The sequence below is a fragment of the Jatropha curcas genome, chromosome 3, assembly GCF_041381405.1.
Source record: "Jatropha curcas cultivar XTBG-Jc1 chromosome 3, XTBG_Jcur_1.0, whole genome shotgun sequence".
Taxonomy (NCBI): Eukaryota; Viridiplantae; Streptophyta; class Magnoliopsida; order Malpighiales; family Euphorbiaceae; genus Jatropha; species Jatropha curcas.
In genome coordinates, this window is record NC_143153.1 from 24,126,646 (window position 1) to 24,198,734 (window position 72,089).

At 35.1% G+C, this 72,089-nt stretch overlaps 3 protein-coding genes, 2 long non-coding RNA genes and 1 pseudogene across 6 annotated transcripts; 2 read left to right on the plus strand and 4 right to left on the minus strand.

Annotated features, from left to right (window-relative positions):
• Positions 1-2,881: 2,881 nt before the first annotated feature.
• Positions 2,882-21,931, minus strand: LOC105645154 (putative cinnamyl alcohol dehydrogenase 1). The gene is given in 7 exon segments (XM_089719838.1): positions 2,882-3,180; positions 18,603-18,753; positions 18,896-19,181; positions 20,187-20,483; positions 20,563-20,676; positions 21,155-21,259; positions 21,744-21,931. Coding segments are annotated over 6 exon segments (1,134 nt in total). The 5' UTR covers positions 21,244-21,259; positions 21,744-21,931; the 3' UTR covers positions 2,882-2,983.
• Positions 21,932-23,312: 1,381 nt separating this feature from the next.
• LOC105645153 (uncharacterized) lies at positions 23,313-26,350 on the minus strand. Its single transcript, XM_089718673.1, has 4 exons — positions 26,222-26,350; positions 25,911-26,121; positions 25,738-25,826; positions 23,313-23,782 (listed from the first exon to the last, which is right to left on the minus strand). The coding sequence occupies exons 1-4, from the start codon at positions 26,249-26,251 to the stop codon at positions 23,651-23,653; spliced, it is 462 nt and encodes a 153-aa protein (XP_089574799.1). The 5' UTR covers positions 26,252-26,350; the 3' UTR covers positions 23,313-23,650.
• Positions 26,351-45,910: 19,560 nt separating this feature from the next.
• LOC149497760 (uncharacterized) lies at positions 45,911-46,629 on the minus strand. Its single transcript, XR_016320168.1, has 2 exons — positions 46,349-46,629; positions 45,911-46,254 (listed from the first exon to the last, which is right to left on the minus strand). It is a non-coding gene; the product is annotated as an uncharacterized LOC149497760 (long non-coding RNA).
• A 13,126-nt stretch (positions 46,630-59,755) lies between these two features.
• LOC105645152 (uncharacterized) lies at positions 59,756-61,930 on the minus strand. Of its 2 annotated transcripts, none has more exons than XR_016320181.1 (3): positions 61,489-61,930; positions 60,779-60,844; positions 59,756-60,024 (listed from the first exon to the last, which is right to left on the minus strand). It is a non-coding gene; the product is annotated as an uncharacterized LOC105645152 (long non-coding RNA). The 2 variants fall into 2 exon arrangements; XR_005179243.2 differs by having other exon boundaries at positions 61,440-61,930.
• Positions 61,931-66,432: 4,502 nt separating this feature from the next.
• LOC105645151 (G-type lectin S-receptor-like serine/threonine-protein kinase LECRK1) lies at positions 66,433-68,994 on the plus strand. The gene has a single exon (XM_089718750.1). The coding sequence runs from the start codon at positions 66,495-66,497 to the stop codon at positions 68,832-68,834; it is 2,340 nt and encodes a 779-aa protein (XP_089574876.1). The 5' UTR covers positions 66,433-66,494; the 3' UTR covers positions 68,835-68,994.
• A 432-nt stretch (positions 68,995-69,426) lies between these two features.
• LOC149497761 (uncharacterized) lies at positions 69,427-71,473 on the plus strand (annotated as a pseudogene).
• The last annotated feature ends 616 nt before the right edge of the window (positions 71,474-72,089 follow it).

Genomic DNA, 72,089 nt, shown 5'->3' on the forward strand with positions numbered 1-72,089 from the left:
ATTCAAAAAATGAGAAAAAACTTTCATTCTTGGATGTGCCAATCGATGGTGCCATAAGTTTGGAGATGTTTTGTTTGAAAACAATGCTGATGGCGAAGAAGAAAGACAAGCACTAGCAGTAAACAGATAAAGAGGACCAGAATCATTGCAACAAGTTATTGTGTTCTGTGTCGGATGTTCCTTGACAGAAAAACCAAGAGAATCAAAATCTATAGAAAAAAAATTATCTTTAGTAAAACTGAGGAGCTGAAATTAAATTTTTGCAAATTTTTGGAACAACCAAAACTTCATTTAAAATAAATTTTCGAAATTGAGTGGAAAAAATTTTGTGGCCAATACGTGTGATATCAAGTTGCTTACCATTGCCAATTTGAACCTTATCTGTGCCATAATATGGTGAATACGAACATAAAAGACTTGGGTTATTGGTCATATGGTGAGTTGCACCAGTATTACTATGCGACACAAATGTGGTTTCTGAGTTTCCATTAAAGTGAAGGCCAGCAAAAGGTGATGACTGATCATGAGTATTTCGGTTAGGACAAGTTTTGACAGTATGGTTAAAGCATCACACAATTGACACAAGGTTGGTGGTTGACCTAAAATGGACTGGGTGTAATTAGTACTTTGAGTGGAGAATGAAGATTGCCCGCTGCCACGACCACGATTGGAGAAAAAGGTTGGTGCGCAATTATATTGTTGCGAATAGGATTGGCTATATGGTGAAATGTTTGAAAATTGAAACTGATGTGGTGAATTAAAATTGGAATTAGAAAACCACTACTGTTGTCCTCGACCAAACCGTCCACGACCACCCCTATTAGACTGTCCATGTCCACCTCTATTAACGCGACCGAGTCATCACAAAGCTTGAGAACTTTCATTAGATGTTGAAGATGAGAATTTTAACACGCGACTTTCATGTGCTAATAGAAATAACCGAAGTTCTGGAAAGGAAGGGAGTGCTTTTGTCGCAGTCATAGTTGTCACAACATCAGAATGCTCTTATGGTAGGCCAGAGAGTATCTGAAGAATAACATCATCATTTTTAACTGGACAACCAATAGCATGAAGTTGATCTGCAATGGATTTAACATGACTGAGAAACTTTGTCATTGAACGATTGCCTTTAGTTGCTTGACTGAAACTCATTTTCAGCTGCATGTATTTAGCATTGACATGATCGTGAAAAAGCTTCTCAATTTCATCCCATGTTTCTTTAGCAGAAAGAGCAGTGCCAAGTTGAATTATATGTTTGGGAATCTTAGCAAAACCGTGGCATGGATCCAAGATAAAACAATGGAATCAATTTATATATTTGGACTAAAGATACCTTCAGAATTAATAAGAGTTCCAGGAGGAGGAGATTCTGAATCATTTACATGTTTAGTGACTTATGACAATGAAGAATATTGAGAAAGAGTGTTTTCCATAATAGAAAATTGGTAAAATCAAGAGTTGCTGGAATATGGTTTTTAATATTGCTAACTGAGAAAACTGACTGTGAAGAAGATGAAGATAATAAGAAAGATAGTGTCGTTGAAGATGAAGAATCGAAAGTAAGTAAAGAGGATGAAGAGGAGGAAGGTGCGGTGGTAGTGTCGTTGAAATTGTATTTTCCTAGGTCTCTGATACCATAAAGAAACTTTTTGAAGAGAAATAGTGATCTGACCATAGGTTCGGTCACGTATGTATTTATATAGTAACTATTGGATAAGTACAACATATAAAGAGATAAATATACAGGTAATTATACAGGTAATTATACAAAAATAGTAGTTATTCTTTTAAATAGAAGTTAGCTCAGTTCGACTCATTTACCTTCATATCTTTCATCATTGTTGTGTATGTACCAAAATACAAAAGCATGCAAGAGCCAACAAAATCAATAATTCCAAAGTTAATTTATACATATATACAAGGATAGAATAGAAAATAATTGTCTCCAAGCAAAAAAATCGATCATGATGACTACTAAATTTAGGATTATATTTACAAGTTCAAATTAAGCATGGTTATCATTGTAAAATAAACAAACTTGAAAGGGTCAACTTATAGATTTCATAATAAATCTTTCTATATATAACACACATTATGATATGATACTTTAGGTAAACTTAACATAATGTAACTAGAAATATGATTAATTACCTCATTTTCCAATTCGTATTCTAATTTGGTGAGCCAAAGAAAAAAAATGATCAAAATATAAAAGTACATACCTTCAAGATACAACAAAGTTTACACTAATAACTTGTAAACTAAAATAGAGTAAAAAGAATTAGGTCTCGTTTGGTTCAAGTTCACTTACTTTCTGGGAAGTTCAATTCCAAGAAGTAAATGTTTGATTGATATATTGACTTTCCGTAAGCTAAATTTGTGTCAATAAAATATTACATATGAAATGTCAACAAACCCTACCATGAAATTGAGTATATCAATTGAAATAATTTATTGAAAATAACTATGAAGCAAGGGCAAGGTAGAGTTCTTCTAATTTCTAGAGCTAAGGAAGTGCACTTCCTTGGGTTGAGGGGGTAACTTACTTGTCGTATAGTCAAGGAAAAAAGAGTTTCAAGTTTTCAAAAATTTCTATATTTTTTAGAATCAAACAATGTGACATTTCTCACCTCCTGGGAACTTTAAGTTCCTGAGCAAAGTTACCCAACCAAACAAGGCCTTAAGGAGAGAGAACTTTAGAAATAGCAATTCTTATTCACACCTCTGGTTTGTCAATCAAAAGAGCATACATATAAAGGTAGAAAAGTGAGTAAACATAGAAATAGGGATGTATCATCAGTTATCTTTATAAGCAAATTTATAATTATCAGGATATTTCATTTATTTCATGACAAAAGGTCTTCAAGAATATTTGTTCCCATCACAATACTTTTTTAATTGACACAAAAAGCATAAGACAACAGACATTGGATAATTTCTTGAGTCACAATATAGACTTGCAGCTTTACTTGTTTATATGGTTTCATTTCAACGAGTTCTCGATATCTATAACAAACCGATACCTAACGTCTTTATTTATCACTTGTTGAAGAGCTTCGTTCACGTACTGAATTGGAATGATTTCTATCTTCGGATAAATCTTATGAGCAGCACAGAATTCCAACATTTCTTGTGTCACTCTAGTCCCACCTACAACGCTACCTGTTATGCTTTTCATACCTGCCACCACGCAAGCATTTTATGATTTCACTTGCAAGCCATAAGAAGCTACCAGCTATTGTCTAGAGAGAAAATGAAGTAATTGTAACGTACTCTTTCTGTTCCAAAATATAAATTGTTTTAAAATGATTATTTTGTCTTAAAATATAAGTCGGATTGAGATATTATAAGGAATAATAAATGATGTTTTTCTAATATTATATTTATTTATACTCTCGACCTTTCCAAATTGTTAAAATTGCCTTATAATTCTAAGATTCACACTACTAGTCCTTTGGTGGCTAAGAAACATGTTTCTCATGGCTTATACTAGTCTTTTGGTGGCTTCAATGTTGGTTCACATTACTAGTTTTTTGGTGGCTTCAATGTTTCACACTACTAGTCTTTTGGTGGCTAAGAAAATTCAATGTTGGTTGGCAATGTTGGTGAGCTAACTTGGACTAGGATGGCACATCTTCAACAATGGAAGGAAGACTTGAAATTTGTTCACATGGTGATACACCTCTATATAATGCAACCTTGCTTGGAGCACATTTAGAAGATCAAACAAGTGAAATTCATCCAAGAGAGAAATCCTCCAAGAGCATTTCTCTAAAACTATCCACTCTCTTCATATACCACCTTTTCATATATATACACACTCTTGCCATATTCATTGAGTGTAGTGAGGTGTTATCTTGAGTGTATTTTTGTGTGGGTGTAAAATCACTTGTATCTCCATATTTTTCATAGTGCATTTACTTCTCTCTCGCCCCGTGGTTTTTTCCCTCTACATTGGAGGGTTTCCACGTAAATCTTGTGTCTCTTCCATTTATTATTTTACTTCTCATTTTATCATCAATTATCGAAACTAAATATTTATCCATTACCACGCTAAATTCCGCAACAAACTGGTATCAGAGCGTTGTAATATTTATTTGGATTTCACAACATGGCTTCTGTCATGAAATTTGATGTTGAGAAGTTCGATGAAAAAATCAGTTTTGGCATTTGGCGAGTTCAGATGATAGCCGTTGTAACACCCCTTCCCGGTCCACCCGTAAACCCGAATGAACCGGACCGAGACGTTACAAACTGGTTGACTGTATGGCCTGACATGCTGAAATCATAATGTATATTGAATATAATAACATGCTGGTACTGTATACAAAAATAATGTAATTTATATTTACAAAACATGATACAAATGTCAAAATGAAATGGGCCCAACTGAGTGCCCTGTACATGCCATAAAAAAAAAGGGTAGACAAAGATATATATCCAAATGAGTAGCTACCCTGAAGACTGAGTCTTCTACAGATGAACTACAGCAGTTGTCAGCCGACTCTCTACGGTCCACTCTCCAAACCTGCGAGTTAAACAGGTAACTCGCTGAGCAATAAAGCTCAGTGGATATCTCAACAGATAAAGAAACAATTAAACACATACATGTATAGAAAGAACCATGTAAACATATATGGCACATATAAGCTCACACATTATGATACTTTCATGATACCTTGATTATCTTTTGTACTGTTTATAATATTGTATAATTCATGAAATGTTATGTCAAGATATCTGTATGGCTCCATAAGGTTATAGTGAAACCGAAGTGATAAGAAAAACTGTATGAAACTGGATGAATACTGTATGCTTGGCTGCTATGGCCCATATAATCATATCCACTCAACGGCCTGTAGCCGGAGTATCAAACTGTATGAGGTGCAGATCTGCTATCCTATGTCGCGACATAGCCTTATCTACATGGTTTCTACCTAACCTCAATGGAGCATAATGTTGGTATGTCAATAATATAACACAACATCACATTAATAGTTCATAACTTCATAATTCATAATTTATATTTGATTTCACATCATTTGCATGCTTGCATGTTGTTTTGATACATGTTCTAATGTTGTATTTGATGTTAAAATGATTAGAGGCATATAAGTGAAGCAAAGGCATACAATTGCATTGAAAAAGAAGTCCAAAAATGCATGAAAACATAAGTCGCGAGCGCGCCTTGCAAAGTCGCGAGCGCGTAGAATGCAAAATGAGAGATAGTGAGTTATCGGGCACAAGTCGCGAGCGCGTACTTGAAAGTCGCGAGCGCGTACTTGAAAGTCGCGAGCGCGAGAAGTGCCAAATGAGAGACAGTGAGTTCTCAGGCTAAATTCACAAGTGCGCGATGAAGGTCGCGAGCGCTTACAGGCCAAGGGCCAAGTACGCGAGCGCGCACTTCACAGTCGCGAGCGCGAGATGTGCCAAATGAGAGTCAGAGAGTTTGCGAGCACAAGTTGCGAGCGCGCACTTGAAAGTCGCGAGCGCGAGATGTGCCAAATGAGAGTCAGAGAGTTTCAGGTGAAAGTCGCGAGCGCGTAGTTCAAATTCGCGAGCGCGAGAAGGCAATGCGAACTTGTCATGCAATTCGCGCGCGCGCTTCCAGCCTGCACTGTCTGTACTCTTTTGGTCATATCTCTCAATATACAACTCCGATTGAATGATTAAAAAACCCATGTAAAACTAACACATAGAGGAACAAATAACTCTTCTATGACACTTCCTAATTCCATCATTAAATGGGGTCAAAATCAAGATGAAGTTACTGGTAAAATTTCCAACAAAACCTGTTTCAACATAAACTCAATATTCACTTCATTTATTCAATACTTCCCCTGTTTTCCCCTGTTTTCTCACCATTTCCAATCCTCCTACTCAACATGAAGCAATATTGTCTCAATAGCAACACACCACACAAATCTCATACAAAGAAAATGGAAATTAACAAGAGATATCAAACCTTTACTCCAAAAGCTTGAGCTCCTTTTCTTTAGCTTCTTTTCTCTACACTCTTAGAACTCCCTTCACCTATAAATAAGAATTCTTATGAATTCTAAAATAATAGCACCAAATGTTTCAATTATGAACTTCAAGAAGGTTTACTTACTTGGATAAAAGAGAAGTTGAAGTTAAGGCTTAACTACCATGAAAATTGAAAGGAAGGTGGAAGAGGAAAGGAAGAAGATGAAGATAAACATGAAAATGGGAAAGTGAAATGGTTATTAGGGGTAGGCCATCAAAAATCAAAGGATTTGTGTGTAAAAGTTCTAAATGGTACCTCAATTGTAAGCAGGCTACAACTTAATACCCAAGCTCAATCTTTTAATGCAAATCACTCCTCACCCATATGCTTTAATCTTTTTCTCTCACTCAAATAAGTCCACTTATAATCTCATTCTACCCCAACCGGGTTTGGTTCAACTCGACTCAACTCGACTACTCAACTCTATGCTAAGACTCGACTCGGAGTAGGATGTCACAATTCTCCCCTCCTAAATAAAAACTTCGTCCCGAAGTTTACCTGTTGTAAACAACTGCGGATACTGTTGTCGCATGGTGTCTTCAGATTCCCAAGTTGCTTCTTCTGTCTTATGATTCCTCCAAAGAACTTTAACCAATGCTATCTTCTTGTTCCGCAATTCCTTAGTTTCTCTGGCTAAGATCTGAACTGGTTCTTCTTCATAAGTGAGATCCGGCTGAATTTCAATCTCTTCTGCTGATAACACGTGTGATGGGTCTGATCTGTATCTCCTTAACATTGATACGTGAAAGACATTATGAATTCGATCTAAGGTTGAAGGTAACGCTAGGCGATAGGCTAATGGTCCTACGCGTTCAACAATCTCGTATGGACCAATGAACCTAGGGCTAAGCTTACCCTTTCGTCCAAACCTTAGGATCTTTTTCCATGGTGAAACTTTCAGAAATACCTTATCACCCACCGAGTACTCAATATCCTTTCTCTTTAAATCAGCATAAGACTTCTGTCTATCACTTGCTTCTTTCAGCCGTTTTCTGATGATTTCCACTTTCTCTTCTGTTTCTCTAACCAAATCTGGACCCAAAATCTTCTTCTCACTCAGTTCTGTCCAACACACAGGTGTTCTACATGGTCTACCATACAATGCTTCATATGGTGCCATCTTAATGCTTGATTGGTAGCTGTTGTTGTAGGCAAACTCCATGAGAGGTACATATCTGTCCCAACTGCTTTCAAATTCTATAACACATGATCTCATCATGTCTTCTAGGATCTGAATTACTCTCTCTGATTGGCCATCTGTTTGAGGATGAAATGCAGTGCTGAAATGCAATCTCGTCCCTAATGCTTCCTGCAGTTTACCCCAAAACTTCGATGTAAACCTTGGATCACGATCAGAGATAATGGATGATGGAACTCCATGTAGTCGGACTATTTCTCTAACATAAATGTCTGCTAACTTGTCCAGAGAATAGTCCATCCGAACTGGTAAAAAGTGTGCGGACTTAGTTAATCTGTCCACGATCACCCATACTGCATCATGCTTCCGCTGCGTCTGAGGTAATCCAGTAACAAAATCCATCGTGATCTGATCCCACTTCCATGTTGGCACTGTTATTGGATGAAGCAACCCAGCTGGTAGTTGATGTTCTGCTTTTACTTGTTGACATGTTAAACATCTTGTTACAACATTTCCGATATCTTTCTTCATGCCCGGCCACCAATAGCCTTTCTTCAAATCTTGATACATCTTGGTACTGCCTGGATGCATTGTATATGGACTGTTATGAGCTTCATGCAGAATCTTTTGTCTAAGCTCCCCTATCTGTGGTACAACAACTCTGTCTTCATAGAATAAGACTCCACTGTTATCCAATCTGAATTTCCCACCATGATCTTCCTGTACTTGTTTCACCCATAGTGCTGTTTGTGCATCTTTCTTCTGTGCCTCTGCAACTTCCTGAACCCAAGATGGCTGTACTTGCATCTGTGCTAGAATAACTCCCTGCTGTTGCAGCTCCATGTTAATTCTCATTGCTTTCAAAGCAAACAATGATTTCCGGCTAAGGGCATCAGCTACCACGTTAGCTTTGCCCGGATGGTAATTAATGACATAATCATAATTAGCCAGAATCTGCATCCACTTCCGTTGTCTTGAATTCAAGTCCTTCTGTGTCGGTAAATACTTTAAACTCTGATGATCTGTGTAAATGTAACACTTTTCACCGTACAGATAATGCCGCCATACTTTGAATGCTAGAACAATGGCTGCCAGTTCTAAATCATGGGTTGGATAATTCAATTCATGTGGCTTCAATTGTCTGGAGACATAAGCTACCACTTTTCTATCTTGCATGAGTACACATCCTAACCCAATATGAGAGGCATCACTGTAAATCTCAAAGTCTTTACCTGACACTGGCTGAGTCAACACTGGTGCTTCAGTCAACTTTTTCTTCAAAGTGTCAAAACTTTGCTGACATCTATCATCCCATTGGAATACAACCTCTTTCTTCAACAATCTTGTTAAAGGTGATGCGATGATGGAGAATCCCTTTACGAACCTTCTGTAATAACTGGCTAAACCCAGAAAACTTCGAACTTCTCTGACATTTCTGGGTGGTCTCCAATCAACAATAGCTTCAATCTTCTTAGGATCCATTCTGATACCCTCCGATGACACCACATGTCCTAAGAAAGAAACTTCTTCCAGCCAAAACTCACACTTACTGAGCTTGGCATACAGCTGTTTATCCCTCAGTGTCTGAAGTACAATCCGCAAATGTTTATCATGTTCGACCTTATCTTTGGAGTAAACCAAAATGTCATCTATAAACACTACCACAAACTGGCCCAGATATGAATGAAACACGCGGTTCATGAGATCCATGAAAACCGCTGGTGCATTTGTGAGACCGAATGGCATGACTAAAAATTCATAGTGACCATATCGGGTCCTGAATGCAGTCTTAGCGATATCTTCTTCCTTTATCCGCAACTGATGGTATCCCGACCTAAGGTCGATCTTAGAAAACATACCTGCACCTTTTAGCTGATCAAACAAATCATCGATTCGAGGCAATGGATACTTATTCTTGATTGTCAGTTTGTTCAGCTGTCTGTAGTCAATGCACAGTCTGAATGATCCATCTTTCTTCTTTACAAATAATACCGGTGCTCCCCAAGGTGATACACTGGGTCTGATAAAGCCTTTATCTAATAACTCCTGTAGCTGAATCTTTAACTCTTTTAGCTCTGCTGGTGCCATTCTGTAAGGTGCAATTGATACTGGTGCTGCTCCAGGATAGACATCTATAGTAAACTCCACTTCCCTCCTTGGTGGTAACCCTGGTAACTCTTCTGGAAATACATCTGGATAATCACACACTGTTGGTATATCTTGCACTTTGGACTGTTCTTTCTCTGCTTGTAATGCACATACCAAGTATGCTTCACAACCTTTCTGAATTAATCTCTTTGCTGCCATGGCTGATATCACATTACCCAGAAAATCTCGTCGCTTCCCGACTACTGTAATCTCTTCCCCTGCTGTTGTATATACTGTCACCCTTTTCTTTGCACAATCAACTATAGCCTGATGTCTGGATAGCCAATCCATACCCAAAATAACATCAAATTCTCTAAATGGCAACTCCATAAGATCTCCTGGAAACTCTTTTCCATGAATAACAATTGGACATCCTTCGACCACTGTATGAGTTTGTACTACATCTCCTAATGGATTAGTAACTACCATACCCTGACTCACATATGCAACTTCTAACCCTTTAACCCAAGGTTTAGGTACACTAATGTATGAATGAGATGAGCCAGGATCAATTAAAGCATAAACTGTATGATCACATAAGGAAAACTCACCAACTATTACATCTGGAGCTTCCTCATCTTCTCTGGCTCGCATAGCATAAACCTTGGCTGGACCTCTTGTATCAGGTCTGTCCACAGTCTCTGACTGCTGTCTCTGCCCTCCGGAGCTCTTACCTCTACCTCTGCCTGCTATGAACTGTGTAGAAACTTTTGCCCTCTTCGGACAATCCTTCTTCTGATGGTCTGATGCTTCGCATATCCAACATTTACCAGTCATCAACCAACAATCTCCACCATGCCGTCTGCCACAATGCTCACAAGGTGGAAAAGTATAACCGGCTGACTCTGCACCTCTACTGGTGCCTCTACCAATTCCTCTGCCTGAACCTCGACTACCTCCGGCAGAACTAGCCACAACTGATACCGCTGGCATGTTAGCACCCCTAGCTGTGCCTTGGCTAAAGGAAGGTCTAGCACTAGCTGAACTACTAGCACCTCTGAATCTCTTGCTTTCTGACTGATAGGTACTGGGTGCACTCTGAGTCTGGTCTCTCCTCTGTTGAGACCGCTGGCGTCTGGTACGCTGACTGGCCTGAATCCGCTCTATCTCCTGAGCTGCCTCTACCAAAGCTGAGAACTCTCTGAATCTGGAAGCTACCACTCCCATCTGAATCTCATCGTTCAGGCCTTCCTGAAACTTTTTACACCTCTCGGCTTCTGTAGCCACTATCCCCTTACCATACCTGCTGAGCCTGGTAAACTCTCGCTCATATTCGGCAACTGACATTCTGTTCTGCCTCAGGTATAAGAATTCTTTCCTTCTTGCATCTAGGTAAGCCTCTGTGATAAACTTCTTCTTGAATTCATCCAAGAAGAATTGCCATGTACGCTGTTCTGCTGATACCCGCTGCTGAATAGTAGTCCACCAGGTATATGCCTCATCTATGAGCAATGATGTGGCACAAACCAACTTATCCTCTGGTGTACATTGTAATTGTTCCAGAACTCTCGATGTCCCATCTAACCAATACTCAGCTCTTTCTAGACTATCATCCTTGTTAGCACTGAATTCTTTCGCCCCATATTTCTGAAGCTTCTCTAGTGGGGGCTTTCTTTCCCTTTCTACTACTATTGGTGCTTGAGGCATCACTCCTGCAATCTGTCTAAACGTATCCGCAAGTTGCTTTAACAACACCTCTTGACCTGGTGCTACTGGAGCCTCACCCTCCACTGCTCTGGAGGCGTGTGACTCGCTCTCACCTTCTTGTGACATCCTCCTAAAAGAACAACAACTGCTTAGTTCATCAGGGTAGACATAGCATGTACACTATACTGACTTATGAATGCAAGCCCGGGGAAACTAAACCTAGGGCTCTGATACCAAAATTTGTAACACCCCTTCCCGGTCCACCCGTAAACCCGAATGAACCAGACCGAGACATTACAAACTGGTTGACTGTATGGCCTGACATGCTGAAATCATAATGTATATTGAATATAATAGCATGCTGGTACTGTATACAAAAATAATGTAATTTATATTTACAAAACATGATACAAATGTCAAAATGAAATGGGCCCAACTGAGTGCCTTGTACATGCCATAAAAAAAAAGGGTAGACAAAGATATATATCCAAATGAGTAGCTACCCTGAAGACTGAGTCTTCTACAGATGAACTGCAGCAGTTGTCAGCCGACTCTCTACGGTCCACTCTCCAAACCTGCGAGTTAAACAGGTAACTCGCTGAGCAATAAAGCTCAGTGGATATCTCAACAGATAAAGAAACAATTAAACACTTACATGTATAGAAAGAACCATGTAAACATATATGGCACATATAAGCTCACACATTATGATACTTTCATGATACCTTGATTATCTTTTGTACTGTTTATAATACTGTATAATTCATGAAATGTTATGTCAAGATATCTGTATGGCTCCATAAGGTTATAGTGAAACCGAAGTGATAAGAAAAACTGTATGAAACTGGATGAATACTGTATGCTTGGCTGCTATGGCCCATATAATCATATCCACTCAACGGCCTGTAGCCGGAGTATCAAACTGTATGAGGTGCAGATCTGCTATCCTATGTCGCGACATAGCCTTATCTACATGGTTTCTACCTAACCTCAATGGAGCATAATGTTGGTATGTCAATAAGATAACACAACATCACATTAATAGTTCATAACTTCATAATTCATAATGTATATTTGATTTCACATCATTTGCATGCTTGCATGTTGTTTTGATACATGTTCTAATGTTGTATTTGATGTTAAAATGATAGGAGGCATATAAGTGAAGCAAAGGCATACAACTGCATTGAAAAAGAAGTCCAAAAATGCATGAAAACATAAGTCGCGAGCGCGCCTTGCAAAGTCGCGAGCGCGTAGAATGCAAAATGAGAGACAGTGAGTTATCGGGCACAAGTCGCGAGCGCGTACTTGAAAGTCGCGAGCACGAGAAGTGCCAAATGAGAGACAGTGAGTTCTCAGGCTAAATTCACGAGCGCGCGATGAAGGTCACGAGCGCTTACAGGCCAAGGGCCAAGTACGCGAGCGCGCACTTCACAGTCGCGAGCGCGAGATGTGCCAAATGAGAGTCAGAGAGTTTGCGAGCACAAGTCGCGAGCGCGCACTTGAAAGTCACGAGCGCGAGATGTGCCAAATGAGAGTCAGAGAGTTTCAGGTGAAAGTCGCGAGCGCGTAGTTCAAATTCGCGAGCGCGAGAAGGCAACGCGAACTTGCCATGCAATTCGCGCGCGCGCTTCCAGCCTGCACTGTCTGTACTCTTTTGGTCATATCTCTCAATATACAACTCCAATTTGAATGATTCAAAAACCCTTGTAAAGCTAACACATAGAGGAACAAATAACTCTTCTATGACACTTCCTAATTCCATCATTAAATGGGGTCAAAATCAAGATGAAGTTATTGGTAAAATTTCCAGCAAAACCTGTTTCAACATAAACTCAATATTCACTTCATTTATTCAATACTTCCCCTGTTTTCCCCTGTTTTCTCACCATTTCCAGTCCTCCCACTCAACATGAAGCAATATTGTCTCAATAGCAACACACCACACAAATCTCATACAAAGAAAATGGAAATTAACAAGAGATATCAAACCTTTACTCCAAAAGCTTGAGCTCCTCTTCTTTAGCTTCTTTTCTCTACACTCTTAGAACTCCCTTCACCTATAAATAAGAATTCTTATGAATTCTAAAATAATAGCACCAAATGTTTCAATTATGAACTTCAAGAAGGTTTACTTACTTGGATAAAAGAGAAGTTGAAGTTAAGGCTTAACTACCATTAAAATTGAAAGGAAGGTGGAAGAGGAAAGGAAGAAGATGAAGATAAACATGAAAATGGGAAAGTGAAATGGTTATTAGGGGTAGGCCATCAAAAATCAAAGGATTTGTGTGTAAAAGTTCTAAATGGTACCTTAATTGTAAGCAGGCTACAACTTAATACCCAAGCTCAATCTTTTAATGCAAATCACTCCTCACCCATATGCTTTAATCTTTTTCTCTCACTCAAATAAGTCCACTTATAATCTCATTCTACCCCAACCGGGTTTGGTTCAACTCGACTCAACTCGACTACTCAACTCTATGCTAAGACTCGACTCGGAGTAGGATGTCACAGCCGTTCTCACCCAGCATCGGTTGAAAAAGGCCCTTGCAGGAAAGGCGAAAAAGCCGAACACCATGTCGGATGAAGATTGGGAAGAGTTAGATGAAAAAGCCTTGTCAGCAATCCAACTTTGTTTATCCAAAGAAGTTCTGCGAGAGGTTATCAAGGAGGATACAGCTGCAGGTTTATGGCTTAAGTTGGAGTCATTGTATATGACGAAGAGTCTTGCCAACATTATTCGTCTCAAGGAGCGCCTCTATACCATTAAGATGGTCGAAGGTACACCCATTCAAACTCACCTTGATGAGTTTAATTCCATCATAGTTGATTTGGAAAATTTAGATGTTGAAATTAATGATGAAGATAAAGCTGTTTTGTTAGTTTGCTCACTCCCCCGATCTTACTGTAACTTTAAAGATATTATGTTATACGGTGGTAATGAGACCCTAACCTTTGATGATGTCAAACAAAATCTCTTGTCAAAAGAAAAATATGACTATGAGAATAATTCAAAGGATGAAGCTGAAGGGTTAATTGTTAGGGGGAGAACTATGGATCACAGTAGTAGCAGTAGAAGTAAATCCAGATCAAAGTCTAGAGGCCGAGATAATAAGAAATTTTGTCGCTATTACAAGAAAAAGGGACATGTAATTTCAGAATGTTTTAAGTTGAAAAATAAGCAGCAAAAGGGCGAAAACAATAATCAGAAGAATTCAGAAAATTCAGCTGAAGCAAGTATTGCTCAAAAAGAGTCTAAAGGTGAAGTTTTGTCTGTTACTGATTTTGGAACTAGATCTAAAACGGAGTGGATTCTAGATTCTGCTTGTTCCTATCACATGTGTCCCCATAAAGAGTGGTTTACCATTTATGAATCTGTTGATTGTGGTATTGTCTTAATGGGGAATAATGCTCAGTGCAAAGTTGTTGGAAAAGGAACAATTAGAATTAAAATGCATGATGGCATGATTAGAACTTTAACCGGTGTTAGACATGTTCCCGACTTGAAACGGAACCTTATCTCTCTTGGCACCCTGGAGTCCCTTGGGTGTAAATATGCAGCTGAAGGTGGAGTTCTAAAGGTCTCTAAAGGTGCCCTTATTTTAATGAAAGCTAACAGATCTGGAAGCTTGTATGTGTTGCAGGGATCTACTGTTATAAGTTTTGCTGCTGTATCATTATCTATGTCAGATTCAGACGTCATAAAATTATGGCATATGCGACTTGGCCATATGAGTGAAAAAGGAATGACCATCCTGAGCAAGAGAGGTCTTTTGTGTGGTCAGAATACCGGTAGGTTGGAGTTCTATGAACATTGCATTCTCGGTAAGCAGAAAAGATTAACTTTCGGTACCGGAATTCATAGAGCCAAAGGTACTCTTGACTATATTCATTCAGATCTTTGGGGACCCTCACGTGTTCCTTCAAAAGGAGGGCATCATTACATGCTAACCATTATTGATGATTTTTCTCGTAAAGTCTGGGCTTATTTTTTAAAGCACAAAGATGAAGTTTTTTCCACTTTTAAGAAATGGAAGATTTTGATGGAAAACCAGACAAGGAAGAAAGTCAAGCGACTCAGGACCGATAATGGTCTAGAATTTTGTGGAGGTGATTTCAATGCATTCTGTGAAAATGAAGGAATTGTGAGACACCGCACGGTTGCCGGTACGCCTCAACAAAATGGAGTTGCAGAACAGATGAACAGGACATTGATGGAGAGAGTTCGTTGCATGCTCTCTAATGCTGCCTTGCCTAAAGAATTTTGGGCCGAAGCTACATCTACCGCATGTTATTTGGTGAATCGTTCCCCACACACATCACCTGAATTCAAGATTCCAGAGGAAGTTTGGTCAGGTAATCCTGTTGATTATTCAAATTTGAAAATTTTTGGATGTCCTGCATATGCACATGTCAATCAGGGAAAATTAGAGCCTAGAGCTCGAAAATGCATATTTATTGGTTATGCATCTGGTGTAAAAGGGTATCGCTTGTGGTGTCCTGAACTTAAGAAAGTAATTATTAGTAGAGACGTTACTTTCAATGAAAATGTGCTAATTCTCCCTGAAAAAGAAACTGTCAGTTCTTCTCCGTCTGACACAGGTGATTCAAAGAAAATTGACGAGAAGGTGGAGCTTGAATTTGAAATACCAACTCCTAGCAAGGAGAATATTTCCTCATCTCCGATCACATCGGAGGTTCCTGATTCCATTGAACCAGATCGTCGTGAAGACTATTCTATTGCCAGAGATAGACCCAGGAGAGAAATCAAACGGCCTGAAAGATATAATGAAGGGAATTTGGTTGCTTATGCTCTTGCAGTTGCAGAGGATACAGTTGAAGGTGGAGAACCTCACACATACTCTGAAGCAATCTCATGTCCAAATTCTTCTGAGTGGCAAGTTGCGATGCAAGAAGAAATTGAATCTCTGCACAAGAACGATACTTGGCAGTTGGTGAAATTGCCAAAAGGCCAAAGAGTTGTAGGCTGTAAATGGGTCTATAAGAAGAAAGAAGGCAATCCCGGAGTTGAAGATGCAAGATATAAAGCACGTTTAGTTGCTAAAGGCTACACTCAAAAACATGGTGTAGACTTTCATGAAGTGTTTTCTCCTGTTGTTCGTCATACTTCTATACGTGTACTTCTTGCCCTTGTTGCCTTGCAGGATCTTGAATTAGAACAACTTAATGTCAAGACTGCTTTCTTACATGGAGAGCTCGAGGAGCAGATTTATATGCAACAACCAGAAGGATTTATTGTTCTTGGAAAAGAAGACTATGTTTGTCACTTGAAGAAGTCTCTTTATGGACTAAAACAGTCCCCAAGACAATGGTACAAAAGGTTTGATTCCTTTATGGTTGAGCATGGGTATCGTCGTAGTCAGTATGATAATTGTGTTTATCACAAGAAGTTTTCAGATGGATCTTTTGTCTACTTATTGTTATATGTTGATGACATGCTAATTGCTGCTCGTAATAAGTCACTAATCAAAGAATTGAAAGATCAGTTGAGCAGTGAATTTGAGATGAAAGATCTTGGTGCTGCAAAGAAAATTCTTGGTATGGAGATTCATAGAGACCGATCAGCTAGAAAATTGTATTTATCTTAAAGAAATTACATTGAGAAGGTTCTTGAGAGATTCAATATGAGTAACTCAAAACATGTGAGTACTCCTCTTGCAGCTTATTTTAAATTATCATCTGATTTCTGCCCTCAGTCTAATGAAGAGAAAGAGCAATTGTCACATGTGCCCTATTCTAGTGCAGTTGGTAGTCTTATGTATGCTATGGTATGCACTAGACCTGATCTTGCACAGGCAGTTAGTGTTGTGAGCAGGTATATGAGTAATCCAGGTAAAGAACATTGGCAAGCAGTTAAATGGATATTCTGCTACTTGAAAGGTTCTGTGGATACTGGTTTAGTTTTTAATAGGAATAAGGTGAATCCGAATATTGTTGTTGGATATGTTGACTTTGATTATGCAGGTGATCTTGATAAGAGAAGGTCTTTGTTAGGTTATGTATTTACTTTATGCAATTCTGCCATTAGCTAGAAAGCTAGCCTCCAGTCCATTGTGGCACTATCAACTGCGGAGGCAGAATATATTGCAATTACTGAAGGAGTCAAAGAAGCAATCTGGTTAAGAGGTTTGGTTACTGATCTTGGTTTAACCCAAGATGTTGTTACTGTATTTTGTGATAGTCAAAGTGCTATTCATTTAACTAAAAATCAAATGTATCATGAAAGAACCAAGCACATTGATGTGAGGCAGTATTTTATTCGGGATGTTGTGGCAGATGGGAAGATCATCGTGAAGAAAATTGCTACAACTCATAATCCTGCGGATATGCTCACGAAACTAGTTCCAAATCTCAAGTTCAAGCATTGCTTGGACTTGATCGGTGTTCACCAATTCTAAAGGCTCTTTGGGGCATGGCGAGAAAGGAATATGCACATCATTTTGTAAGGAGATCATCTTAGAATTTAAGTCAAGGTGGAGATTGTTAAAATTGCCTTATAATTCTAAGATTCACACTACTAGTCCTTTGGTGGCTAAGAAACATGTTTCTCATGGCTTATACTAGTCTTTTGGTGGCTTCAATGTTGGTTCACATTACTAGTTTTTTGGTGGCTTCAATGTTTCACACTACTAGTCTTTTGGTGGCTAAGAAAATTCAATGTTGGTTGGCAATGTTGGTGAGCTAACTTGGACTAGGATGGCACATCTTCAACAATGGAAGGAAAACTTGAAATTTGTTCACATGGTGATACACCTCTATATAAGGCAACCTTGCTTGGAGCACATTTAGAAGATCAAACAAGTGAAATTCATCCAAGAGAGAAATCCTCCAAGAGCATTTCTCTAAAACTATCCACTCTCTTCATATACCACCTTTTCATATATATACACACTCTTGCCATATTCATTGAGTGTAGTGAGGTGTTATCTTGAGTGCATTTTTGTGTGGGTGTAAAATCACTTGTATCTCCATATTTTTCATAGTGCATTTACTTCTCTCTCGCCCCGTGGTTTTTTCCCTCTACATTGGAGGGTTTCCACGTAAATCTTGTATCTCTTCCATTTATTATTTTACTTCTCATTTTATCATCAATTATCGAAACTAAATATTTATCCATTACCACGCTAAATTCCGCAACACAAATATTTGTCACATTTGAGATTTCACGTCCCTTGAGAAAGCCATTCAATTTGTTTGAATTACAATAAATTGTTCTTGGTTTTGAGATTGAGTTATAATTAAAGTATTTGAGAACGGAGGGAGTATCATATACAATAATTACTTTCACAAGTTATTCTTAGTTTTGATATAAATGATAACTTGGTCGAATTATCATTAATTTTATTATAATATAGGAGAATTAATGTTTCCTTAATCCCCATGCAAAAATATTAGACGACTTATATTTTGTAACAGATAGAGTAATAGGTTACTTATAACTATGATCGTTAAATTTATAAGATGGATTTGTTAACTATCGATGTTATATTGCAGAAGGTCATCTATCAAAACATTGTCATTGACTCTCCCATTTAAGAATTTAGTTTATAGGCAAAAAGGAGGAAAAAACACTGCAAAATGATCATGATTCCAAGTCTAATAATTGCAGGAGAAAAATACCCGGATTAAGGTTTGCAGGACTGAATTTGATTTCACTAGGGAACGCCACAAGAACAAAAACACCATTAGTCTTCAAAAGAGTCATGAAAGGATCAAATGGATGATCACCAGAAGATGTGTCAATTATGAAGTCCAGTGATCTAGACAGAGCCTGCAAAAAAAATGTCAAATTTTATATTTGAATTGATTATCATCTTACGATTTAAATTAAACTATAGATATTCAATAGGAGGCTACCTAAATATTTTTAAAAAGGAAAAGAGGATGAAAGAAAGCTTTATATATGAGTTTACCTTCATCTGGTCTTGGTCAGAAGAGAGAACAAAATTGTCTGCACCAAGTACACTCAAAGCTTCCTCTTTTTTAGATAGGGTTGTGCTCAAGACAGTGACCTTGAGTCCAAAAGCCTTCCCAAATTTCACAGCCATATGACCAAGACCACCTAGACCAATCACTCCTAGAGATTTGCCTGCTCGGTTCATGCCATGCCGGATCATGGGATTGTATACAGTAATTCCAGCACAAAGCAAAGGTGCTGCTAAGGCCAATGGATAATCATCAGGTATCCTAAAGCAGTACCTGCATTTTTATGTCTGTTAAAAATTGATAATATAATCCTATTTTTGGGTCTATTTAATAAAAAACTATACTTGAATTTTCTATTTGAATAATATATATTTTCAAGCATAATTTTCAATTTACCTGAATATTATAGAAAAGTATAATTATACTCAACCTCCCATAAGAAACATTTTATCGTACTCTCAAAAAATAATTAAAATTGTAACCGTAATCTATTGTTATTTTATCGTACTCCCATAAGAGACATTGTTTGAGGGTTATAATAGAGTTAAGTTCCGTAATGAATAACTCGAATATATATATATATATATATATATATATATATATATATATATATATACATATATATATAATTATACAGTGAAGGAGCTCTGAATTAAAATTAGGGGAGCTAAAAAAAATTTAAGAGTTGAAGGGGACGAAATTGAAAAAATTTACTATTTTAGATGGTAAAATAAGAAAAATTTAATATTTTATAAGTGATTCTTTAAAAAAAATATTTTGTTGGAGGGGGAAGGGCCACCCCTCGCCCTAGCTCCGTCATTGCAGTTATATATACACACATATAATAAGCTATTTTTCATTTCCATTTAAACTAAATGAGTATAATTGTATTTTAATGTCTGAATTAAAAAATAGTTAATTTTTTTTACCAAGACATAATCTACTGATAAGTGCATATGACTTGACAATAGATACAGGTTTCAATCCGCATTCTTCAATTTCAAAAAAAAAAAAAAAGTTAATTTTAAAAGGTTATAATACAATTAATTTTTCATGTGACCCTTCTATTCGCTCGTCAAATTAGTGAAAACTTTTATAGTCCAAAGTTCTCAAACTTTAGATTTCTCACTTTCTATATACTTGTTTGGCTGAATGACATCCAAGTCTTATTATGTTATTAACAAATTCATTTTAAATATTTGAAAAATAAACTTATTTTTAAGGAATTTGAAAAAAAGAACTTGGGAATAAAATTTTCTTCATAAGGCAAAAAGAAACAAGAACATTTCTTACATAATTTTAGAATAATTTTCACAAAAGTATATAAAATTATAGAGCACTTGCGTTTGATGAACAACAATGTAGCTAGAATATCCTCCTTTGGTGATTGTACCATCCGTATCAATGCCATTAAAAGTGAAAACTATTCCTTTTACACAATTAACTTCTTCTCCTTCATTACAATACTCACAATCTCTGCAAGAATTGACTTAAGTACCTACTCCGACATGATCGCCAACCTTGAAATGGCTGACATTTGAACCCACCTTTTTTACAGTTCCAACAATCTCATGTCTGCAGCCAAATCACAACCAATTCAAGAGAATCATCAAATCAGTCATATAATGCAATTACTAGTACACAATACACATACCCTGGCACCAAAGGGTACTTGGAATCTCCAAGTTTATTCATTGTCCAACCAACATCAGCATAGCAGATTCCACAATGTGTGATTTTCAGAGACACATCTTCGCTGCCCACAGCCCTGAATATTTTCTCTTTCGATTAGATTGTAGCTTATTATAGATATGTTTGGCAAAATTAATTCTTTTGATAGCTGTTAGCCTGTTTGAGCAATTTTTTTTAAAAAGTTAAAAAGCTTAATGTTACAAAGGCTGACTTTTTATAAACGCTACCTTAATTAGTTAGTTCAAATGTTATGCTATCAAAAACTGTAAAAAAATAATATTTAACGCTTTAACCGAATAAAACATTAAAAGCTATTTAAAAAATTGTAGCCCGAATGAAACTGTTGTTAAGTAGGCCTTCAAATTAAACCTTTTAAACTGAAAATTTTGAACCAAGCCGGAAACCAATTATTCAATTTGGGACCAAAATCGGCTTGGAAATGGAGGGTCAACCGGCAGTTCCAAGCTGATTTTGGTCTAATTCTAATCCAAACAGGAACAGTGGCTAGGTATACAGATATTTTATATAAAACTTCCAAACGTATAAAATTATACCTGCGGCTGAATTTGTAAGGCGATAAAACTCCAGATGGGTCTTTCGCCGCCCATGCAAGGCACTCTTCCTTTGTACTTTCAGAACTCATTTTTAGGTGTATCTATCTATTTCAACATAGACCATAAGCATATTATTTTATCATTTTAAATGACATTTATGTAAAAGAAGATTGGCAATATTTTAGGACATAACTTAAATTTATTTCTATGTAATTTTTAGTAAAAAAAATTGCAAACAAGAAATATACACAGCTGCTACAACTGATGCTCTAGACTTTTAAATTCCTCGTCAATGTAAGAAATCACTCAACTTTCCCAACTGTAATATTACAAACCAAAAACAATTGATAATAAGGTACTAGAAAGAGAAATTAAACAAAGATGGATCACTTAAACAAAGAACATAAATAAAAATGGGAAGATGAGAGAAGAGATTTGCGTACTGAGCAAACTTAGTTACATAAGGTACTAGAAACTGAAATACCCAATTGATAATAAGGTACTAGAAAGAGAAATTAAACAAAGATGGATCACTTAAACAAAGAACATAAATAAAAATGGAAAGATGAGAGAAGAGATTTGCGCTTACCAGTGATCAATGAAGATGAGAAATTTCCAAGTTATTGTTCTTTTTCTTGCAAATGGATCATCATCCACAAGAAAATTAAAGTCTTAATGGTAATAAATGGGTTGAACTTTAGTGTGGTGTGTGGCCAACCCTTAACCACAAAGCATTACTCCAGGGTAGTTGCATGGTGAATTCTGGGTCCATATTAATTGTGATTGATCTGATCACAACTTAGTGCATATTTTATTTAATTGTGATTTTGTTTGTTATGTTTTTTTTTTTTAACCATCCCGACTAATTTCGCCGGGCAGGCCTAGAAAGGGGACAAAAGCGCTCCCTTCCGAGTGTTTAAAAGGGACTCCATATCCAAGATTCGAACTCGAAACCTTTGATTAAGAGAATATATTTTATTTAATTGTGATTTTGTTTGTTTTCTTTAAGTGCATATATTATTACTCTGTTTATTATATCATATGTAAAGAGCCAACTGTATAATATGGGCAGTTACCTGCAGTCGATAATTTTTCTATATAATTTATAATTTCTCCCTTTCTTTCCTGATTCTGCAAGTCCCTCTCCTCTCCCTCTTTCTTCTATTTCCCCTCTGTTTTTAGTTAATAAACAATAATAAGGAATTTCGTGTCTGCAATTTTAACAGACATGGAATATGTAATTGTAAGTTCAAATGTCTTTTTCATTGAAAAAATATATATAGAAATGTATAATTAAGGCTTTGTCCAGATGGGGTGAAGGAATAGTCGTTAAAGTAGAGTCAAGTAAATATGAGAAGGCAAGGTGAAGTAAAGGTAATGTTATATTCACCGATCATGTAGTGATCTGGTTGGTTTTTTCATTTATGTAAGGAGTGAGAAATTTTGAGTTCGAGTCATTTCGATCAAAGTTATTTTCACCAATTTAGTAAGTCATAGGGAGAGCTATCCCTATAATGTTACTTCGGCCCATAACAGCTTCCAATGAATTAAAAAAAAAAAAAAAAAAAGCTACCCCTATATAACCTGTAATGTTATTTTGGCTTGTAAAACCCTCCAATAAATTTTTTTAAAAAAAAAGTGATGTTATATTTGGAACTAAGGTAAAGTAAATAAAGATTTAAAAGTTTGCTTTAGAGTTGTTAAAAGATAAAATTAAATATTAAGATTTAAAAAAAAAAAAAACTATACTCTCATTTCAAACATATAACTTGGTTGAATTTATTTTTTTTAAAAATTAATTTATATATATTATTTTTTCCCGAGCTATATCTTAAAAGACATTGAAACAAATATTTTATTTAAAAAATAGAAAATATTTCAAAATAACCTGATTAATATAGGAAATGACTTAACCCCAAATTTAGTGGATTGATGAGGGAAGATTTTATGAGATTACTAACTCTCCAAAGTTCTTTCCAAAACCCTCAAATGGGCCGCTGTTTATCTCTTGTTAATTCAATTAAAGGTCCTTTACAGTCTGGTTGGGAGGTTCAAACGGTATATATTCATAGGGCAGCTAAATCATTCCATTGGATACTGATATTCTTCAGGCTCCAACAGCAGAATTCTAAAAAATATTCCAATATGTTCTTTAAGATCCCGTAAAGCATTAATTCTGCATTACAGCTTCAGTAATTACATGGTGATTAGAAGAACAACTGCTTATCAACTATCATCATACTAAAGCATTTAATGATAATACCTTTCACTTAATAATACATTCAAAAAGAAAAATGAAAAATTACAAAATTTGCAATTGAAAACGAGAAAATATTCTGTTCCGAATACTAACTAAAATTTTGAACTATCTAAAACTATCAGTAAGCGTGGACGAAACAACATGTAGCCCAACTTTCCTGTCTCAAGTACAAGGAGATCAACAAAACTGGACCTCCTTTTGATGGATAGAAATTGGGTATCTTATTTTCCCAACCATCAATACCCCTTTGACACTTTGTCAAGAGCATCAAAAACGTTCTGCAAAGTTACCTCTTCCACTATAACAACCTTGTCTCTTGATTTAGATCCAGAGCCTATGGATACCTGCCTTCTTTTCACACTTAATACCTGTTGACCAACAAGAAATCAATAATAGAGGATTCAAATATGATTTTGATTGCATTATACTAATACAATGCTACTTGAATTCATTAGCAAGGGTACATTTGGTGTTATCTTCATTTTATGTTCTTGTTCCTGGAAAAAGAACTTCAAGTGCTCTTAGTAAAATTGTTTCTGTTTCTTCTTTGACATTTTAGCAACCCTCAAACAAGAAACAAATCAGTAAATAAATAAAATCAAACCCATATAACATGGTTTTTTGAACCATCTTAAAATCCATCACCAAATAGCAGCCTTATCCACTATTGAAACCAACACCAAAAGCGCCCTTATATATGTTCCTGCCACTACCAAAACAGCCACCATCAGTCTCCTACCACCCATTCCCCCCACCCCAAAAACTAATCTGCCATTTATCATCATCATTAGGACAGCTTCACTACTAATACTATCATCTATTCATCTTACCCTCACAGCTGCTCTGCCTGTCTCTTTTAACCTAACCTTGAATGAACAAATCAAAATAATCATAACAGCCCACCATTCTAACCGCATACCAATACTTCTACCAGCTACTCAACCACCACGGCCTTCACCGTCAAGATATCACGATCATAGCCACCAATCTAATATCAGAATTGCCCACTGCTACTATAGTTGCAACTCCAGAATCACCTACTACCACTGCCACCAACCACCTCTACCTCCATTAATTGATAATCTTTAATCCCAATCCTTTACCCCTTCTGCATTACATACTTATCTGCTGTTCCTGCAATCTCTCACCACCTTTTTTTTTTAAAGCATAGACAAACAAGCTAGTAATTAGGCTCAAACCTCAAACTAAACATAACTAGCATAAAAAATGAAGAGATAGAAACTATCAAATTTGCATGAAATCTATTCCTGAGGACCAAAACCTCTTCACAACCGATGAATTTGTAATAATGCCATATATATATCCTAACCATAGTTCCCATGTTTTTAAACAATATACTATCCATCCAAAAAAAAAAAAAAAAAAAAATTCATTGGTTGGAAAAAAAAAGTATAGCAAATATTAGGCATCTAAAAGAATTAAATTTTCCACAAGTAACAAATTTGGCATCCGCACATAGAATATACAATAGTAAAAGGAATAAATGTAAAAATAAGGGAAGCAAGAGCACCATTGCAGCAGCCAAAATTGCTGTGGCCATGGAACTTACTCTCTACATAATGACGAGACTAAAACACTCTCAAGAAGAACTTCTTGAGTAAACAGTTAGACTTCATTGCATTGGCTAAAGCAAAATAAGCCCAATCTCTTCAAAATTAAATACATAAATTGATAGATGATCACTGAGTTGCATGTTGAAGTTTGGTTACTGAGTTGCTCATAGAAGGAGCTTGTGACAAATAAGGGCCTCCATTCATCTCTTTGAACAGGGCTCAGTGGTTGACCATGAGAATCTGTCTGATTTCATTAAACTTCTTGATATTTGGTAAACAGTCAATAGCAGATTTTCTGGAATTTTGATTGAGTTGATTGAATTTTTATGATGAATTCACTATTGCTGGATAAGTGAAATTAAATGATGAAAAATGTTCAGTGGATGTGAGCCTTTTAGCTGAGGTATTAGTTAGATTTTGGCAATTCATCAAAAATTTCGGATGGGTTTTTATAATGTTCTGTTGGGTGCTTGTTAGAATCATTGGCTGAAAATTAATCATTTAGTAGGTGGGGGGGAGAAACAAAAAATCTGCAAATAAGTATTAGACTCAGTCATCTTTTCCTTGTCAATCAAAGGACGTTTTACAATATTTAAAAAAATAAAATCTATAATAATAATAACTTCAAAGAAAAAAACAAATTCACAGGCTTCGACTTGATTTAACATTTTCATTACTTCTAGTTAAGTAACAATAAATAAACAGCTACCTGAGAAATGAGTATATAATCAAGAAAAAGGAGAACTTACAGAACTAATATAATCAAGAAGAGCTGCGTTAGCTTCACCATCCTTGGCTGGGGCGTCTATCTGCACACCTAAAGCTTCATCACTGAAATCTATAATCAGATAAACACAATTAGTAAGATTTTTACAAATTAACAAACAGAGAGAGAGAGAGAGAGAGAGAGACAGATAGACACCCGTGATAGAGGCGGATTTAGAGCCAGGCTTGGCGTGTATGGTGATGGCAACAGAGGAGGGAGGCACGAAACGGATGCACGACGGGTAATTGTTTTGTATAGTTGGTACTGACGGCTTTGGCTTATTTGAATCGGCCGAGTTGGCCTTCGCTTTCCCCTTCTTCGCCGGTGCCATTAAAGCATGTTTTTTCTTCGCCTTTGGAATTTTAACCTGAGATAGTCGAAAACGTAATTAGATGGTCGTTTAAAATGGAAAAAATATTCGATTACACTGTTTACACGGAAATCAATTTCTTCAGGGTAATTTTCACCGGAAGGAATTGAACTATACGGATAATCATTTAACGTGTATCATCTTCGATGTTAATCATAAAAATATCTAAACTCTCCGATTTGTAACAGTAAAAGACGGGGTACCATCTTCAATGTATCATAAAAATATCTGAACTCTCCGATTTGTATCAGTAATATGTATTTTGCCTAATTTGAGAAATTTGGATGGCCGGATTGCCACGTATTTAACGCGTGGCATTTTTATTTAATGAAAAAATTCTATTATTTTCCAGGTTAGCCATTTTCTCTCTCCTCCATCTCAACACTCAGACCCCAACCTCTCTCTCTCTTCACTTTGTCGATTAAGTTTCTTTTTTGTATTTTTTTTTGTTTCTTTTCTTTATTTTTCATCGACAATTTTGAAACCCATTCGAATCTCCCCTGAACTGAACCCCAAATCGCTGATACGGAATCGCTACCGCTCAACCATAGATCTCAAGAAAGCATGAAGAACACTTAAGTTTCTCACATTAATGGAAGTACATGTTGAGATAGAATCTAAAATTCCAGCATATGTCATGCCCTAGCCATACTAGAGCCTAACTTTGGCATAATAAGTTAGTCCATTTTTGTTAGTTTTGAGTTGTAATGTTGTTAATGGGTTGGGCCACTAATATATTGGGCCACCAATATATTGGGCCACGCTTTTATTTCTTATCCTTAGTTGGTTTGGATTAATTATTCCTTATCCTAGATTTTTTTTAAATTTAATTAATCTTTAGTTGATTTGGATTAGTTAATCCTTATCCTTAAGTTGTTAAGATTTGTTAGTCTTATCCTTAGTTGGTTTAGATTAGCTAAATCCTTATCTTTAGTTGATTTAGACTAACTATTCTAAATCCTTTAAGGATCTGGACCTCTTAGAATTAGTATAAATAGCTTGTTATATTGTATCCATTCAACATTCAATTATTCAATGAAATAGAATTCTTCTTCATGCTTTGGCGTGTTCTTGCTTTAGAGGGTGTGAGATTGCATTCTTCTAATTGCATCAAGAATCAAGGTAAACTTATCAATTCTTTGTGGCGTTTATCTTATTCTTTTACTCTATTATTGGTGTTCTTGCTTCTTTAAGCTTTGGGTGCTATAGAGGGGGGTTTAGTTTGATCTTGGATCTCTTCCAAACCTTGTCATAGAGTTCATGGAATTTATTTCCATAGCGTTCTGCGTTAGTTTGGTATCAGAGCCAAAGATTAAGGTAAATTCTTATTTATCTTAGTTCTAGGGTTTGTGATTGTTTGTTTTCTAGTCTTCTTAAATTCTTGTGTTTGTCTTATTGTTTGCTTAGTTTTAATTTTGAATTTGCATCAATTGTGTTTGTTAATTTCGTTCTTGTTCAAAAAAAAAAAATTCTGGAAGTTGTGATCTTAGATCTTGCTAATTAGATTTTGTTCAAAAAAAAAAAAAAACAAAAAAAAAAAAGGAAGAAAATTCGTCCACCATTGAAGCTTGACTTATTGTGTGGATTTTGTTCCTAATTCATAGGGATTTTGTTCCTAAATCTTAGAGATTTGACCTTATTTTGTGGAGATTAATTTTATCCACTATAATCTTTGATAAAATTCAATCTTAACTACTTTGTGGATAAGGTAACAAGAATTAGTTATCCATATCTTTTTAGATTAAGCTTATCCACTATAATCCTTGTCAAAATCTAATTCTAACTAAATTGGGTTATATTGTTAGGATAAAAGAGGATACAAGTCAGCACGCCCGTGCTTCACAATTAGCACACCCGTGCTAGGCTCTGACCTTATAAGGAAAAAAAAATCTTTTATTTATGGATTTTTCTTTGATTGCTTGCTTTGTTTTGGGTAGAATTCATTAGGTCCATATTTGGTTTGCTTTGTAATAAACTAAATTCATACATTATATCCAGAAATTATCTTTTAAATTCTAGTTTCTTTATTCTTGTTTGAGCTTTCTTTTGCTTCTGTTACATTATTAGGGTGTGTTTGGTTGTTTACTACACTCTAATTGATAATTAAGTAGTGCATTGTTTTGTTCTTGTGCTGCTATCCATCTCGTTTTGAGTCTTCTTTCTAGAATTTGTGCTTGCTTTTTTATTGTTAAGATTTATTCCTTGTTTCTAAACGTGCTTTTGAGTTGGTTTGTATACCTAAGATTCTGAAGTACAATTGGAGGAATTGCAATGAGTGATTAAAGGGTGTAAACACGTGAGGGAGTGCTTTACTATAAACTCAAATCTTTTTGTGTTTTCTATTTTGAATACTAACCATGAGTGCAGGCAAGTTTAGAGATAATAGTGAGGATGAAAGTCAAATAGACGATTCCCAATTAAAACTTGTAATGGAATCAATCCAAGAACAATTTAGAAGCTACAACAGTTTCCTCCAAGATATGAGAAAGGATTTGAAGGAGATTAAAGCCGCACGACGCTCTAATACAACAAGAGCTCGTCCTAGTACTACATCGACTAGATTTCAAACTCCTAAAGATGAGGAGTCGATAATCCTAATCATTACTTTAGGAATTTGAACATAAGTCAGGAAGGGTGCAAGGAAGGAAAAATGTGGATTACCTCAATAGGTATTCATTCACAAAGGATGGATGGATGACTGGCCCAAGATCATGTTCCTCAAAAGAAGCGTGTGAAGACCAATATGGAAATCAAAAGATGAGTTTTGAAGCTGCCAATAAAGAAAAAGAGTGTAAAAATAAAATGAGTAAAAATATACTGAGTAAAAATAAAAAGAAAGAGGGAGAAGAAAAGGAAAGACAAATTCAACCTATAATTGTACCTTTGTGCAAAGAAGTTTGTTTGACCATCAATGATCCTAACCCATCTTTGCCAAGTGTGTTTGTTGATCCTTTGCAAGAATTTGAAGATGTGTTTCCAGAAGAGGATTGCCAATCTTCAATTGAGGATAAAAAGATGGTTCTTGATCCATTATCACCTCAAGAAGTATATGAAGATCAAAGGAAGATAATTGAGAGAGAAAGAGAGGTTTCGGCCTTGAGGAAAAATGAGAATGAGATTTCAAAAGAAGAAAAGAGTGAAGAAAAAGAGGAGAAAGAGGCCACAAAAGATACAAAATAAATTAATGGCCCATTAGAGAGTGAAACACCGAGAGGAGAGAAAGAAACAAACTCTTAATTTGAGAAAGGGAAGGAAACGAAGTAGTGATGGAGAGGGTAGACCAGTCTTGATGATTCAGTTAAAAGAATTTTTACTTAATTTGCCTAACATTGACTCTTCTACTTTGCCATCTAGTATCGTTTCTTTGTTACAGGAGTTTTCTAATGATGAAAAGAAGGCCACTTTAGTCAAGGAAATGCATGCTAAGGCTAAAGTTTATAGAGACATAAAAAGGAGGAACAAACAATATGCTGACCATGTGACCAAAAGAAGGAAGAATATAATATTTGTGCTAGGTGATTGGTTTTGGGTACATTTTCGCAAGGAAAAGTTTCCCAACCAAAGGAAGATTAAGCTTGATGAACGTGGAAATTTGGACACCTACAAGATAGACTTACTAGGTGAGTATGGTGTTTCCATTGTTTTCAATGTTTATGATTTGTCTCCTTTTGACATGGATGCAGATTTGAGGACAAATCTTTTTGAGGAAAGGGGGAATGATACGAATCCGCCATCACTCATCCATGGAACTCAAGGGAGAAAGGAGAACAACATGAAAAATCCATTAGTGCTACCTAGTGGATCAATTACAAGAAGTCATGCAAAGAAATATCGAGCAACCATGGAGATCAAGAGAACATGGATACCTCAACTTCTAATTAAGATTCGAGGACGAATCTTTTCGAGGAAAGGGAGAATGATACGGAATCGCTACCGCTCAACCATAGATCTCAAGAAAGGATGGAGAACACCTAAGTTTCTCACATTAATGGAAGCACATGTTGAGATGGAATCTGAAATTTCAGCATATGGCATGCCCTGACCATACTAGAGCCTAACTTTGGCGTAATAAGTTAGCCCATTTTTGTTAGTTTTGAGTTGTAATGTTGTTAATGGGTTGGGCCACCAATATATTGGGCCACCCTTTTATTTCTTATCCTTAGTTCGTTTGGATTAATTATTCCTTATCCTAGATTTGTTTAGATTTAACTAATCTTTAGTTGATTTGGATTAGTTAATCCTTATCCTTAAGTTGTTAAGATTTGTTAGTCTTATCCTTAGTTGGTTTAGATTAGCTAAATCCTTATCTTTAGTTGATTTAAACTAACTATTCTAAATCCTTTAAGGATCTGGACCTCTTAGAATTAGTAGCTTGTTATATTGTATTCATTCAACATTCAATTATTCAATGAAATAGAATTCTTCTTCATGCTTTGGCGTGTTCTTGCTTTAAAGGGTATGAGATTGCATTCTTCTAATTGCATCAAGAATCAAGATAAACTTATCAATTCTTTGTGGCGTTTATCTTATTCTTTTACTCTATTATTGGTGTTCTTGCTTCTTTAAGCTTTGGGTGCCATAGAGGGGGGTTTAGTTTGATCTTGGATCTCTTCCAAAACTTGTCATAGAGTTCATGGAATTTATTTCCATAGGGTTCTACGTCAATCGCCACGCAATCTTCAGTTCGTTTGGGTTTCATCATCCTTTTTCACTACTGTTTGAGAAATCCAGACCATCAAAAGCGTCAATTTGGGGACTCTTCATCCGTTTTGGGGTAACTTGCTCTCTTTTTCATCTTTTCTTTTTCTTTCAAAGCGTCAATTTTTTGGCTACTTAGAGCAACGTTATGAGAATAAAAAAAAAAAAGAAGAAAGAAGAAAGTAAGTAACAAGAAAGGAAGGAGCTTTGGACGCGTATGTAAAGTGCACGGATTAGAATAAAAAAGAAGAAAGGAAGAGAAGAAAGGCAGAGAGAGAATCGGTCGAACCCAGACGCATTGCTTCGATGGATAAAAGCCCAATAGGTATTTATCCTATTTTGTCTTATTTTATATTGAATGACTTTGTTGTAGAAAACATGTGGTCCACCATTGCTGAAAATTTTTATTATTATTGCTTTTGGATTTTTGTGTGGTTGAAAAGGGAAAAAAGCTTGAGGTAGACATATGGTCCTACTGTGGTTACTGAGATTTTTTATTATTTTTACTTTGGATTTGTATTTGGTCTCCATGTTAAATACGATGGTTGTGTCTTTATTAGGGTTTTTAGGTTACTGACATTGTTAAATTTACTCATTGCATCTTTGATTTGCATGGTTATTGATGTTTACTTTAACATTGTTGCTTGTTTTTGTTTTGAATAGGAGGAGAAGGGCTTGATTATGATTTAATTATTCACTATGGAGGTGTAAAGGGGCAACATGGTTATTTTGATGAGTTTGAGTTTACCCTAACTGTAACGACCCATTTTTCTTGTGTTTAATAGTAGTTTACCGGTCTGTGAATAGTACCACCAGTCCGGAAGTTGGTATTATTTTTGGTCCAGAAAAATTACTATTTATGTTTTATATTTTATTTAACATTTTTGGAGCATGTATGCATGGTTTTTATGGGTGAAAAGTAAGTAAGGAATATCTTTGGAGAATTTAGATAATTAGTGAATAGTGAATTATGGTATTATATTAAGTAAGGAAATTTGAGTAATTATTTTTATGGAGGAAATTTGAGGAATTATTTTTATGGAATAAATTAGAGAGTTTTGTGGAAATAAATAATATTTTGAAGGAATTTAATTGGAGAATATTTGGAGAAAAGACCAAAACACCCTCCAATTTGGAGAAAAGACCAAAATGCCCCTAGTTGCTTTATTAAAGGCAACCATCAATTATTGAGCCCCAAATTTGTTCCTTCTTCTTATGCCTTACACGTTTCCTTCTCCTCCTCCTCCTTCTTCTTCTTCTTCTTCTTCTTCTTCTTCTTCATTTTCTTCAATTCCTACTTAGTAAACACCCATCCAACTTGATTTAAGTCATAAATCTTAGAGAGTGAAGCTAGAGAAGTAATCTTTGGTGACTAATTTCAAGGAATTTGGTGATTTTGCTACTTGGGTCAAGTAAGTGATTTTATGATAAGTGAATTATTTTTGGGTTTAGAGTTGTCTTTTAGCATATCCTTGCTTAATCATGCTCCAATTACTGCATGTTCAAATTTAATGATTTTATGTATATACATGATTTTTTTTAGTATGTTGTCATCACAACATTGGTTTGTTGTATTTTATGAGCACCACTGAGTTTTATACTCAGCGCGTTGATTTTATCACGCGCAGGTTGGAGATTGTGCTTGCTGTTTAAAGACCTGAAGAGTAGCATCAGAGCTGAAGAGATCTTTTGGTAGTTGATTAGTATTTTATGTAACTAAAAATTATGGCATGTATAAGTATTACATTTTTGGAGACTGTATGAGTTAATTTATAACTTAAGCCTATTGTTGTAAATTATTTTGGTGTATATATTGGGAGATAAACTTGGAACTTATTTAATGGTTAGAATATTAGAAGTTGATATGTTTAAATGCATCTATTTAATTGGTGAATATTAAAATGTTATTGAGGATATGAAATGATAGAAGTGCTATTGTGTTGTTATTGGAGTTTGATGGGGTTTGGAGTTTGGAATTGAGAGTGCTTTGTATTCATATGTTTGGCAACTTCTATTTTTAGGAGAAACTCTTGCAGTTTTTCTGTAGGACTCTCCCAATTTTGTATATTACTCGATTATCTGTAGCTAATAATGGTGCACTCGTGGCAGAGCTTATGATCAGACCTAGCCTACTTCAGCGGATTCGAGATACACAGAGGGATGATGAGACAATTGCCTTGTGGAAAGTCCTAGTCAGAGATGGAAGGAAAAAGAGATTTATGATTAAAGATGACGACTGCTTATACTTTGGGGACCGGATTTGTGTGCCTAAAATTTCAGAATTGAGAAAGAGTATCTTAAAGGAAGCTCATAGTAGTCCCTATGCTATGCATCCTGGCAGTAATAAGATGTATCAAGATTTGAAATCACAGTATTGGTGGCCGGCGATGAAGAGGGATATCACAGATTATGTGTCGAGGTGTTTGATGTGCCAACAAGTGAAAGTAGAGCATCAGTTTCCTTCTGGTTTGTTACACCCTACTTCTATTCCAGAGTGGAAATGGGATAAGGTTACTATGGATTTTGTGACTGGATTGCCTTTAACTCCTAAAAAGAAAGATGCGGTATGGGTCATAGTTGACAGATTAACTAAGTCAGCACACTTTCTTCCTGTTAGGACCGACTTCACCATGGAGCAATATGCAGAGCTGTATATAGATGAGATAGTGAGATTACATGGGGTTCCTTCTTCCATCATTTCAGATAGAGATCCGAGATTTACTTCTAGATTTTGGAAGAAGCTACATGAGGCCCTGGGTACTAAGCTGAATTTCAGCACAGCTTTTCATCCTCAGACAGATGGTCAGTCAGAGCGGGTTATTCAGATTTTGGAGGATATGTTAAGAGCTTGTGCTATTGAGTTTGAGGGCAGTTGGGAGAAGTACATTCGACTTGTAGAATTTGCCTACAATAACAGTTATCAGTCGAGTATTTAGACGGCCCCTTTTGAAGCACTATATGGTAGGAGATGTAGGACTCCACTGTGTTGGTCAGAATTGAGTGAGGGCAAGATGGTAGGTCCGGATTTGATTCGGGATACAGAGGAAAAGGTCAGAATTATCAGAGATAGATTGAAAGCAGCTTCAGATCGTCAGAAATCTTATGCGGATTTGAAGAGGAAAGATATAGAGTATGCAGTGGGAGATAAGGTTTTCCTTAAGGTATCTCCATGGAAAAAGATATTGAGATTTGGAAGAAAGGGGAAGCTTAGTCCTAGGTTCATTGGTCCATATGAGATCATTGAGCATGTGGGTCCATTAGCCTATAGACTAGCTTTACCACCAGACCTGGATAGGATACATAATGTTTTCCACGTATCTATGTTGAGGAGGTATCGGTTCGACCCATCACATGTAATATCAGTGGAATCTGTGACTATAGAGCCAGATTTAACTTATGAGGAAGAACCAGTGAGGATACTTGCTAGGGAAATCAAGGAACTAAGGAATAAGAGAATTCCATTGGTAAAGGTTCTTTGGAGAAACCATAAGACCGAGGAAGTTACATGGGAAAGTGAAGATATTATGAGACAATAGCATCCTTAATTGTTTAATTCAGGTGAATTTCGAGGACGAAATTCTTTAAGGGGGGGAGAACTGTAACGCCCCATTTTTCCTGTGTTTAATAGTAGTTTACCGGTCTGTGAATAGTACCACCGGTCCGGAAGTTGGTATTATTTTTGGTCCGGAAAAATTATTACTTATGTTTTATATTTTATTTAACATTTTTGGAGCATGTATGCATGGTTTTTATGGGTAGAAAGTAAGTAAGGAATATTTTTGGAGAATTTAGATAATTAGTGAATAGTGAATTATGGTATTATATTAAGTAAGGAAATTTGAGCAATTATTTTTATGGAGGAAATTTGAGCAATTATTTTTATGGAATAAATTTGAGAGTTTTGTGGAAATAAATAATATTTTGAAGGAATTTAATTATAGAATATTTGGAGAAAAGACCAAAACACCCTCCAATTTGGAGAAAAGACCAAAATGCCCCTAGTTGCTTTATTAAAGGCAACCATCAATTATTGAGCACCAAATTTGTTCCTTCTTCTTATGCCTTACACATTTCCTTCTCCTCCTCCTCCTCCTCCTTCTTCTTCTTCTTCTTCTTCATTTTCTTCAATTCCTACTTAGTAAACACCGATCCAACTTGATTTAAGTCATAAATCTTAGAGAGTGAAGCTAGAGAAGTAATCTTTGGTGACTAATTTCAAGGAATTTGGTGATTTTCCTACTTGGGTCAAGTAAGTGATTTTATGATAAGTGAATTATTTTTGGGTTTAGAGTTGTCTTTTAGCATATTCATGCTTAATCATGCTCCAATTACTTCTTTTATTTGTTTTCTTTGTTTGATTTTGAGTTTCTTACATGTAGAGGGTGGAGAGCCTTCTAACAAAGATAAAGGCAAGACCAAAGCTTGAGAAGCTTTGATTAAAGCTTGTTAAAGCTTGTTTTGAAGGTTAGTGTTCATAAACACACTTACCTTACTCAAAATTTTGATTTTGTGCCTTTATGCTATTATGTGTATATTTTGAGATTTTGTATGAAATGATTGATTTGTTGAATTTTGGTTGCCATTACATGCTCTTGGATGATGTTTGATGAGTATTTATGTTGTGGTAGACATTTCTACCTTGTATCTTTGTGGTTCATGTTCCTTTCGTGGCTAAAGTAAACTGAATTTGGAAAAAACGTGATTTTGAGTGAGATTTAGGACCATTTTTCAATCCTTTATAATTTCTATCTATGTCTGAGTCCTTCATAAAAGTTGTAGGTCTATCTCTTAGCTTTCCAACCCATCCTCTTGTGTCCAATTTGGAGATATATAACTCAACTTATGGCTGAAACACTCAAACTGACTCTGTTTGTGTCGGGCCACATGCATCACTGAATTGAGTGCCCATTTTGACCACTATAATGACAAGATTAGGTTCTGAGTTCTTCATAAAGGTTGTTTCCCTGTGTCTTGAGAATTCTCTCGTTCTGGATTGGTTTAATTTGAGTATTTGGTTTAGTAGGAATTCAATAAAAAATAGACTTGGTTCTGCTGAATCAGGTCCGGTCTGTTAGTTTGTGTTCCTAGCTTTGTTTTGTTATTTTCCATATTGATCTGGGCTGTGATCCCTTCATAACATTTGTAGGCTTTTTGTCTTAGCTTTCTAATGAATCTGATTTCATTTAATTTGGAGACCCATAACTCAAGTTATGTGTTAAAAACACAGCAAGGGTCAATGTCATTTTTATGCTGGAATTTTTCTATGTTAAGTCATTTTGTTTAAGTATGAGAATTTTTATGAATTACTTAAGTTTAAATTAAGTTTTTATTATGATTTTAAGAAGCCTTAAGAAAATGAATTTTACGAGAAATTTTTTTGGGCTCTAATATACTTGGTGTGGATTTGATGCATGATTTGATTTTATTATGTATGATGAGCATGCTCGGCATTTGATGCCATTATGATAAGAAGCTATGATCATATGCTAGGCACGTGGGTGTCTTATGTTAGGGCGGACGCGCTCTATATGTTATGAAAAGGTTGGCGACCTAAGGCCATTATGAATAAGCTATGAAAACTTATCTGCTTCTTTTTTTCCTAAGTGTATGTGAGCCCTTATACAATATTTTTAAGGAAGTGAAATAAATGAGATCACATTATGTTAATAACTCTTAGTTTACCACAACATATTTATGATATCAAATGAATTTCTAAAGCATGATGTGTTGGTGTGCATATGTACTGCATGTTCAAATTTAATGATTTTATGTATATACATGATTTTTTTTTTCGTATGTTGTCATCACAACATTGGTTTGTTGTATTTTATGAGCACCACTGAGTTTTATACTCAGCGCATTGATTTTATCACGCGCAGGTTGGAGATTGTGCTTGCTGTTTAAAGACCTGAAGAGTAGCATCAGAGTTGAAGAGATCTTTTGGTAGTTGATTAGTATTTTATGTAACTAAAAACTATGGCATGTATAAGGATTACATTTTTGGAGACTGTATGAGTTAATTTATAACTTAAGCCTATTGTTGTAAATTATTTTGGTGTATATATTGGGAGATAAACTTGGAACTTATTTAATGGTTAGAATATTAGAAGTTGATATGTTTAAATGCATCTATTTAATTGGTGAATATTAAAATGTTATTGAGGATATGAAATGATAGAAGTGCTATTGTGTTGTTATTGGAGTTTGATGGGGTTTGGAGTTTGGAATTGAGAGTGCTTTGTATTCATATGTTTGGCAACTTCTATTTTTAGGGGAAACTCTTGCAGTTTTTTTGTAGGACTCTCCCAAATCATTTTCAAAACAAACTATTATTACTTGCTAAACTTATGAATACTAAGTCACTTCTAATTCATAATATGATTTATATGTAGGTTAGGACGGTGCCTCCGGCACCGAATGTGGCATCCACCGTCGGGTCTTTCGGGATCAGGCGGCGGGTGTTACACTAACATGTTGCAATGTAGATATGATGTCTGTTATCAGGGTAGATAAAGCCTTACAAAGGATGGGTATAGAGGGTGTTTGTAGATATTGGTGGTTAGAACCGGGTAAAGCATTTAGTGAGAGTCTTAAGCCACTTGAAAAAGAAAGTGATGTCTATGAAATGTCTTTATACAGTAGTAACCATGGGATCGTTCATGTATATGTAGAACACCTTAGAGTTGCTAAAATTGAGGAGGCCATAAATTTAATGCTCCTACAAGTTCTATAGTTATAGATGAAATTGTGGATGAAACTATTGATGTAACTCCAAACCCATCGACTTCAAAACCATCCAAAGCAAGCACTTCAAATCCAATTACTTGAAATAAGCATACTTTTCCTACATTATTGGGTCTGCCACCCACTGAGCAACGTTTAGGTGAAAGTTTTCAATCTTTAGGTGATACTCAACATACCTTAGGTGACTTGAACCAATGGGAACTTAATGAGGACTTTGAGTTTGTGTTAGGGGAAAGTAGTGTAATAAATTTACATGAAAACGTGGGAGGGGGTGAGAAAAATGAAGTGGGAGTGAATGCACAAAATGAGACAGCAGTGAGTAATGGTGTAGAAGAAGTAAGAGGGGGTGAACAAAGTGAGGCAGGAGTGATAGAAAACTAAACTTGTCTATAACTAATTAAAAGTCATGGACGGTGGATGCATGGTCAAAGACGGTTCCTAAATGAGTAAAGTCTTGGTTGGTGAAAGCATAGTCAATGGACGGTGCCTAACTTGGACTATTGTTGGAAGGCTACCAAAGTGGATTCAAGACACCAATCATATTGCCTATATATACATGTAAAATACGAATGAATAAAGTAGACATAGAGATTAGTTTTCTCTTATATGTGTGTGAGATTATAAAAAAAATAAAATAAAGTGAGTTGTGAGTGTGTCTCCCTTGTAATATTACTCCAGTAATATAATTGAGTATTTGTATTTGAGTATTGTGATTGTTCATAATTAAGTAACTTATATTATTGCCAACATTTGGTATCAGAGCTTAGTTCAAATCTTGCCATGGCATCCACAAGTACGTTCAAAACACAAGTGCCTAGATTGACAAAGAGCAATCATGATATTTGGTGTATACAAATGAAGGCTCTGCTGGGATCACTTGATGTGTGGGATCTCGTGGAGTCTGGATTCATCGAACCCGACGCGATGGCAGAAGCATAAATGAAGAAAGAAGAAAAGGAGGAGTTGAAGGAGCTAAGAAAGAGGGAGAAAAAGGCCTTGTTCACAATATCAAGGTCTCGATGAAACCGCGTTCGAGATAGTCGCCCCCGCTAAGACGTCAAAAGAAGCCTGAGAGATACTCCAGAAAGGGTTCGGTGGTGTCGACAAAGTAAAGAAGATTCGCTTACAAGCTCTCCGCACTCAATTCGAGTCACTACATCAAGAAAGCTCGGAGTCCGTTTCTGACTATATCACGAGGGTCATCTCGATCGTTCACCAAATGAGAAGAAATGGATAAAATCTGGATGATGTTCAAGTAGTTGAAAAAATCCTACGGTCCCTTGATTCCAAATTTGATTTTGTGGCCGTGATGATAGAAGAGTCTATGGATTTAGAGGAGATGACGGTAGAGCAGCTCATGGGCTCTCTTCAAGCACATGAACAACGACTTGTAAAGAGAGGTGAAGGAAAATCCTTAGAGCAAGCATTACAAGCGAAGCTAACTTTGAAAAATGTCAATTCTCGAGGTGGTTCTCAAAGAGGAAGATTCACATCAAGAAGAGGAAAAGGCGGTCGAACAACTACCACCATTGAACATCCCCATAATGACGATGGAGAATTAGCCGAAAGAAGAACTGATTGAGGACGCGGCCGTGGTCATGGTCAAAGTTGCGGACGAGGTCGTGTTGGATAGAGATATTACAAATCTGATGTTCAATGTCATATTTATAAAAAATATGGCCATTATGCAAAAGAGTGTTGGTATAACACCAACAACGGCGGAGAAAAGGCGAATCTCGGGGAGAAGACCGATGAAGATGGAGTACTCTTGATGGCCTATGATGGAGTAGAGAATCAAGACTCCATCACATGGTTCATAGATGCTGGCGCATCCAATCATATGTGTGGAAAAAAGAACCTATTTGTGGATCTTAACAAAAGGCGTGAAGGGTCTATTACCTTTGGCGATCTTTCCCGACGACCAATTGAGGGGAAAGGTAAAATTCTCTTTGAACTTAAAAACGGACAGCGGCTATGCATCTCTGATGTATATTATGTTCCTGATATGAAGAATAATATTTTGAGTGTCGGACAATTCCTCGAGAAGGGGTACGATATTTGAATGAAAGACCAAGCTCTTAGCATCCGTGATAAAAATAACAAACTTATCAAGAATGTCACGATGACGAAGAACCGAATGTTCCCTCTAAGACTAAGCATTAATGAGGAGAATTGTTTAAAGGCAGTAACCATAGACAATTCCACTCTTTGGCATATCCGGTCTGGCCTTCTCAATTTTGAGGCGTTGAAGTTGTTGGAAAAGAATAATATGGTGAGAGGCATGCCGAAAATTGATCGTCCTAACGAAGTATGTGAAGCATGTGTTGTTGGAAAGCAACACAGGAAGCCGTTCAAGAAGTATCCTTCAACGAGAGCAGCTGGTTGTCTCGACTTGGTCCACTCTAATGTATGCGGACCAATCACGCCTATCTCAATCAGCGAAAATAGGTACTTCTTGACATTTACTGATGATTATAGTGGCAAAACTTGGGTTTATATGATGAAGGAGAAAAGTGAAGTTTTAGGAAAGTTTAAAGAATTTAAAAGTATGGTCGAGAAACAAATTGGATGTCCCTTGAAGTGTTTACGCACCGATAGAGGGGGTGAGTATACTTCTCGAGAATTTGATACGTTTTACAAAGAAAATGGGATCATACATCAACTTACGATGCCGCAAATGCCCCAACAAAACGAAGTCTTAGAGAGGAAGAATCGGACCATCTTGAATATGGTTCGTTGTATGTTAAACGAGAGGAAGGTTCCAAAAGAATTCTGGGGAGACGCTGTTGCTTGTTCAGTTTATTTACTGAATAGGTTTCCTCCGAGGAGAGTTGGAGACATAACACTGGAAGAAGCTTGGAGCAAGAGGAGATCGAACGTTGATCATCTTCGAGTCTTCGGGTGTGTGGCAGATGCAAAGATGCAAGAAGAGAAGCGGACAAAGCTCGAAGATAAAAGCTTAAAGTGTGTTATGCTTGGATATGGAGAAAATTCCAGTGGATATAAATTATACAATCCCGTCACAAAAAGGATTGTGATGTCAAGAGATGTTGAGTTTGTTGAAGATCGTGCATGGAACTGGGAAGATAACAACCAAAAAAAGGAAATTACGGTCATAGAAGATTTAAAAAAGGACAGCGGTCAGACCGAAGAAGAAGAAAATTGGGACATTACCCCCACATGTTGGTATCCATACGGAGGAAAGTTCCTTGAGTGAATCCCCTGTGAGGAAGACAAGGACAATCAGTGACCTTTATAATTCCACGGAGGAAGTTAATATAGACGAAGAAGAACTATATGGTAACCTTTGTCTCTTTGTAGGATATGATCCCATAACAATTGAGGAAGCCTCAAAAGAAACAAAATGGAGACATGCCATGGAGGAGGAGATCCGATCCATCAAGAAGAACAAGACTTGGGAGCTCACCTCACTTCCACGAGGTCATAAAGCCATTGGAGTCAAATGGGTGCATAAGACAAAAACAAACGCAAATGGAGATGTGGAGAAATATAAGGCGAGGCCTGTCGTGAAAGGAGACAAGCAAAAATTCGGGATAGACTACAAAGAAGTCTTTGACCAGTGGCTCAGCTTGAGACGGTAAGATTACCCATTTCACTTGCTGCACAACAGAAATGGAGAATTTTCCAAATGGATGTGAAGTTAGCATTTTTGAATGGCAATCTTGAAGAGGAAGTTTATGTTGAACAACCACCAGGATTTATCGTCAAAGGAGAAGAAGAAAAGTTGTACCGATTAAAAAAGGCGCTCTATGGGCTGAAACAAGCTCCAAGAGCGTGGAATTCCAGAATCGATGTCTACTTTATTCGAAGTGGTTTTGCTAGGTGCCCTTACGAGCATTCTTTATACTTAGAGAATAACCCCAATGAAGATACTTTGCTTGTGTGTTTATATGTAGATGATTTGGTGTTCACAAGCAATAGTCCCTCTATGATTGGAGAATTTAAGCACTCCATGGAGAAGGAGTTTGAAATGACCGACTTGGGCCTTATGGCTTACTTTCTCGGCATTGAGGTAAAGTAAGAATAAGAAGTGATATTTATCTCTCAAAGTAAGTATGCTAGAGAGATCTTAAAAAAATTTCTATGGAGGATTGTCAACCAGTTGATACTCCGGTCGAGTATGGAGTTCGAATTACAAAAGAAGGAGAAGGGAAGTTGGTGAATCCAACTCATTACATAAGTCTCATAGGCTGTCTACGTTACTTGACGTGTACTCGACCTGATATACTCTTTGGAGTTGGTTTGGTGAGCAGATACATGGAGACTCTAAAGACCTCTCATTTCAAGAGGGCGAAAGGAATCCTAAAGTACATAAAAGGCACACTTGACTACGGGCTATTTTATTCCTGAAAAGAACCGTGGAACTTGTCGGTTTTAGTGACAGCGACTGGGCCGGAAGCATTGATGACCGCAAGAGCACATTCGGATTTGTGTTCTACCTTGGAGGTACGACATTTACTTGGTCATCTAAGAAACAATCCATTGTTGCATTATCTACTTGTGAGGTAGAGTATATTGCTGCATCATCATGTGTTTGCCATGCCATAAGGCTAAGAAGATTGTTGGAGGAGCTCAGAGTAAAACAAGGAGGCCCGACCAAGATCTACGTTGATAACAAGTCAACAATTGAGCTTGCGAAAAATCCAGTCCATCATGAAAGATCCAAACATATTGATACTCGATTTCATTTTATTCGAGAGCATATCAGGAGCAAGGACGTAGGGCTCATGCATGTAAAGACCAATGATCAAGTTGCTGACATATTTACGAAGGCTCTGAAGACTGATATGTTTCAGTACTTACGAAGCTTGCTCGGTATCACCGTCATCGAAGAGACAAGTTTAAGGGGAGGAAATGATAGAAAACTAAACTTGTCTACAGCTAATTAAAAGTCATGGAAGGTGGATGCATGGTCAAAGACGGTTCCTAAATGAGTAAAGTCTTGGTTGGTGAAAGCATAGTCAATGGACGGTGCCTAACTTGGACTATTGTTGGAAGGCTACCAAAGTGGATTCAAGACACCAATCATATTGCCTATATATATATGTAAACTACGAATGAATAAAGTAGACATAGAGATTAGTTTTCTCTTATATGTGTGTGAGATTATAAAAAAAAATAAATAAAGTGAGTTGTGAGTGTGTCTCCCTTATAATATTACTCCAGTAATATAATTGAGTATTTGTATTTGAATATTGTGATTATTCATAATTAAGTAATTTATATTATTGCCAACAAGGAGAAGGGGATGGTGTAGAAGAAGAGCTTAGGGATGATGATTATCATGTTGAGGTTGGGGATGATGATTTTGCTACTGTTGTCAATAATAGAGGGAATGAAGCAAAGGGTAGAGGGAGACCTATAAGGACTGGTGGCATAAATGTTGGGGGTGTAGGAGATACAATTAACAAAGAGGTAGGAGATGATGAATCTGATTATGCTCCATCAGATGAATTAAGAATTGAGTCTAGTGACGATGAAGGGAGGCCTAGGTATCCAACATTTCATGATAGAGACATTTTGAAGCCAACCTTTAAGATAAGAATGTTGTTTAAGAATAGGGAACAATTCAAAGAGGCTTGTAGGAATTTTGGGATTGTCAAAAGGTTTTAAGTGTCCTTTAGCATAAACAAGAAAGAGAAAGTCCAAGCTGAGTGTCATAATAATTGTGGTTGGAAAATCTTTACAAGTAAATTCAATAAAAAATCAACCATTGACCCCACATTCTAAATAAAAACAGGCCAGTTCACACACACATGTGCAAAAGTCTTCAGCGACTTTCATTGCACTGCCACATGGCTTTCACAAATGTACTTAGAGGACTTTAAGGTAAATCCTAGTTGGGAATTGAGTCATTTCATTAGTAGGGTTCAAAAGGAGCATGGATATACTATATGGAGAATGAAGGCATGGAGGGCTAGGGCAAAGGCACTTAGTGTCATTTATGGTGTTGAAACACATCAGTACACAATGTTGCATTACTATAGGGCAGAACTTCTTAGAACAAATCCTGGTTCCACGGTTACTTTTAAGAGTGAGGGGCGGGGGGTTTGAAGGGATGTATATATGCCTTTATCCTTTGAACAAGTGCTTCAAAGAGTGATAAGCAAAAAGCAATTAAAGCTATTAACTTTCTATATCAAGTAACTTATTTTCTGCTTTTTTTTAACTGTAACTAACTTGCCTTTTTTTTTTTTTTGCATTTTTTTAACTTGATGGGCTTCTCCAATTCAAAGGGTTTAATGAATATCATTAATAGAATGTGGCCAAATGTGGAATATAGATTGTGTGTTAGGCATATATATACTGATTATAGGACACATTTTAAAGGCAAAGAACTTAAGGACATGCTATGGGATACATCTAGGGCAAGTCATAATGCTAAGTTGAAGAAGTGTTTGGATGATATAGAAAAAAAAAAGTCCAGAAGCTAAGGAATGGTTGAGAGCTAGGCCATGTGAAAACTGGTCTAGAGCATGCTTTAGGACAAACATAAAGTGTGACATGCTTATTAATAATTTATGTGAGTCCTTCAACAAGTACATACTAGATACTAGAGACCAAGCCATAGTTACTATGCTTGAGATGGTAAGAAAAAAGCTGATGAAGAGACTGCATAGGAAGAGGGAATAAATGAAAAATGTGCAAGGTCCTTTGTGCCTTAAGATCCAAAAAAAATTAAATGAGAGTATGGAATTTGCACATTATTAGATACCTACTTTCATATGGGAACCTACGGTTCAGGTCGCAGGCCCTCAGGGTCAATATATAGTGGACATGGATCAAAATACTTGCTCTTGTAGAAGGTGAGACCTCACAGGCATTCCATGTGGACATGCCATTGCTTGCATAATGGGAAATAATAATGAAGAACCTGAGTTATATGTTAATGACTTTTACAAGGTAGACACTTATATAAAGGTTTATAGTCATTTCATAAACCCAATATATGGTCCAGAAATGGGGCATAAATCAGGGAACATGACAAATATTACTCCACCAAGTCCTATGAAAAAGAAAAGGGGTAGAAAGCCACAAGCAAAGAGAAAGCAAGTAGAGGAATTGGAGCAGGCTGCCACTAAGGGAAAACTAAGCAAGAAGGCCTTAGTGAACATGAAATATAGCATTTGTGGTGTTGTGGGGCACAATAAGAGGTTTCATAGAGATAGACAGCAAGTTGAAGGTGCATCTCAGAAACCCCCTCAAGGAAAGGTAACAACATTTAATGAAATGTATTAAATTATTAATTTCTGTAATTTGAACAAGGTTTATGGTCTTATATTTTTTTGCATATGCTTGTTTCTTGTGTTTATCATAGAGTAAAAGAAGCAACACCAGCAATAGTGTTACTTCTAGGCATAAAACGCGAAAGGAAACAACAATGGAAGATGGATGATGGAAGTAACTGTGAAAGTAACTGTCCAGTGGATGATGGATGTAATATTTGTGTTTATTTCATTGTTTGTTCATTAGTGTGGTTGCATTTATTATATTGTATTGATTGTATATAATGTTTTTTGTTAGAGAGAAGTAGCAAAACTGTAGAGCATGGTGCCCTTGGTGAGAGCCAACCAACTCAGACTTCTTCAGTCATAAATGGTGCGCCTAATGCATCCCAAACTGTTGGGGCAAATCCAAGTCAGTGTAGAACACAAGGCCTAAAAGAAAGGATGTTAGTACAAGACCAAGATGGAAGTAGAGACCCTTTTGCATTATAAGAATCTTTTTTTATATTTTGAAGTTCTTTTTATGCAGTTTTTAGGAGATTTGTCTGAAATTTTTGGGAGATTTTGATGAAGTATTTGGCAGATTTTTTGTCTGAGTTAGTAGGATCTTTTTGGTGAAATTTTTGGGAGCCTTTTGATTGCTTTTTCTTAACAAGATAAAGCTTAAGAACATGATACATTCTTTTTGTGCTTCAACAGTGAATCTGCTAGCAATTAGGTGCAGCTTCAATGCTGAATCATGTAATAGGCTTTTTTTTTTTTTTCAAGTGTAATTCAATATGTTAAACAATACACACTTTTTTGTAATCTCAGTTTTACTTTTAATGAATTTCAGTTCATGATCATTGTTGATCATTATCTTTGCAAGTTGTAATATCATCTTTATACTATATTGTTGAATTTCAGTTTATGATCATTTTTTATCATTTTAATGAATTTCAGTTCATAATCATTGTCTGATTATACTATATTCTTCAATCAATTTCCGGCAACTTGTATTCTTTAGTTTTCTATCTCTTCTTTATGTATGTCAGTTATATTCTCAGTATCAACATATGGCCAAAAGGAACAATTTTACAAATTATGTTCTCAATACATGAATCAAATATGCTTTCATTACCAATGTAAATAAAGATAAACACTTCACAAATTCATGGTCCAAAATCATCAAAGCTTTCATTAAAAGCATGGTTTAAGCTTAATAATATACAGTACAAAAGCCTAATTGCAACTACAAGTTCCAGTTCCACAATCCCTGCATAAAGCCAAAACCACAAACACACAGACAACAAGCCCAATACAGACCACACAGCCTTTCTATGCCTCATTTTCTTCTCTTTTTCAATCTTCTCAATCTTCCTCAGCAAAACACAAAAATTCTTCTTGATCTTTCATTAGGAACAGGGTCTGCCCACTCATGGTAATGACAATGCCATACTGTCTAAAACACAGCAAAGCAAAACAAGAGTATTGGAAAGAAAAAAAAAATAACAATATAAAAAAAACAAAGCCTAAATCTAAAATATTATCGTCACCCCATAATTGCAACAACCCCAAAATCTCTTTCCTGCGTTAGTGCTCGTCCAAGCTATCTTCAACATTGCCGCTACCCCACACCGGCAATCTCTTCGCAGCACTTCGTCTCGCTTACTTATAATCGATTCACTCAGATAGCTCATAGTTAAGAAATGAAATTTCAAAGTCTAATATGGCAGTGTTTATCGATTTAGGGTTTAGAAGCTACAAGGAAGACAACTACAAAGAGAAAGCGAGAGAACGCGAGATAGAGATAGAGACAGATATCTATTATAAAAAGCCAACAGAGAGAGAGAGAGAGAGTGTGCATAGATAGAGGAGAGAGAAAATGGCTGACCTGGAAAATAAAAGGGTTTTTTCATTAAATAAAAATGCCACGCATTAAATACGTGGCAATCCGGCCATTGGAATTTCTCAATTACGGCAAAAGGCGTTTTACTGTTACAAATTGGGGAATTTAGGTATTTTTATGATACAAATTGAAGATGGTATCTCGTTAAGTGATCACCCCTATAGTTGAGGTTCTTTCATTGAAAATTACCCCATTTTTTTTATAAATATAACCTAAAATTTACACCAAATAATTAAAAGCTGAATTTTTTTATCAAAAATAATAATTTTTAATATTTATGAATTAAACGATTAATTATTATTTAAAATATCATTTTTTATAATGTGTAAAACTTCACAATTTTAAAATTTTACAATTCTGCTTATTGGAATAAGACTCTATTAGATTTTAAAATTTTAATGGTTTTCAATCTAAATTTTTTTTTGGCATCTATTAAAATATTAAAATTTTATGGTATTCAATTCAGACTCTTAAAACCATAAAAATCTGATGGTATTTAATTATAACTTTTTAAAAATCCATACAAATTTGATATTTTAAAAATTGTTGATTTGGAAGAATTTTATAAAATTATTGATTTTATTGAATTTTAGAGTGCTAAATGTAAATATAAGATTCGATGACACGTCTATTCTCCAACCCAAAGATTTCAACGTTGGGGAAAATGCTCAAATTGCGTCCTTAACTTGCACCCAATATTCAGTTACCCATTTTCACCTTTTTAGCCAAAAAAAACTCATTGACTTGCAACAATTAGATCAAATTACTCATTCTTTTGGGTCGGGTAGTAAAGAGCACACAGTCAATCTCAAAATTTTTATTTTAACAAAATGATTAAAATTTGAAAAGTCCCAAAAAATCAAGAAAAACCCCTACGCATTCCTAAGTCTGCTCGTTCTCTTTCGCTGTATGTTAATCTATTAGCCTTGTCAAATAACAAACCCCATACCACTTACACCAGCTTAAATTCTCCATGTGCACCTAAAGATTTGTTTCTATCAAATCTTTGAAAAAACCTCTATCTTTTCATTGAAGTTGCTTGGATTGGTACAACCAGGAGTCTTGCCCCTAATGTCGGACATTGGTGATTTCAGAAAACGTGCCCTTCTCTCTCTCAAGACTTCCTTTATCCATAGCTTTGCATGTCACTAGCACTAAACAGACTCTAATAATCCAATTCTCTTGTTTCAATGATATTCATAATTTGTTTTTTCTCCAATTATTCAAAGAAACACAACAAAATTCAAACTTTGTACCATCTCATCATCATCACCATCATCTATAATTTGTCAAACACAATAATACAATTAGAAAAATGCAAAAAAAGGATTTTGAATAGAATCTCTTCTTGTCACTGAATTAATCTTACACTTTGAGAAGTTGAATCCAACTTACCAAAAACTATTTGTTAGATCTTGGTGGTGCATTTGAAGGCAAAGACTTGCATTCTTTAGTGTTTTCGTCTTCATGGAAGCTTCTTTCAGTGGGTGATGCCGTAAATGAATCCAATGTTGTGCTTGCTTTGAGAATCCTCAGTCCCACTCGGAGATTGAATCTTGAGGACCATCCGCTAAGAGAACCATTTTACCTTGAGAGGGAGAGAGAGCATATAAGGCCTTGATTTTTATTTATTTTTTTATTCCTTTTCTTTTTGAAGAAAAGACATTTAAAAAATATTTTCAAGAAAATAGAGTTAAGAATACTCCTTTCACACACCTCTTGTGCTGTGATTTGCCCACGCACAGACTCAAGCTTACTTTTGATCCAATTTTGCAAGTTAGTGAGTTTTTTTGGCGAAAAAGGCGAAAAATGGTGAATTAATTATTAGATGCAAGCTCAAGGCAAATTGAGCATTTTTCCGTTTCAAAATCTTTTAAAATTTTAATAGAATCTTAATCCAATATAGGGTAGAAGCAGGGTGGATACCTGTGAATATTAAACTGCTTGTATAGCGTACAGGTATTAAACTATAAAAATCTAAAAATAATAGAAAACTAATTTGTAAGTCATTTAAATACGAAACAAAGGCCTACCTTATATGTTTTGAAGCCTCGTACCATATTATTAATTTCTAGACTTGTGTATACACACCGATTAAATAACAATAATAGTGTAACTGTGCAAGTCTACAAGAAAACAAATCATACAATATATAATTTAATACCACACAAAAAAGACAAATATGAAGACATATAAACAACAACCAATAAATAAACCATTAATATTTATCAGATAGTTGAAAGTTTTCTTGTATTATTGAGATGTCATAGTATCTTTATAATGTTCATATTCTCCGTAAAAAACTAACAAAACACAAATTGAAGCAAAGAAGATTACATTCATCATATTATTCATTTTTACTAGAAGGATTTTAGAACATGAATCAAAATAAAAATACTATTGTCCAATTCTTCTTATGAGCAAATTACCGCAATTGTTCTTTGCGAGTCTTCATATTTTGATATCATTGTAAAATCTTCTCGTTGTTAATACTATTGAAGATATCTTTCTCAACATATGTGATCAAGCAATCATTCATCTAAGTATCTCCCATTCGATTACGTAATCAATTTTTCACTATCTTCATTGTTGAGAATACTCTTTCAACTGAAGTAGTAGAAATTGGCAAAACCAAAACTAATTTCACAAGTAAATAGTATATACAAAATCTTTTTTTGATTCAACCAATTTTTTGGCAAGATCACTAATCCTTTGTAGATTTAAAAATTCATCATCGGATCTCTTACCAATAATATAATTGTGAAGTTGATTACCAAGAGTAACAATAAGCTCCATTTTAGAAAAATCATAAGGATAAAATTTAGCAAGCCAAATTAATTTTTGCTTATTAAAAGCTTGGAAAGAGTCACTTTGGATTGAAGCATGCCATACAAACAAGCAACAAAGAGTCACTTTGTTGTGCATTACGTCTTGACCTTCCTCGAACCGCAAAATTATCATCCATATTGGGAATGGTAATACTATGTTTCTCACAAAACAAAGAAACTTCATCAATTAAGGATTGCCACCCATCATCTCTCATCATTTGCAATCTTTGTTTAGAAACTCTAATAAAAAAAAAAATAGAATCAAAAGGAAGGGAAGATAATTATTTGGTTGGAAAATTATTCTAATGCTGGCCATAGGTTTGATTTAGAATTGGTTTTAGTTTGTGAAATTTCTAAATAATAATCAAACTAATAGAAATTCAATTGTAGTTAATTTTCTATCAGGTTATAACCCATTCTTTGTAATTTTTTTTAAAAATATGAATCCACATATTTGATTTAATTTTAAGTCCATCCACTTCGATTCAACCGATTTCAATTTTTCAATTCGATTTGTAATTTTAATTTCCATTTAATTTCAAAATGGAATGACTCAAAACTGGTATAAATTCATAGTTTCAGAGAATGATAGATTTGTTTAGATTCTCTAATGCCTCTCTTAATTAGATGTTTCATTGATAAACAAAGTCAATAATTTTGAGATTGAGAGAGAAAAAGCCATTTGCATTAGATTAATTAATTAGCATCCACAGATAAGTGCACCCACTATCATTTTTTCATACTTTACAAATAATTAATAATATTTTCTCATCATTAGGCTGGCAAAGAAGTAAATATATCAAAATCATATACTGCCTTTGTTCTTTCTATTTAGAAAAAATTTCTATTTTGGGTGTTCTTTTTATATAGAAAATTTTGCCTAATTTGATAACTTTGGGAATAATGCAAATGTGAAAAGTCTATTTTATTCTTATTTTAGTTGTTTGTGAAGCTTTTACTATGGGAGATTCTCAAGATAGTGGCAGACAAAGGTATAGATGAACATTTAATATGAAGAAATTTTGGAGATTTGATTTTTTACATCAATTTTGGTTAAAAAAAAAAGTATTCATATGGGTGACTTGGATGCCGATTAAAATAGAGTTTGAATAAAAAAAGCCACAAAATTTTTAGGTTGACCACAATGAAAAGAATCCCTACTGACTTTGCTCAAATATTTGAAAAATTGCGCGACATTTAAAATATGTCTTCAATAATAAAAGGCAGTTGAAAAGTTAAATGAGCACAAATTTTTATATTTCCACACAAGTTTCCTAAATAAAAGGATCAAAAAACGAATTTTCCTCTTCAACTTAGAGCATAAACTTTATTTTTTACAACTGTCTTTATTCTCTTCATTCCAACAAAGTAGTTAAAGCCTCATTGAAGATTGAAATAGAATTTAAATCATACATTGATATTAGATGAGAAATAAATGAGATATTAGGGGTAAATTAGAAAAAAAAAGGCAAAAAAAGTTAGTTAAACTACTTTCTTAAGCTTAGGGAAAAATTGGTTGTTCTTATATGAAAAGAACGGAGGGAGTACCATATTTGGAACAACGTATAATTGTGGATTATTTTGGAGGAACGAGACGTTTGCAAAGTTCACCTAATCACAAAATCTGATTTATATGCTAAAATAATTAAAGTTTAGAACCCACAATAGAAAAATTGATATCTATGATACTATATACGCATATATAAACATAATCGCATTAGGTGATAACAAGGGTTTATAAGGGAATTATAAATAGTGTTGGAGATAGGATGTGTATAATACTAATAAATTATAATATTACTATAATTTTGTTTTCAAAACTTAACAATTCATTAATAATAAATATAAATTGAGTATATTATAATACTAGCAATATCCCTCGTGCTATGCACAGTTTAAAAAAAAAGTAAAGTAAACTAAAATTAAAAGAATATATATATATATATATATATATATATATATATATATATATATATAGTTTTATTATGCTATTAAAAATATTATAAAGATATATCAATAGTAAAAAAAAGGTGTTATTTTTAATTATTGGAGTAAAAATTAGTAGCTAGACATGTATTCGGGAATATGGATTAAAAATATTGAAATTTAGAGAGATAAATAATAAAAAAAAGAAGTAAAATGAAAGGTCGTAAAATTCATTTATTTGATTTATTTTAGAATTAATCTAAAAAATAATTAACTCACTATAAAATTCATGAATAAATAATTTATTTTTAAATAATTAAAATTTGTATAAAACATCAACTTATCATGTTATAATTCTCTAACATTATGATTAATCAATTAATGTTAACATAATTTAATTTAATAAGAAAATATTTTTTGATTTTCTAATATAAAATAATCGCTACCCATATCATTAAAATTAATAAATTATTTAATTTATCTATATCATTAAAATTTGTATAAATTATTACTTAATATGCTATTAATTCTCTAATGTTATATTAATCAATTACATTTAAGAGGGTTTAATTCAATTAATAAATAATCATAAAATAATTTATTTTAAATAAATATAAAGATAAATAATTAAGGCATTACACATGTTATTAATTGAATCCTACATGGCAACATCAAAGGAAAAATCTGCATACTTTATATATATATATATATTAATTTCTATAGGAATAAGAAATACAAATACAAAAAATTAAAATATTCTACTTGGAGATGTTTTTAATCTTGGCAGATGAGGTTAATTTTCCGGATGAAAACTGGTCAATTTTCAAATAAGACGACAAAATAAACATTCCATAATATTGTCCCGAATGTTGTTTTTTTTCTGAAACTTGTTACAATTAACACCGCAGAAGAATTTAATATACCAAACTATAATTGAGGAACAGATCGCACTACCAGACTCCATTGGTAAAAGAAACTTATCTAAACTTGAAGATGTGAAGTGTCCAACCATAAGTAACCAACAATCCATATTGTATTTCAAACTGCTAGAGAAATAAAAGATCCACATAAAAATTCATCAATAATGAGGAATAACCCAATGAAAGGAGAGAAATTAATAACCCCACTAAGAGGTAGCAAAAACACTCAAGATCTATCAACTATTATAAATTTGAGAGATTAAATCTAAATTTTATTTTAAACGATCATAAGTTTGAATATTATTAGAAAGAAAACTATACAAAATAAAATGAAAAGAAATACTAATATATTAGATAGTGTGATACCCCGAATTTTTATTTTCAAAACTTTTGAATTTTTAATAAATCGAAAATCCAAATTTTTGATGAGATGGGATGTAAGTACCGAGCAATTACAATCTGAGCCTAAATTGCAAGTTGGGCTTAAGCCTAAAACACATGATCGGAATTACTGGGTTGAGAACCTTTAGATATTTTCAAGAATGAATATGGAGCCTTAACTATTAATGTATTTTAAATATGTAAATGTGAGTGTGGTTACTATATGAATTAATTATCTTAAAAAAAATCGAATATCATGATTATTAATATTAATATTGAGTAAATAGAAGAAATGTTATAGAACCTAACTACATTAATAATAAACCAAACCGGATCAGTAAACCAGATGAAAATCTTGTAAACCAAGTAAAGTCGGGCTAACCTATTAATTTAGACCAAACCGATTCGAATCAAACCGGAATGGCCCAGAACCCTCTAGAATCACCTTCTCTCGTTTTTTGTCTCTTTTCTCTTCTTCTCCTTCCCCTGGATCACGCGACTTCCTCCTTCTCCTCCTTCCCTTCCTGTTCCAGCCGCCGGAGCCGATTAAGCTCGCTTCCTCGCCATCACCTTCTCACTGCAGCAGTTCCAATCCTTTGTCTTTCTTTCGTTCCTGTGTACCCAGTAGTCGCAGAAGGCTCGCTAGCTCGTGGACAGAAATCACATTGCGTCTCCAGCTCGATTCCCCGGCAATCAGCTCTAGTCACCTCCTCCATCGATGACGAGCATTGAACAAGGGTGAGCTGCAGTCGCTTGCTCTGGATTTGGCGGCGACGACGAAAGTGGCGTTAGACCACTGCCAAGCCCGATCCGGCCAATTAGAGGACCAATCTCACTAAATTAACACTAGAAATGGAATCCTTGGTGAATTTTGAGTTGAATGGTATAATCGTGGCGAATTTCTAGGCAAAGGTTGCTTTTTCGACAGCCGTGCACGGCGGCGGCGGAGACGGCCCGGCGACCGGCCGGCAACACTCCGGTGAGGCTTCAAGAGGCAGAATGCTCTCCTCTCCGCGCGGATCACGAAGATAAAATCCGATTTTCGATCGGTACGCTCTAAGACTCAAATTGCGATTTTTGGTATAAATCCCGAACTAATTAATTAATGAATTAATTGAGTATTTAAGTGAATTAAATTGAACATTGCTAAATATAGTTCTTGAATATTAGTTATGAGATTGATATTGAAATAAGAATTCTAGCTAATAATTATATAAGCGAATATACAGAATCTCAAGAAATATAAATAGGAGGAATTATAATTTATAGTATAAACAGGTAATTAATGGCATTATAGAAGTATGATTGTAGGTTAATATCAAGTAAAATTTAATTGGTATTATTATTATTATTATTATTATTATTATTATTATTATTATTATTATTCTCATGATAAAATCCTACTTAAACGAATCGTATTCTTAATGATTATTATTATTACTATAGTTAGACGATTTATTAAAAAGGGTATAAATTAGAATAAATAAATAAATAGGGAAACTATATATATATATAGATAAGTAAAGGGAGTAGTAACCAAAACTAATAAGTAAGGTAAAAATACGTTTCTCGAATTAGACCTCTTATGTAGAATTCTCTTATTATGTTAGATGTTTATAAAGTCCCCAAAGGTGAAGACAAATGTTGGAAGCGTGTAAAAATAAAGCTAGTCCTTTAAAGGACAGTAAAGAACTGTGAGTAGTGTTAGATAATTCGCATCATCCGCCTGCATTCATGCATTCACGGCTAAATGTTATAATGCATTATTGCCATATTGTGATGCACTATTTGTTGATATTAAATATTGCTTGATTACCTGTGATGTGATATTGTTGTGCCTTGTTTGTGTGGAATTGGGATGAAGTGGGTCACCATGGGTTTTTGAGAATGGTATATGTGATATGGATCCTGAATATGATATGAAATTTGGCCGCGTAAATGGGAGATCGATGCCCCCGTGTGCACCTGATAATATGGATTATATGGAAACCGCAGAGTAGCCTCTTTGGGCACACCTGATGATCTAGATTTGATCGCTGCCCGCAGGGTGGCCTCCTGTTGTGTGCGCCTGATGATCTAGATTTGAGGGAGACGACCGGGATGCCGCCTGTCGGTTTAAAAAAAAAAAAAGAGAGAGAGAGACTGGAAAAATAATCAAAGGACCGACAGTGTGAGGATTATACCGGTCAACCATAATGGGGGATTGGCTCCCTGGTGCACATGTGAGTGGATGGGCCATGTGGGAGGACGGCTCATCGGGTTTCGGTGACTCCACTGACTAATTTCCACGTGATATGATTATATGAATGTGACAATAACTGTGATTGCTGTTGTATTGCCATTTGTGTGACAAACTGCATGATCATATAACTAAACGGGTGACCACATGAAAATATTTTAGCATTTGTATGATTGTGTGGGGTGAGAGAGTTATCTAATCCTACTCACTGAGTTTAGTACTCACCCCCCCCCCCCCTCCAACCCTCCCCAGGTAATAGATGGAAAGAAGAATCCTGGAGTCCAATCGAACGAACGAGATACAGATTGATAGGAGTAATAATCATTGTATTGAATATGTAAATGCAAAGGATAGTGAATTACGGAGTAGAGTTCCGCAATTGTATTCCAACTGAGTTGTAAATAAATAAATAGAGTATAGACATTTATTATTTGGATTGTACTTTAGATAGATTTGTGAAACAAATTATTAGGCCTGAATCCACAATTGGAAATAGAATGCGAGTTTTAAGTAATACAGGCTTACTACGGGCTTCGGGGGCCTTAAGCCCACTTAGGTCCTAGTGCCGGTCCGGTCCATGGAAATGGGTTGTGACAAAGTTGGTATCAGAGCATAAGTTGGGCCTTAGGAATCAATTGCGGAACGTAGGAAATTGAATATAGGGCTCCTATGTTGGGATCGGCCGTAACCAACAAAGGAGGTGTAGTCTGGATTGAATTCCGTTTTAGTGCCGGTGGACGCATCGTGCACGAGAATGGAAGGAAATCTATATGAAACTTAGGATGAGAATTAAGGTACATAAATAATAGTAAATCATAAAAAGGTTCGGGTAACTGACGTTTATAAAATAAACATTTTGAGTTTTCCTAAATCCCCTCCATCTAATTTGAAGCAGAAGATCAGTTGGAAATTGGTGTAATGGCCTGATCACCCAGTACACCATGATTCGACAAGAAACACTGCTTCAAAAATTATTTGAAATGGTTTAGAAAAGAATTTGGAGTTTTAAAGACAATACGAAAGTGAATTTAATTGAACTATGATTTGAGAAAAATGTTTTTGGAAATTGTTTTGAAGTTGCAATTAATTGTTTGGTTTTATTGTTTTGTCGGCATGTCAAAAATTTATTTGATTTTAGAATTTTAAATTATTTACAATATTTGCATGTTTGATTTAATTTTTATCATATTGTCTACCCCGAGGACTAAATTATGCCTATAGAAATTAATAGTGATAAATTAATAAGAGATCAAATTCTAGAAATGTTACTGGTAGGGATTAAAAAGTGGAAAATTGTAATTTACAAGGGTTAGAAAAGGAGGATCTAGAACGAATAATCATACTAGATAAGAGATCCTTAATTTACCAAGGTGAAACTCATGAATGTAAAAAGCGAACATTTGTAAATTGCTTAAGTAGAATATTAAGGAGAATAGAGATTTATTGGAATAATAAAATATAGTCAGACGTATAAATGATAAATTGTGTCGAAGTACAATAAAAGTTATTGATTGAGGTGAATCTCAACATATATAATTTAAATAGAGTAATTAAAGTTAAATAAAAGACAAAGGTAAATTAATTATGTGATTAAATATGAAGAAAATAATGTTAACTGAGTAGGACATATTGAGGTGAGGCAGAATAACGGAACATAATAAAGAAGCGGGTAAAACTTCCTTTGCATAATTAGTATGAAGGGTAAGATTTTGGGTGTTTTAATATAGAATTAAAAGTGGTTAGTAAATAATTGGGCAAAAGTTGTGAAGTTAAAATTTGATTAATATGGAAAAGATTGACTAATAGTTAATAGAAGTAATTACAAGCCATGAAATAATTATGAATCTATTATAATAAAATGAGCAATTAGATTGAATCGTTAATAGACTTATGTAACTAGTGTGTATGTGAGGGATAGTTGGTATAATCTAAAAAAAAAATTAAAGGAATGAATGAGGAAAGGATCGTGGATGTTGTAGGAAAACTTAATAAATTAAAGGAATTTGATGTATCTTGGTAGGGAGTTATTTATGTAGAAAGGACTAATACTATTTATTAATCTAAGTTAAGTATAAGAAAACTTATATAAAATCTGCTTTAAAGAATCAAGTACGAAAGTAGATTGAGGTGCTAAATAAAAAAAAATTTAATAAAAAATTGGAAGAGGATGAGGTCGATAACTCATCATGATTAAGTAGAGATTGAAAAATTAGAATAAGGAAATCTAAGAAGTAATGACCTTAAGAACGCCATAGATTCATGTACCCATAATTAAACTCTTTTACGGATAACACTTAAATGAGGAGACATGGAGGATAAAAGAAAGATTAAAATGAATCAAAAATCTAAAGAACTTGGAGAAAACTAGGGGATGTTAAATAGTAAAAAAAAAAAGAGCTGATGATGATAATACGGTCAGTTAATTTATCTACTGTGAAATGCTAGAATAAAGAATTAGAAACAAATTGGGAAAGAAGTAAAATTCAGATGTAAGAAATATGTATATAAAAAAAATGATGATAAAATAAATAACTAAATAAATAAAATAATTATAAAATAAAAATAACTTTTGGAAAAATTTAAAGTGTGGACCAATTTACTTAATAGACTAGTAATAGTGAAAGGAACAGTACTAATGGAGAATAGAATGTTCTTAGTTTAAGGGGATCATTTAGAGCTGAAATATGTAACAATAGACTGGAACTAGATGATTTGAGGATTGTCCTCCTGGAGATAGACAATTCATTTTTGTGAAATACCAAAAGGTTTTAGAAAATACAATGGGTATTGTTTTTCAATCTTTGATGAAAATATTTTTATACTGCAATTGATATGGGTCTTAAAATGAAATAAAAGTTAAATGCAAATTTCTATTCAAAGAATTTCAAAATTTTGTATGAGTGACATGCGGATGTTTTTTAGTGGAAAGGGAAAATGATTTTGAAAATTTTTTATAGTCAGTTACCCATAGAATGGTCAACCTAGACTATAGTTGTCAACTGATTAGTTGAATTTTTGACTAAATGATTAATCTAATTATTTATATTGGTGAAACAATGTATATCGAAAATATTAGTAAATGAAGACTCTTAAATTGCTCATAAGTCCTTAGTAGACCCATTTGATAAAAAGTTATATTATGAGAGATAGAAATTTTCTCAAGAATAAGAGATACAAATCAATAAAACTTAGAGATTGATACAGTAAGAACTAAAATTTTTAGTACTATGCGTTTTAGACTATAATGAATTGTGACAAATTAGAATTAAAGAGACTTGATATGTAAATTTAAACTTTCAGGAAATTCACGAGATCAAAAGAAAATTATTCAACTCTAGGGGATATTTCGAAGTTAAAAGATATATTAATACAATACAATTTAAATATGGGACAATTAATTTTTTCGGGCTCTTCGATAAATATTAAAATTAATAAATTTAAATCCTGATAGGATGGTTGTCGGTAAAAAAAAAGAATATTCGAAGTTGATCCTTCTGTGAGACAATGCTTTGACTTAAATTGATTAGGGGGCTATCTAAAAATGATAACAATAATAGATGTAAACAACCCATAAATTTATTAAACAATTAAACTTCAAGAGGAAAGTCCGAGAATAGTTATTAAATTAGTGAAATGTACAATTATTAGTTTATATTAGTTGAGGTTGAGATTAGTTGAGGTTGAGATAATAACACCAGGTGGCCTTGTGCTAACCTGAGAAACTAGAGTCGATAAGATTAAATGGATAAATTTAAGGAAATTATAAATACCTTGCTAGACATAAATAAGAAAGGATGAGATAGATAAATTGATACTATATTTTAAGACTTAGATGGAAAAATAAACAATTAGCTTATGTATTATAAATGTGGAGTGGGACCTTGCTATTATTTCATAATTAAGTTATAAACAGAACTTTCATATGGAAACGAATAAATTTTTTAGGTGACGCAGAGTTGGGTGAAAGAAATTGAGTTAGTGATGTCTACGTACTTGGTGTGATGTCGGAATTGTAAGACAGCAGCGTTAGGTCAGGACTTAAGAACTGTTATTGAAATAATAAATATTAGGTTGAAAACGATAGTGATCGGATAAGCCGTGAAAAATCATGATTCGTAGTATAAAGAAACTAAGTGGAAGAAAACTTAATAAGTATGCTTCAATATCCTTAAGATGAATTAATAAGCAACATAAGTAAAATGAGAAGTTATTATGAAAGTCAACTTTTAATGATACATGTTAAGATAATTAAGGAATAAGTGTTAGACGTAAGTACGATGATTAAATAGAAAGTGTGGAGATCCCTATAGAGTAAGATAACTAATAGTGCGGGGATGCCCTGAGTAAATAAACTATTTAATAGTGCAGGGATGGCTTATGAAACTATAGACAACGGAAATTACAAATACGATTTTCTTGAAATTTCGAATTAGACAATAATTTTTAAACTTTTGATTTAGTAGAGCTTTCATAATAATATATGCCAGTAAAGTGAGTTAATTCTTATTATATAGAAATGTAATTTCAATTTGTTTTGCTTTTTGTAAATGATACGATTGGTTTTCATGAAGGGATGTGTAATTGTCACGACCCATTTCCGTGGACCGGACCGGACCGGCACTAAGGCCCAGGTAAGCTTAAGGCTCCCGAGGCCTGTAGTAAGCCTAAATTATCCAATCTGTCTACCTATCTTTTCCAATTTCATCAAAACAGTAAACCCATATACAAACATTTGGCCCAATCTCAAATAACACATAATATATAACCAGGGCCTATTCACAATAAATTATAATCACATTATGGGCTTATTGGTTCACCTGCAGCTAATTACATAATATTCAATTTATAGTGTAGTGCTAACAATAAGTCCAATATTAATACACAACCCTATAACTACGGAGTTCACTAATAATCAGATAAAAAAAATAATTTATACAATCCAAATTAAATAACAGGAATATAACTTTTACATTTATGACTCTGCGAAGAAGAGTGCAGAGCTTCAGTCGAACCGGCAACTTCCTAGTACCTGGGAGATTTGTTTGGGGGGGTGAGTTTTGCAACTCAGTGAATAATAATAAATAATACACATCACAAACAGTCACACATATGCACCCTGGAATACTGAATGTACACACAACAGTCAATCATATGGCATCATATCAGTACCCACAAACAATATCACCTTCAAATAATCACATCACGTGGAAATTAGTGAGTGGAGTCGCCTAAACCCGATGAGCCGTCCTCCCACATGGCCTATCCACTCACATGTGCACCAGGGAGCCAATCCCCCATTCTGGCTGACTGGTATAATCCTCACACGACCGGTCCTCTGATTATATATATATTTTTTTTCCAGTCTCTCTCTCTCTTTTTTTTTTTATATGCCAACAGGAGGCCACCTTGAGGGCTGCTATCAAATCTAGATTATCAGGTACGCCCAATAAAAGAAGCCAACGTGTGGTTAACAGTAACGGTAGGTGCACACGGGGGCGCCGATCTCCCATTTACCCGGCTAATCATAATCAGGATCCATATAACGGTAACGGTCTCACAAACCCATGGTGACCCACTTCATCCCAATTCCACACAAACAAGGCACAATATATTCACAGCACAATTAATCAAACAATTCTTTCAATGTATTACACCAAATCCATCCAAATATACAATTATACAATATAAAATAAATATGAGTTTAATATAAAAGTATATATAAGGTTTGTAAAAAAAAATGCTATGCAAATGCATGTTAATCTGCATTATTTATTATTACCCACAGTGATGGAGAGCGAAGTTCTAGCTTTGATTCTGTCCAGGAGGAGCACTAGATGGACTCGAGCGATCTAAGCAAAGTAAGAATGACACCAAAAAAGAATAATTCAATCAGACCAAAATGTTTCTTTACCACTCTAAGAATTTTATTTCATATTCTAAATTTTTCTACGTAATTTAATCTCGATATTTAATTTCTTTTCTGTAATAAATTTTTATTTTAATACCGAACTCTATTTTATTTATTTTCTTCTGAAATCTATTTTATTTCCTACCAAAATTTATTTTATTTTCTACCAAAATTTCGGCACCATCTCCCCTAAAAATTGGACTATCCACATGTTAAAATAGCAACAATTTATCTAATAACTCCAAACCACACAGCCCATCCATCAGGCAATCAATCAATTTAATTTTCCCAACCTCCATCTTAATACCAATATCAACATTACCTTTAATTCTCAATTCCTCATTTCATATCAAAATTCCTCAACAAATTAATCAAAGGATTTTAATTGAATCAACACTTATATTATAAATCAATACTGAAAATTAAATTAACTTAATTTAACTACTCACAATGACTAAATTAAATTAACTAAAATAATTAACTACAATAATAAAATTAATGCAATTAACTAAAATTATTAACATTAATTTGGTTACCCCAAAATATAATCTTTTGTCGAATTTTCGCTAGATCGGGAATTCTTACGCGTGTCGGATCGAAGTACACACGCTGGAACTGTGAAGCGGTGGTCGTAGATGCACTGGAGCAGCGGCAAAGCTGTTGTGACGTCGGTAGAGGCGCGATCTGTTGTGGCAGAGCAGTGGCGGAGCAGCAGGGCAACGGTGGTGGCGCGACAAGGTGGAGATCGTGCTGCTGCCGTGCGCTACGCGATCTGGCAGAGAGCAGAGCTACTGGCTGTGGCGCGCGGAGGAGCAGAGAGACGATGCTGGCGTGTGATGGAGGTGGTGCGACTGGCTGAGCTTGTGGAGGTGGCTTGCGTCTCTGCTGATGCTGGCTGAGCTCGACGCAGACGCAGGGAAGAAGGGAAAGAAGGAAAAGAAAAGAAAAGAAAAGAAAGAAGGAAAGAAAAAGAGGAGGAAGAGGAGTAGGGAGGCGGTGGCTGGGGAGGTTATGGGTCGCCGATGGCTAACTGGAGGCGTGTGAGAGATGAGGGGTGAGCGCTGAATATAGAGAGGAGGAAGTTTCTAGATGGTTTGGGTCGAACCGGTTCGATTCAATTTGATTCAGTTCGATTCGGCCCAAATCTTTGGTTTTCAATTGGTTTTTGGATTTTTTCAATCGGTTTTCGGTTTGGCTTATCACAGTATTCGCATTAAAATATTGAAATTAATTTCCAGGCTGTCGGTTCATTAAATTAAATTGGATAATTTTTGAAAATAAAAATTCAGATTATTTCAGTAATAAAGTTAAATTTGTAAATTAAATAATCTTGGGGAAAAATATATGTTATGCATTGTATTGTAAAACTCAGTTAATTGTAAGAATTTTATTTAGAGAAAGATTTTCTAAGAATATCGGTAGTTGTATGAGGATAGTAGTGGAGATTAAGGTAATAGGACTGAATTTCTTATAAACTTATAGGTGGTTGATACCGAACACTAGAACAAAATTTTTGGGGGAAAAGGTACAATTAGAACACCTCACTTGCTTCTTTTCCTCGATCAGTGTTTTTCGCCCTTGAGTTGTCACTCAGTACTTGAAGTAATTCGTACGACCTTGAATATCGACTATGTGTTCTTCATATTCCTTCTTACTAGATTTCAATTCGAGGATGAATTGTCTTAAGGGGGGAGATTGTGATACTCTGAATTTTTATTTTCAAAATTTTTGAATTTTTAATAAATCAAAAATCCAAATTTTTGATGAAATGGGCTGTAAGTATTGAGCAATTACAATCTGGGCCTAAATTGCAAGTTGGGCTTAAGCCTAAAACACATTATCGGAATTACCGGGTTGAGAACCTTTAGATATTTTCAAGAATGAATATGGAGCCTTAACTATTAATGTATTTTAAATATGTAAATGTGAGTGTGTTTACTATATGAATTAATTATCTTAAAAAAAAATCGAATATCATGATTATTAATATTAATATTGTGTAAATGGAAGAAATGTTATAGAACCTAATTACATTAATAATAAACCAAACCGGATCTGTAAACTAGATGAAAATCTTGTAAACCAAGTAAAGTTGGGCTAACCTGTTGATTTAGACCAAACCGATTCAAATCGAACCGGAATGGCCCAGAACCCTCTAGAATCGCCTTCTCTCTTTTTTTCTCTCTTTTCTCTTATTCTCCTTCCCTTGGATCGTGCGACTTCCTCCTTCTCCTCCTTCCCTTCCCGTTCTAGCCACCGGAGCCGATTAAGCTCGCTTCCTCGCCATCACCTTCTCGCTGCAGCGGTTCCGATCCTCTGTCTCTCTTTCGTTCCTATGTACCCAGTAGTCGCAGAAGGCTTGCGAGCTCATGGACGGAAATCGTATTGCGTCTCCAGCTCGATTCCCCGGCGATCAGCTCCAGTCACCTCCTCCATCGATGACGAGCGTTGAACAAGGGTGAGTTGTAGTCGCTTGCTCTGGATTTGGCGACAACGATGAAAGTGGCGTTAGACCACTGCCAAGCCCGATCCGGCCAATTAGAGGACCGATCTCACTAAATTAACACTAGAAATGGAATCCTTGGTGAATTTCGAGTTGAATGGTATAATCGTGGCGAATTTCTGGGCAAAGGTTGCTTCTCCGACCGCCGTGCACGGCGGTGGCCCGGCGACCTGCCGGCGACACTCCGGCAAGGCTTCAAGAGACAAAATGCTCTCCTCTCCGCGCGGATCACAAAGACAAAATCCGATTTTCGATCGGTACGCTCTAAGACTCAAATTGCGATTTTTGGTATAAATCCCAAACTAATTAATTAATGAATTAATTGAGTATTTAAGTGAATTAAATTGAACATTGCTAAATATAGTTCTTGAATATTAGTTATAAGATTGATATTGAAATAAGAATTCTAGCTAATAATTATATAAGTTAATATACAGAATCTCAAGAAATATAAATAGGAGGAATTATAATTTATAGTATAAACAGGTAATTAATGGTATTATAGAAGTATGATTGTAGGTTAATATCAAGTAAAATTTAATTGGTATTATTATTATTATTATTATTCTTATGATAAAATACTACTTAAACGAATCGTATTCTTAATGATTATTATTATTACTATAATTAGAAGATTTATTAAAAAGGGTGTAAATTAGAATAAATAAATAAATAGGGAAACTATATATATATATATATATATATATATATATATATATATATATATATATATATATATATATATATATATATATATATATATATAAGTAAAGCGAGTAGTAACTAAAACTAATAAGTAAGGTAAAAATACGTTTCTCGAATTAGACCTCTTATGTAGAATTTTCTTATCATTTTAGATGTTTATAAAGTCTCCAAAGGTGAAGACAAATGTTGGAAGCGTGCAAAAATAAAGCGAGTAGTAACTAAAACTAATAAGTAAGGTAAAAATACGTTTCTCGAATTAGACCTCTTATGTAGAATTTTCTTATCATGTTAGATGTTTATAAAGTCTCCAAAGGTGAAGACAAATGTTGGAAGCGTGCAAAAATAAAGCTAGTCCTTTAAAGGACAGTAAAGAACTGTGAGTAGTGTTAGATAATTCGCATAATCCGCCTGCATTCATGCATTCACGGTTAAATGTTATCATGCATTATTGCCATATTGTGATGCACTATTTGTTGATATTAAATATTGCTTGATTACCTGTGATGTGATATTGTTGTGCCTTGTTTGTGTGGAATTGGGATGAAGTGGGTCACCATGGTTTTGTGAGAATGGTATATGTGATATGGATCCTGAATATGATATGAAATTTGGCCGGGTAAATGCTAGATCGGCGCCCCCGTGTGCACCTGATAATATGGATTATATGGAAACCACGGAGTAGCCTCTTTGGGCGCACCTGATGATCTAGATTTGATCGCTGCCGCAGGGTGGCCTCATGTTGTGTGCACCTGATGATCTAGATTTGAGGGAGACGACCGGGATGCCGCCTGTCGATATTAAAAAAAAAAGAGAGAGAGAGAGAGACTGGAAAAATAATCAGAGGACCGGCAGTGTGAGGATTATACCGGTCAGCCAGAATGGGGGATTGGCTCCCTAGTGCACATGTGAGTGGATGGGCCATGTGGGAGGACGGCTCATCGGGTTTCGGTGACTCAACTGACTAATTTCCACGTGATATGATTATATGAAGGTGACAATAATTGTGATTGTTGTTGTATTGCCATTTGTGTGACAAACTGTATGATCATATAACTAAACGGGTGACCACATGAAAATATTTTAGCATTTGTATAATTGTGTGGGGTGAGAGGGTTATCTAATCCAACTCACTGAGTTTATTACTCACCCCCCCCCCTCCAACCCTCCGCAGGTAATAAATGGAAAGAAGAATCCTGGAGTCCAATCGAACGAACGAGATACGGATTGATAGGAGTAATAATCATTGTATTGAATATGTAAATGCAAAGGATAGTGAATTATTGAGTAGAGTTCCGCAATTGTATTCCAACTGAGTTGTAAATGAATAAATAGAGTATAGACATTTATTATTTGGATTGTACTTTGGATATATTTGTGAAATAAATTATTGGGCCTGAATCCACAATTGGGAATAGAATGCGAGTTTTAAGTAATACAGGCTTACTACGGGTTTCGGGGGTCTTAAGCCCACCCAGGTCCTAGTGCCGGTCCGGTCCATGGAAATGGGTTGTGACAGATAGTGTCTTGGATAATAATAAGTAAACGGGTTGGAAAAGATAATTATGAATATATCTCCATATTTCATATAATTACATTATGGTTTACAATAATGATAGGTAATTTATCTATTTGAATATTACTTATATTAGCTAAATATAATATATATACCAAGGCATAACCGAGTGGTAAGTGTATATACGACTCGTCGATAAATTTGGGTTTGAATCCCCCTCTCCCAGTACTTAAACAAAAAGACTAAATATAATATTAGTATTGCTAATAATTTTTTGCCATATGAATAGAGGTGGTAAGTTAATCTAGCTTCCTATATGATAACTACGTCAATTATGGGTAAGTAGAATGTTTTACTATCATGTATTCTATTTTAATCAAGTATATAAAGAACACTAGTTTAATTCATATAGACCAAGTCTAGGAAAGTAGTCTAATTCAAAAAAACTTAATGTGGTTGATTTTTCATTAATTCTTTTACAACATTAGCAACTCGCGACTCCTGTCATGCGAAGAAGAAAAATCAACAGAGTTGAACGACTTTCAATAAATTGTTATCTCTTTCTGCATTAATTAATTTCGCTTTGACTTGATCTTCAATTGTCTCTTACGCTTGAGCACAATGAATCACCACGACAAAATGGAAGTAAAGAGCGCGTCTGCCAGGATTTTGAAACAATTTTGACTGTTTCCATATTTTTGGCTGGGTAAGTTCCATGGACCTCATTTGTATCCGCGTCAAAATTATTTATTTATCTAAATGGATCCACTAAAGGGTACTCACTATATTAAATTTGTAAATTATACAGACTACTCAAGTACAATGGCACTTTAAATACCTTAAGGCACATGGAAGCTCATAACTTTTTCCATGGCTTCCATCTCATTTTTCTTTCTGTTTCTGTCTTTGTCATCTTTCACAGCTTTATCTCAGAAAAAACAGTCTAACATAACCATAGGATCTTCATTAACACCAAACAAAAACTCCTCTTGGCTTTCACCTTCTGGTCTTTACGCCTTTGGATTTTACAAAAAAGCCAATGGCTATGCTATTGGTATATTTCTCGCCGGAATTCCTCAAAAAACGGTTGTCTGGACGGCCAACCGGAACGATCCTCCAATATCTAGTGATGTTACCTTAGTCTTTTCAAGCTCCATTGGTCTTCTTTTACGAGGACCAAGCAATTCTGTCGTTATTTCTACTTCACAAACAGCTTCATTAGCTTCAATGTCTGATTCAGGCAATTTTATGATTTATAATTCTGATAATGAAGTAATATGGCAAAGTTTTGACCATCCAACAGATACCCTTTTGCAAACTCAACGTCTTAAAGCTGGCTCAACATTATTTTCTTCTGTTTCAGAGAATGATCACTCAACTGGAAATTTTCGCTTAATCATGCAAAATGATGGAAATCTTGTTCAATATCCGATAGGATTTGGAATCCCTACAGATTCCTATTATGCAACACAAACAGCTGGGTCTGGAGATAATGTAACATTAAACTTAAGTCCTGATGGCTTGCTGTACTTGCTAAATTCAACTGGCTTCAACATAATGAATCTCACATCAGGAGGATTTTCAATGCGATATATTTACTTAATGAGAATAGATATTGATGGCATATTCAGACTATATTCACACAATCTGAGTAATAATGGAAATTGGTCTGTTTTATGGGCATCAGGATATGATAAATGTAATCCTAAAGGATTATGTGGTTTTAATAGCTATTGTATTTTGAATGATCAAGAGCCTGATTGTGAATGCCTTCCAGGATTTGGGTTTGTTATAGAAGGGAATTGGAGTGCTGGCTGTCAGAGAAGTTTCGTGGCAAAAAGTTGCAAAAATGATGATAGTGATGAAATGACTTCTGATATTAGGATTCATGAACTTGCTAATACTGGATGGGATGATAATCCATATTCTGTCATTTCAGTATCCATTAAAGAAGATTGTGAGAAAGCTTGTTTGGAGGATTGTAATTGTGATGCTGCATTTTTTAAAGGCAGCCAATGTAGAAAGCAACGATTGCCTTTAAGATACGGGAGAAGGGATCAGTCCGAGTCAAACTCAGCTTTGATCAAGGTTGGCACAACAAACAGATCAGTTGATGATCCTATAGAGAAAAAGGGTGGTAATAAGATTGGTAAAAGTATGCTGATTGTTAGTATTTCAATTATTGCATTTGGGCTTGTTATATTAGCAATTTCAGGTGTTGCTATGCATAAATACCATTCACGGGCATATGAAAGGATATCTAACAATCAGCATATTGGATTAAGTGAGGAAATTACTCTTCGGCCTTTTACATATTTAGAAATTGAAAAAATGACAGATGATTTCAAGGAAGAGATTGGAAGAGGTTCATTTGGGATAGTTTACAAAGGAGTAGTAACATCTACAGGTTTAGAAAAACTCGTAGCTGTAAAGAAATTGGACTGCATGTTAGACCAAGGAGAAAGAGAGTTTCAAACTGAAGTGAAAGTGATAGGGAAAACACATCACAAGAATCTTGTTCGCTTACTGGGTTATTGCAATGAAGGGTCTAATAGGCTTTTAGTATATGAATACATGTCTAATAAATCTCTTGCTCATGTTCTTTTCTCATCATCTGAAAATAGACCTTGTTTTGCGGAAAGGGTGGATATTGCGCGAAAAATAGCAAAAGGCATACTCTATTTACATGAAGAATGTGACGCACAAATCATCCATTGTGACATTAAACCAGAGAATATACTAATGGATGAGTCTAACAATCCAAAAATCTCTGATTTTGGATTGGCAAAACTACTGAAGCCTGGTCAAGCAAACACTAACACAGTAATTAGAGGAACAAGAGGATATGTTGCGCCGGAATGGCATCGGAAGTTGCCTGTGACAGTTAAAGCAGATGTTTATAGCTTCGGAATTATGTTATTGGAGATTGCCAGTTGCAGAAGGAATGTGGATCATAGCCTACAAGAAAATGAATGTGTTCTTGTGGATTGGGTTTACAATTGTTTTGAGGCTGGTGAAATACAGAAACTAGTGAGTGGTGATGAAGAAGTTGATATGAAGCAAATGGATAGAATGATTAAAATTGGACTCTGGTGCACCTTAGATGAACCATCTCTTCGCCCTTCAATGAAAAAGGTTTTGCTGATGTTGGAAGGGACGGTTGATATCCCAATTCCTCCAAGTCCTACTTCTTTTATTAGTAGCATTTAAGTTGTGTATTTTTATTATTTTTTCAGTGGTTTGTCATTGAGTTCGATTTGAAATTTAAGATTTACAATGTTAAATTCGAAACATTATCAGTTGTATTTAAGTTTTGTGTGTGAAACAATGGCTAACAAATGTAAGTTAATTTTTGGTTCTTTTCACATACTTGGCAGCTTGTGACTTTTCTGTCATGGGAAGAAGAAAATTAAAAAAGAGTGAGAATAACTTCAACCTAGCGTGAAAGAAACTCACCACAACTTGCAAGAAGGAACATGTTCTGCACTAACTTTCCAAGAAGGATCGTGATAAATATTTAGGTCCTAATCTATCAATTTGAACTTGAATTTTGACCCTTTTTTTTATGACTCCATGAATTTTGCTGAAGCTTAATCATGATTTTACATTTTTAATATTTCAGTAATAACTATATTCCTCACTAAAATGAAATAATTTTGTAAGAATTCAATTATTACTTTGCATTTTTACATTTTATTTTTACCAAGAAAAATAATTATTATTGAAATGTAGAAGTATATAGTTAGTGATGGATCTCCGATAAAGTTTGAGGAGCCACAATGATAATCACAGAAAATATAGAGTTGAGTTTATACAGGAGGCCAAATATTTAGCCATAGTCAAAATGTCACACTTGAATTGTTGGCATTAAAAAGAAATTACATCTGCATCAATCTATCTATCTATATACTGAAGACTCTATTAGAATAAAATGTATTTATAATTTAATTAGTTACTAGCACTTTTGTAATAATAGTTATTTTAGCCTTTACAGTTGTATTTAGATATAACACTTTGTAATCTCCAATTATCATATCATAATAAAGAATTATCTTTTTTTCCTAACTTTCGTTTTCTCGCTAATTTGTTCATGGTATTAGAGCATGAAGCTCGATTTGTGGGATTCTTCTTATGAAATTGTTTTTCTTTGCTTCTCTGTGATTTCTTCTCTGTTTGATCTTAAACATGGTGGAAATCATGGATACAAGCTTGTCTGGAGAGAACAATTCTGGCGGAACAAACCTTAACTCAACTCGCAGTGGCTATGGAGATCCGTTTAGCCTTCAAGTTTCGGATAATCTAGTATGATTCTCGTCTCCTCTCCTTTAACTGATAGTAATTATAGGACTTGGAGTAGGGCAATGCGTATTGCGTTGGGAGCGAAATCTAAGTTAGGGTTTATCGATGGGAAAGTAGAAATTCCAATTGAAGGTTCAATTGAATTTGATGTGTGGCAGAGATGTGATTTCAGGTCACATCTTGGATTCTTAACTCGATTTCTAAGGAGATGGTTGAATCTTTTCTCTATACCACAAATTCGAAAGAATTATGGACTGAGCTTGCTGAGCGATTCGGTGAGAGTAATGGACCGATGATTTACCAAATCCAAAGAAATATTGCGTTTGTCTCTTAGGCTAATGCTTCTATCTCAACTTACTACACGAAATTGAAGGCTCTCTGGGATGAGCTGAGTAGTATAGAGCTTGTGCCTGCTTGCACTTGTGGGACAACATCTCATTTTGTTGCTTTGTCCAATAGAGATAAGTTGATGCAATTCTTGATGGGGTTTAATGATAGTTACGATCAAGTCAGAAGTCAGATTCTGATCTTAGATCCTTTACCTAGAGTGAATAAGGTTACTACATGGTTTTGCGTGTTGAATCTCAAAGATTGGTGACTTCTAACATAAATGAGACTGTTGATAGTGTTGATCTAGGTGCTAAGACTGCATGTACTCACTATCCAGATTTTAGGAAAGGAAAATCTTGTTTTTCTATACCATATGGACACTGTGATTATTGCAACTGGGATGGGCACACAAAGGAACGTTTTTATAAGTTGATTGGATTTCCTGATCATTCTAAGAATCATAAGCCAAAGATTAGTTTCAATTCTAATCACAAGCCATTTGAGTATTCTCCTAGAGTGGCAACTCATGTTAATACTACCACTACATTGGATCTTTCTCTTTGTGATGGTGAGTGGAGCTCAACTTTGGAGACTTCATTGACTAATTCTTTTCATCAAGAGGTCATGAAACTAATGAAAGGGAAATTAAATCTGTTGCGCTTGAGGATGGCCAATCACTCAATTCTGATTCTATTTTAGGGTATATCTCCTCATCTCATTAAATATTATCATTTGTCTGCCTTGTATGATTGTTCTGATGATGATCAGATTATAAATTCAGGAGCTACTAATCACTTATCTCCTAAACTCTCTCTGTTTCATTCTCTTACTAATCTTGCCAAACCTATTCCAATTTTTTCGCCCAATCATTCTCTTTGTCATGTACATTAATCAGGTTCAGTTGTTTTAAACTCTTCTTTTACTTTGTTTGAATGTTTTGTACATTCCTGCTTTGAAGTTCAACTTACTTTCTGTTAGCAAGATCTTATCTAACAACCATTTGCTTATAATTATTTACCCTTCCTGTTGCCTTTTTCATGACCTGCTGACTAATACAGTGGTGGCAGCAGGCAAGATGGATGGTGGTCTTTACAAACTTGGTCACAATAGTTTTTCTCCATCTTACATTAGTTCTTTTCTCAGTGATCTCAGTTCTACGACATTTGTAAATACCATGTTCTCTACTTGGCATCTTAATAAAGAGAACCGTCTTTCATTCACTACAGTTTCTAATCCTTCTTTTTCTACTTGGCATGCTAGATTAGGTCATACTTTTATTAACAAACTATTACATGTTGATGCTTTGAAACACCTGGTTGATAAATCACATTCATGTTCTGTTTGTCCCTTAGCTAAGCAAACTAGATTGCGTTTTGCAAAGATTCCTATTCAAACTACACATCCCTTTGCACTTCTTCATGTTGACATATGGGGTCCTTATGCTGTTACTTCTATTTGTGGTGCTAGATTTTTCCTTACCATATTGATGACTTTTCTAGAGCCACATGGACTTATATGATGCAACATAAGAGTCAAACCTATTCTTTCCTCTATTCTTTCATTAATCAAATAGAAACTCAATATCATTCTAAAATTCAGGTTCTTAGGACTGATGATGGATCTGAATTTCTTAGCAAGGATTGTCAAACTCTTTTTTCTTCTAGAGGTATTATTCACCAAAAGTCTTATGTATACACTCCTCAACAGAATGGGATAGTTGAAAGAAAACATAGGCATTTGCTAAATGTTGCTAGAGCTCTATTTTTCTAATCTTCCTTACCAGAGAAATTTTTGTCAGAATGTGTTATGAATGCTACATATCTCATCAATTGGTTA

Excerpts from the sequence above, each read along its gene's own strand:
- LOC105645153 (XM_089718673.1), bottom strand. The coding sequence starts at position 26,251 with ATGATTATCCGTATAGTTCAATTCCTTCCG. Across the intron at positions 25,827-25,910 it reads TAAATCCGCCTCTATCACGG|ATTTCAGTGATGAAGCTTTA; the intron begins GTGTCTATCTGT and ends ATCTGATTATAG. Across the intron at positions 23,783-25,737 it reads TTCTTGATTATATTAGTTCT|GTATTAAGTGTGAAAAGAAG; the intron begins GTAAGTTCTCCT and ends GTTGGTCAACAG.
- LOC105645151 (XM_089718750.1), top strand. The coding sequence starts at position 66,495 with ATGGCTTCCATCTCATTTTTCTTTCTGTTTCTGTCTTTGTCATCTTTC.